The following is a 72,089-nucleotide window of genomic DNA, read 5'->3' on the forward strand; positions in this document are numbered from 1 at the left end:
AGTATAAGTGGACCAGGCAACGAGTAGAACTCGCTGCTATGGAACTCGGCGGAGTCAGCGGGCCAAGAAGCTGAGGATGTAGGATCGTCTTTCAAACAAAAAAATAAACAATATAAATTAATTTATTGCATATACGTTGACAAGAGAAATTCTAAACAGAAACAGTGTTTTAGGAACAGACGTAAACTTAACATGCTAGGCATTACATGTGTGTTTGTACCACCAGACGAGTAATATCTGAAACAATGGATCTACCCGAATGCAGCAGAATCATAGATCCCAAATGATTATCGCTTACAAGCAAGCGTTCTGATGGGGGCAGATAAGAAAGTTAATTTTTTTTCTTCCACCATGTTAATAATGTCAAAAGAAGTGCCTATACAAATTTTGACCACTCGACCGGAATTACGAGGCCGTCCAGAAAGTGATTTTCCCTGGGGCCGTTTATATAAAAAAACACAATTGCATGGAAATATTTATTTAAACAGATACAGGAATTGTTGCGCAATTTCTAAACATATCCCCCACTGGAATTGAGACATTTGTCATACCATAGGATCAATTTTTGTGTCGTAGAAGTCAGCAGCCTCAGATCGGAACCAGCGTTTGACTGCGTCTGCACCTCTCTCTGTCGATCCCATGATTAATGTCTCAGTTCCGATGGAAAATATGTTGAAAAATAACACTTGCTTTTTCTGTTCCAATAAATTTATCCAATGAAATTGTCTTTTTTTTTTCTATTAACCGCTCTAGGCGAACTTATTTTTACGGTCCTCGTAATTGCGGTCGAATCGCCAAAATTTGTATAAGCACTTCTTTTGACATTATTATCATGGTGGAAGAAAAAAAAATAACTTTTTTATCTGCTCCCATCAGAACGTTTGCTTGTTAGCTGTGATCTGTGGCTGGTTTCACACATTTTTAGAACAGAGAAAAAAAACTGCTCACATAAGTACGTCGTACCAAGCATACTCGTTATTTTTTCGGTATGCCTTTGTAGACATTGAAAACGATCAGATGAGATATAATGATAGAATGTAGTTATATCTTCAATTATTTTGAACTTCACCTCAAGGAAGCTGTCACATTTGAGAACTATTAATTCCATTTGAAGCGTGGAGGGAACTGTGGATATATCAAAGGAAAATGGGAACATGAGTATTTGAAAATTCAACTGGAGGGATTCTATTTCACCTAATCGTTCCCCAAATGCCTTATCTAAGTTAGTCAAAGACTCCACAAATACAGCATATTGTGAATCCGTATCATTAGACACAAATGTGCTTAGATTTGGAAAATGAGGCAAATTGCGTTCTTGAATTTGTTGTGTTCACAAATTAAGTTTCATTCGAAATGCTTTAATTTTATTGAACAAATAAATAATCAGGAGATCTAACATTGCAAGGAAATATTTAGGTCTTTTAAATGATTTGTCACATCTGTCAGGAAAGCTAGGTCTTCAAGCCAAGAAGGGCGATGAGCTGGGGAAAAGCTCGAGCTACGCGTTGTTACGTCATCACAGATTATTGCACCTCGCCCTGCTCTAGCTCCACGTATATGCACTGAGTGCAGGTTACCCTCTGTGATTAAGACTGGCATAGAACACTAGAGGAATGGAATTTGTTTTGAGAGTGGAATAATTTAATTAATTGTTCGAAACAAGCATATGGCTATAAGTATTGTTGCAATTATGTAGGCCTATTTGAAAGAATTCCATTAAAATCAATGTGAAGTGTTATATCAACAGAATCAATTAAACTAGTTGGGGTAAATAAATAATGTGCTGTCTTTCAGTACCTGTTGTAATGGAATATTTCGCGATATGAAGGAGAGATTTCAAAGAATTACTTTCATTTTGTACAATTATTGAATTGATCTCCGGTTCAAATCCTTTTTTACAGTTTTCGCTGTGTGACATTGTTTAGCTGTGTTCTGTTTTTTTTCTCTCTCTCTGAAAAGTAGAATTTAGCCTCTTTTATTTTCTCCTTTTAGCCGTTTTAAAGATTTATAATATTCACACATTCGTATCCTATGGGTATGATACGGAAAAGTACGTTGCAATTTTCTAAATACAAAGTAAGGAAAAAATGGGTTAAAACTTACAAATTCGGGCCATAGTTCTATTATGACGGCATAACTTGTGCAATAAATATCTGTACCTTAGAGGTAATGTACTGTACTATGGTAATTCCAAATTTTTCAATTTTCAGATTACAGTACCGTACAATTAAATTCCTTAGGGTGAGATCTATCTGAAAGTAGCTATATTAAGACCCGGGGCGACTGATTTTGAATTTAATACATTTTTCAAAAGCAGATAATATGTTTGGGATATACTACAAGTTCCGCATAACTCTGTTTCCTTCTATGTTTGTCTAAGATAGGCATGCCAAAACCCTGCATATTGTGCAGTTGCGCACATTGTGCATTTGTCTCTGTGCGAGGTGCAGTTCCTATTCCCCCACCTGGAGGGAGTGAATCGGCTTGGGGGGGAACGCGACAGGGCTGTACATTACCTGCAGTAGCAGAACAGCTTTGGTTTCAGTAACACAGATCAGTACGGGTGCTCATTGAGCTGTGATTGTGAATGCGTTATGAAAAATGAAGTGAGGAGTCCACAGATATAACGAAGAAGAGAAATCACGAATCATATAACAATTATTATAATGTTTTCCTCAGCTAACAATAATTATTTTAAAATGAGACTTTCATCATCCCATGTAGACCTAATAGTGATGTGAGAATTTAGATCAGATTAGTAAAGTTCTCAAAATATGATATTCACCAGCGCTTATTTCTTAATCAGTACTCTGACGGCAAAACAAACGTGACAATAGCGTTGTTTTGAAGTCGTCTAACCTTTGATGGCCATCAAAGGTTAGACGACTTATATATAACTTTTATTTGATAAGCTGATAAGTGACGAGAATATTGAGTGAGAAATACATGTGAAGCTCTTGAAGTTGTAAGGGAATGAAGAAAACAGCTGTTGGTAAAGCGGAAAAATTTTCTGGAAAAATATATAATAGCGAATTTTCCATCTCACGTTACTATATTATGTTAATATACTTACGTTACTAAATCTTTAAACTAGACTTATAGAAAATGTCCTCGCTTCACAGCTTGTGAACTACGCTTTTAACTCATTTCAGTAACGCTCCCAACTTGTTGATACTTGCTCTCAATATATTCCAAATAAACTATGTGTAAATTTAAATTCAAGCTTAATTTATCCAATTTATTAATAATAATGTGAATTTATATTAACATACAGCAAGAAATGATTTCAGTGTAAAAGACTCACAATGTCCTATTTCATGTAATTGGGAGTAAAATATTTGCTTTAACATTTGCGCACTAATGGTCCCAATAATGCTTGACGAACAATGAATTTGAAATAATCTGTACCTACTACATAAAATGAAATTGTGTTCGTTTTTTGTTGTTTCGAAATTAATGCAATATTTATATTTCCTTCAAATACTGTATACAAATGATGTAAATAAATGTGCTTTATAAACCACTGCTTTGTGAATTATAACTGAGTATGTCTATTGTTTCTTGTGTTACAATTGTCAAATATAATTGTTTTTTTTTTCCTTCTGCTAAGTGTGTTTATAATGTCCAAATGTCAATTTAATTAACACTAGAAGCGCAGAATAGATTATTGAACGAGGGGGATCCAGGAAATAACGACCGTTTTGTTGTAATAATTAAAAAAATATATTTATTTGAAAAAACAAAGTCTGTTACATAAATGAAGCTTCCTTTACTTCTCTACATAATCACCACCTACATTTAAACATTTGTCGTATCTGTTCACTAGCTTTAGAATTCCCGTGTTATACTCCTCTACCGCCAGTTCATTAAGCCAGGTGTTCACTGTCTTCTTCAACTCTTCATCACTTCCAAAACGCGTACCACCCAGAAAGTCTTTCAGCTTAGTGAAAAGGTGAAAATCGCTAGGAGCAAGGTCTGGACTATAGGGCGGATGATCAAAGATTTCCCAACCGAATTGATCCAGCAATTCTCGAGTTGAAGCAGCAGTGTGCGGGCGGGCGTTGTCGTGAAGAAGCACAACTCCTCTCGAAAGCATTCCTCGCCTCTTGTTTTGGATGGCTCGCCGTAGTTTTCGTAAAGTCTCACAATAACGATTTGCATTGATCGTAGTGCCTTTTGGCATGAAATCCAGCAAAAGAACACCTTTGCGATCCCAAAAGACAGTAGCCATGACTTTTTGTGTTGAGAGAGTCTGTTTGAATTTTCTCAGTTTCTTGGGTGATGAGGGATGATGCCACTGACGTGATTGGTGCTTGGTCTCTGGGGTGTTGTGAGACACCCAGGCCTCATCACCAGTCACAATTTGATCAAGAAAGGCGTCTCTATCTGTGTGATATCGCATCAAGAATGTCAATGCTGAGGCCATTCTCTGAGTTTTGTGTTGGTCACTCAGTTGCCGTGGAACCCATCGTGCACAGATTTTGTTGTAGCCAAGATGTTGAGACACAATTTCACCAAGCAAAGAACGAGAAATGTCAGGAAAGGCAATATGCAATTCGTCGAGTGATGTGTGCCTGTCTTGCAAGATTCTGTCGTTCACTTTAGTCTTCAGGTCTTCTGTGATGAGTGATGGGCGTCCGGATCGAGTTTCATTGTGGACATTTGTTCGCCCATTGTTGAACATTTCGCACCATTTTCTCACATTTCTTTCATTCATTACAGTATCACCATACACTTCTTTCAATTGCCGGTAAATTTCTGCAGGTTTCAAATGTCGGGCATTCAAAAATCGAATCACACTCCTCACCTTACAGTCGGCGGGATTATCAATCACGTCGTTCATTTTGAAGTAACACAAAATGCACAATGGCGACTTGTTGCAACCAGTACTCACAACATTATGAGAACATATGTTAAGGAAGCCAGTTGACTTTCAAACAAGGAAGGGGAGTCAGCTGCGCGGCGGGTATGCGCGAACGGTCGTTATTTCCTGGATCCCCCTCGTACATCCCTCAGCTAAGAACTGGAAGAGCAACACGTGAATGACGCAATCTGCACAGCCCGGCGTTCCGCGCACATACACTGCACATTCATAGTCGTATTCATAGACATTCTTAGCGCGGGCTTTCGGTGGATGATCAGCGAACTAACGTTTTTCGTATTCATAAACCAGTGTCAGCGATATGTTATGATATGAATCCTGTTTAGCACGCTCGTAGCCCGGGCTAGCGAAATGTCTATGAATAGCACCGCTAGCGTCTGATTTCTGGCATGCCTGATCTAAGATATACTATGGTTGAACTACATCAAAGATAAAAGGAACAATTTTGTAACTTTTCCAGCCATGAAAGAAAAACAAAACAAAAATTTGTTTCTTGCCTTTATTCTAAAGTTGATAAAATAGACTTATCATACAAAACAGAGGTACAGATATGAAACAATTTGCCGTGCAATAATATTTAATATGAAGAGTACAGGAAAAGAACGTGCTTAGTCCACTTTACCAAATTTTTCAGGAGAGCAGTTTCAAAGTTTGAAACCAAATTCCATGGATACTAACGGAGAAAATTAATGAAAATGAAGTCAGTATGGAAGGACAGGTTATGTAAATGAAGTTTAATTTAAGTTTGCGTCCTTATTATTGAACATTGGTATTTTATTGACATTTATTTAAAGTAATGTCATAAGTTACAGGGAAAAAACGTGCTTCTTATGTGCGAAGAAATTACTTTTAGATAAAATATTACAAGTAAAGTTGTCTTCTTCGTGAAACGTGTTTGTATTGTGTAATTGTGCATAATTATGTTTGTATGATTATTTTGAATTAACATTCAGCATTTCAAAATTATAGGATTGGTAAACATTTAAATGATACATAACATTAAACATTTTCTCTTTTCTATTTTAACTTTCCCTATAGCGAAGTGAAATAGGGCCTAATAATAATAAAGAACACTTATGTTCCAAAATGCATAGGGCCTAATAATAATAATAATAATAATAATAATAATAATAATAATCACTTTTCTTCCAAAATGCACAGGACCTAATAATAATGAAGATCACTTTCGTCCCAAAATACACAGTACTTAATAATAAAGATCACTTTTCTTCCAAAATGAACAGGGCGTAATAATAATAATGAGGATCACTTTCGTCCCAAAATGCATAGTACTTAATAATAAAGATCACTTTTGTTCCAAAATGCACAGGGCCTAATAATAATAATAATAATAATAATAATAATAATAATAATAATAATAATAATAATAATAATAATAATAAAGATCGCTTTCGTTCCAAAATGCACAGAGCTTAATATTAATGATCACTTTTGTTCCAAAATGCACAGGGCGTAATAATAATAATAATAAAGATCATTTTGCCCCAAAATGCACATCTCAGCCTAGTGTGGAAGGTTGGTGTAAAACACTCTAGCTTCGTGTCCGCAAAACTCCTTCAAAATCTGGAGGTCCTGATACTTTTCCTTCGATATTACTAGAGGATCTGTAAGGAAGTTTCGTTATTAGAAATAATGTTAGTGATATTTAAATTATTAGCCGATATAAAATAAATTATTCAAAATAATTTGTATTTTACTTCTGTAAGCAGGACATGGGTATTCTTCAGATTGCTGCTCTCGATGTCGTAGTGAAGCTCTCACCACCGATGAAATCCAAGCTCCATTATATGTATCTCGATGTTGAATGAGGCGGGTGTGTTCTTTTGTGATGATTGCCTCTCTGATGGGCCTTGTAAGAAATGGACATTTCCTCAAACATTTCTTCTGCAGAAATGACTCCCAACTTCCAATCATATCTTGATTGACCACCACAACATCAAAAGGTTTAGGTTTACATCGAGCTTGTACCACGATTCGCACCCAATCCATTGGGAGTTCTGCTATTGCTTTTGCATTAATCAGTCCCATATTTTTATCACATTCCATAAACGAGTGTCCCCTAATGGGAAAAGTTACTTTCACTGTGTCCAGAAGTTTCAGTTCATTCACAAGATAATTAAGATACCTCAGAACAGTATAATTCTTGTTCTGGCCTGAACATGAATCACAAAAAATTTCAAGATGTCTGACTTTCTTGTCCATTATTTCTGTCACAAAGTGATTTAAAAAGGATACAACTTCATTGACTCCTTTTCTACCAATATCTTCAGTATAAGTATAAAACACTGAAGTTGCATCTGAAAGTTGATGAATATTGAAAGAGTAAACAGATAATTGCCTTCTGTAATAGACATCATTGGTACTAATGTTCGGTAAGCATACATTTTTTTGGTAGTCCATGCAAATTGCTTCTGTTTCTTCAGACTTCCGACTTCTTAAACGAGCATTCCTCTTTCAGGTATAAAATGTTTCAGCTTTGAGTTTATGGATCTTGTTGTTATTGGTGATCGTATTAATTTCTTCCAAAACTTGTTTCTTCATATCACCATCTAAATTATTTTCAGACAATCTTGCATTCAGCACTTTCATCTCAGTTGTGTACTTATCACAGGCTGAGCATGTATCACTCCTTGGATATCCAAACGCTATATTGAATTTGGTGTTGAAAACTGTTCTATATGTTTCATATGAAATTACTAAATTTTGGTATTTTTTCTTGAACATTTCGTACATCTTTTTTACTGATAGTTCTTCTGGGAGATACAATTTCTTGGTCTTTTCATTGCTGTAATGACTTGATCTACCTTTAAACGAATTAATATGATCATAGATTGCCTTTCCTACTTCTTCCTTAATTTTCCATGGTCTGTTTCCATGCTGACCTCTTCCATCACGAGGGGACACACCAGATTTCATACATTTTTGTACTGTCATTAATCGTCGCCTTGTTATTCCATGTACTGATATGAACGCTTTTCTGCATATATCGGTATTTCATGTACAATGTCCTCACGTTTCACTCTCACTCTGTAGTTGAAATTACACTCTCGAAACTGTGCTTCATCTTCATTCTTTCTTGACCGCCTTCGATAAACTGGAGTTATTGTAATGAGCCCGGTCAGATGTAATGATTGTTGATTCCAGTCTTCTAAATCATTAAATTTCCGTATAATACTTGATCTTTCTTCAGCACTTACTTTCTCAAAACACTTTAACTTACAGTTGCAGTCTTCTCCTACTTCATGCGATTGAACCCTTAATTTCTTCATGACTGCAGTCATTCTCCCTCGTACTTGCCTTTTCTTAACACTGTTAGAAGTTGAAGGTCTCTGAGTTTCATCCTCAGATGAAGTACTCATCATTCAATAATATAATATTATTTAATTATAATATTAAAACTTTAGTGAAAAGTTTAAAACACCTATACTGCTGAACTGAATTTCTCAAACTAAAAGGAATTATGCTTGTACATGGAGTTTATGCAGCAATAATGAATTTTCTCATTATAACAATAATGCACAACAATGGAATATTATTTTTTCGCTCCAATTCTCTTCTTCTTGCTTTAACATGCATGCCAATCCATGAGGAAACTAAAAATCAAATCATACAAACAGTGGACAAAGCACATTATTTCCCTGTAGTGAGAGCATTTAGCACGTTCTTTCCCTGTACGCCAAATCTAAAATCTACTGTAGCACTTGCACTATTCACATTATCACATTGGTCGATTAATAGCTTTAAAGTACATGGAATCCTACATCACATAGCATGCATAACTCCTTTTTGAAAAAAAAGTGGACAAAGCACGTTCTTTTCCTGTGCTCTTCATATATCATTGTTGTCATAGCCTTTCTTCATAGACCATGATATCAAACTAATCATCATTACAAATTTGATGCTATTTATTTATTAACTGTTCTATGATGCTGGCGTGCAACGAAATAACGTAAAGAACACATTTATAATGTTATACATTTATTGCATTTGTCAAAATTAGAAAACTTGCTTCGTTAAGTACCATAAAGTATAACATTATAAACTTGTTCCATAATAGTAGAATATATCCGTTGCAAAGAACAGTGTAGGACTAGTATACTACGCTGCAATGTTGGAAAGTGTTTTTTTTTCCCGAGATTTTGTAATGCACTTCAGAAACGTGTATTGTACAAAATTTTTTGCACGATCATATTTTTAAAATTGCAAATACAATATTTTTGCATTGAAAATTTAGAGTAATATTATTCCAAAGCCTTCGCAAAACTATACTGTAATGGTAACTAAGTAACAATAGGTGCACTGTAATGGGTCTGTTTCAGTATAATTTCATGTTATGAAGAATGATTTCCCCAGGAACAAGTCTCTTTGTGGGAATTCTAATTTTCAAGGGCTAACAGCAATAGCTGTACATACACCAAAAAGTACGATCGTGCAAATTTTATTTTTATAATAAGCTTATTGTTGAAGAAAGAATAAAATATTGAATTAGAATGCCAGCCATGAATGTTCCATTAAGTCTTGTTTTAGAACTTATTCCTAAGGCATGACACATTAATATTCCCAATATGATCGTCTAAACACACGACAAGGAGTATCTAAACCAGCTGTGGCGAAAATATGACTCACGAGCACATTGTGGCTCGCAATGATAGCTGTGCATTTCTCTTACTTCCTGCCTTCCCCAACCCCCACCCTCTCACTCACTGGAATCAAACTCCGTTCCATTTGCTTATTTGTCTCTGACCTGCGAGTGGCGTATCGTCCAATGTCTCTCTCGAAACCATGTAATGTACCTCTACAAAATTGAAAGTTTCAAGGAGGATGGGAGGACGCATTTTTTTTTTGCTGCCAATATGATGAGAATATTAAATGTATGATTTGTTCACAAGTATTACGAGGAAACGGTTGTGTAACATAAAACAGCATTATACTACATGTCACTCATGAAACATTAAAAGGTGAAATATTATTATTATTATTATTATTATTATTATTATTATTATTATTATTATTATTATTATTATTATTATAAACCTATTTCAATATTAAACAATTTCTCAAAAATTTTTGAAAAAATAATCCACAAACATGTTTCATTTTATGTTAAGAATAAAATTAATTCAGCACAACATGGTTTTACTAAAGGTAAATCAACAACTACAAACTTAGTATCCTACCTTAATCTTGTTATGCCTGTTGTTGAAACCCAAGGTCAAATTGACTCAATTTATATCGACTTTAGCAAAGCGTTTGATGTTGTACCTCACAATATTCTGATAAATAAATTAAAAAACTTTGGTCTCTCTTCTAACTACGTGAGCTGGTTTGAAAACTATTTAACTAATAGACAATGTTGTGTTCGTCTTGGTGATTCTCTCTCGGACCCATTTAATTGTTTATGTGGAGTTCCCCAAGGATCTACATTGGGCCCTCTATTATTTTTATTATTTATTGATGACATATGTAAAAGAATAAGTTCAAACTACCTGTTATTTGCTGATGATCTCAAAATCTTTCGCTCAATAAATAGTTCTGCCGATTGCCAAACTCTTCAAAATGATATTAACTCCATTGAACTTTGGTCTGACATTAATGGAATGAAAATTAATGAAACAAAAACTTTTGTCATTTCGTACTCTCGAAAAACTACTTCCATAAAATTTAATTATTCTCTTAATAACGCCTGTATTATTAGGAAAAATTCTATAAAAGATCTTGGTGTACTACTCGATTCTAAATTATACTTTCACGATCATGTTCAATATATTTATAATCATTCAATAAGAATGCTTGGTTTAATAAGGTCTATAACCTATTCTTTTTCTACTCCTGAGTCACTATTAATTCTATACTTTACTTTGGTTCGCTCTAAACTTGAATATGCATCTGTAGCCTGGAATTCCATTACTTCAACCGATTCGGTTAAATTGGAAAATATTCAAAGAAAATTTATTTCCTTATGTGCTTTTCGATATATACCCAATTCCACTGACTTTAACTATGATATTACCTGTAAATATTTTAACTGTTGTAGCCTTTATGCTAGACGTCTAAATCTTGATTATCAATTTTTTTGCAAAGTTATCAAAGGTGATATTGATTGTGAGTCTATCATAAACAATATCAGCCTTCGTATTCCTACAAAAGGTTTAAGATTTCAAAAAATTTTTTATAACCGAAATTCAAAATCACTTTCTCCAGTCTGTAGATGCATAAAATATGCCAATTTGCATTGGCACAATTTAGATCCTTTTAAGGTTTAGTTTCGTTTTGATTATTAGTTTTTACTGTTTGTACTCAATTGTATTCATGTATGTTTTTGTTATTTAAGATATTATTTATTTTTGTTTTGCACCTTTGTATCTTCTGTTTGTGTATTGTGCTGAACTATAATTGGCCTCTGGCTGTTGTTCAGCACACAAATATTAATAATAAATAAATAAATAAATAAATAAATAAATTATTATTATTATTATTATTATTATTATTATGATTATTATTATCTCTGTACGTCGATCCTTTTTCAGCAGATGTACGAATAATGTCGTTAGATCTTCAATTTAAACTCGCAGATTTACAATTTGATGTTAAATGAAAGCTAGATGTGAGGACTTGACATATGTTGAATTTTTCAAATCTTTGCCAAAAAATAAATATCCGAAGCTTCGTTCTTGCGCTTGCTCTGTTGAAGCCATGTTCGCTACAACTTAGGTTTGTGAAAAATTATTTAAAACAATGAAAATAGTAAAAACCAAATTAAGATCACGACTGACAAACAAATACCTTCGTGATCAACTACGACTTACAGTAAGTGACATAATTCCTGATTTTGAAACTCTGTCGCAGAGACATTCTGAAGAGATTGTGATAATATGTCCTACGTTTTTTTGTTCATTTCTTTCTTCGATACACGTACTAACATTAGTTTGTAACCTTATACTGTATAAAACTATATTTAAGTGCTTAATGTAAGGAAAATGAAATCCGTTAATAAGTCAGACAGTCGCTTCACTTCCCTTTCGGGTGTCCGCCTCCCTCCATAGGTGCTCTGCGCGTTGCAGGTTACACAGTAGCTCTGCGCACGACGACGTTTTCGCCACGGCTGATCTAAACGAATGTGCAATGAAGCAGCAGAGTGGTCTGAAACAGGAACAGATATTGTTCAATCAAACTAGCCTGCGATGTTAATAACGGTGTTACACATATGTTCTGTTTACACTTTACTATTTTTAACTATCCAAGCACCAGAAAGTTTAAATTGTGTAACTTCTGACTGCAGCATTCCAGATCAATTCTTAAAATCCTATTTTTGATACTTCACTTCTTGTCGAAGTTTACTTAAGAAGTATCAGTCGTCAGATAATCGAATATGTGATAATGGGATATAGTGTAGGATTTCACCATATACCGTTTCAGAAATGTTTAGATTTACAAGAGGTTTGTCACGTGAAAAGTTGATATTGTTTTTAATATCAGTAGGTTAAGGTCACAACTTAATTTTATCTTGTCCTGAATTCTTTCAAGTGAGTCAACATACATTTGTATGTATCAATTTAATCGCATTACAAATCCCTACTGTAATTGACCAACGCAGTTACTATCTTTTAGATATAAAACACCATAAATACCGCCGATAACATGTAGCTTGAGGACTTTATTGAACATATGAACTGTTTCTGATATCACGGGGAAAATCCGCTTTGCGCTTCAATTGAAACTAAAGGAACTAAGTTAAGCCTAGCCGTCCACTAGAACCATGAACGGCCGAGTATTCGTTGGGCCGTATGCGGTCGTCTACCGAATGATCGGCGAAAAAGCCTATTGATCATTCATTGGAGCCGACGCGTCGGTTGTCAGTTACCAGCTGTATATCCTCGTGCTACATGCTAATAATAATAATAATAATAATAATAATAATAATAATAATTGAATACTTTCAAGAGAAAATTTGTTCCACGGCCGGGTATTGAGCCCGGAACCTTTGGCTGAGCGCCAACGCTCTATCGACTGAGCTACCCAGGAACTATACTAGACCTCGCATCAATTTTTCCGTTATATTCACATACCTCAAGTGGGTTGACAGATCGTCAGATCCCGGCATTGAGTGCACACCAAGCTCTGTGTGACTTAAATTGTGTTTTTCTATTTTTGAAACAGTAACGCGTATTATATCAATCTGGCTTTTTCAGGTATAGTTCCCTGTAAAGGTGACTTGAATAATTTCAAGGTAAAAATTGTCCTAGGGTCGGGTATCGATCCCAAGACCTTTGTCTGAGTGCGTGAACGCTACCCAGGAACTATACCAGATACCTTGAGCACCCGTTTCCTCAGCAATTCTTGCCCACAATTTCCTTTATCATGCATATCCAGAAGGGAAGCTGTTCTTGCACAGAACTAGTTAGCTTTTTGGCGTCCATTTCGAAATTTCTAGAAACAGTCGCCACATGTCCAACTCGATTCAGCGTTAATGGCCCCTGTCCTTGGTCATTTGCCTAGTGAGCGTCATAGGAAAGAAATTTAATCACAAATGTGCACAGGAGGGAAAAAGAAAGAAGAAGAATGAAAATAATATCTATGCTCATAGATGAGTGACACTCATGTCAATAAAACATAAGTCATCATGAAATTGTTTAGTCAACAGACATAGTGGTTGGTAACGGGACGTGTGGAAGAATATTGTGTTTTAAGACGGAGTGTACCGCGACAAGATAAGAAGGAAGTGTTAGGTGTTACGACTGCGCAGCCTGACTTGTGTGACCCAGCCCGCCAGTAGTGATGAGTAACTCGCTCTTAGTCTACTTACTGAACTTTTTGCAGGGGCCAAAATCCCTGAATCAAACTGTTGCACTGTTCGTCCGAATGAGACCGGAAAATCCCATCTCAATGGAATCGAACCCTCCGTCGGCCGTCTTCGGCTGCAATCGGCCGAATAGGTCGTGTGTAATGGACGCATGCCAATGTCTTTTCTTGTTGTCGGATCAGTCGGCAGTGTTCCCAACTGGACGGAAATTCCGTCAAAACATAGCGGACGGGAAAAGAATGGCTTTGACGGGTGACGGATTTTGTGGCCGAAATTACGATTTACATCGTCTTTTGACTTTTTTACCTGCTGTCGTTTTTAATTGTTTAATTCTGTAGGGATTTTACTTTTTCTTTGAACAGCCCTGCCGCACCTTGTTAGGGAATCCCGTTTCAGATATCCTCGTAATCAAATCGGAGGTTGAAGAATTATTATTTTAATTAAGATTGGTAAGTAAGTTGTGTTAAAATTTGCATTTTATTTATATATAGATATATTGAGTGGGTCTTATTTACACTTTTTCTTATTTTGACGGATTCCTACGGATTCCGACGGATTTCCAGGTGTTAAACTGACGGGAATACACTTTATGTGTTGGCAACACTGGACCGTAGACGGACGAACTGTTACTCGAGTTCTGTTCCACTGGACGGCCGGCCTAAGTTATTGTTTCATCAACTGCATCTAAGGAGATCTTTTCCACTACAACACCTCACCTAAGCACATATGTTCTATGTGCCAGTTTTTAAGATCCTTTGTCTATAATAAGTTAATAATAACTTAAAAGTTTTCAGTAACAGCGGCTCTCCTTAAAATAATGAAGTCTTTGTTTTCCTCTTCAAGAAGTGCAAAGAAGGTACAGTATGTAGGCTACTATTGTCTTTTAAAGTACATAAATTGTTACTTAAACTGTTGCTGTACGTAGTGTTATTTTTTTCTCTTATAATATTTTCCTTAATTTATTTTTTATTTTATTGGATTATTGTACGACGCTGTATCAACATCTAGGTTATTTAGCGTCTGAATAATATGAAGGTGATAATGCCGGTGAAATGAGTCCGGGGTCCAACACCGAAAGTTACCCAGCATTTGCTCGTATTGGGTTGAGGGAAAACCCCGGAAGAAACCTCAACCAGATAACTTGCCCCGACCGGGATTCGAATCCGGGCCACCTGGTTTTGCGGCCAGACGCGCTGACCATTACTCCACAGGTGTGGACTATTTTCTTTAATCAAACCATAAATGGCAACCGGCGTATCTCAAGAGTAATGAGTGGGACTCATATTCCAAATTACTATGGTGTACCGAAGTACATAATATTTCCCTGCAGGAATTCTTCGATTCAAATGGAGTCTGGTACACAAACTCTTCAAGTGCCCCTACACACAAAAGTCAAGTGGATTGGCCGCGGTGGACCCAGTGAATGGCTTGCTCGTTCTTCCGATCTCACCCCACTTGACGTTTGTGTGTGGAGGCATTTGAAGAGCATATACCTTGACCAAAACTACTTCCGACTTGACAGTTTACAGAGAAGGGGGAGCAGTGTTGTCATGTTGCCCATCTTTCGTGTAAGCGAGCGCGCTGCCGACAGAATGCAGTAATGAACGGCTGACATGAACACATACATTTCTAACCAATTTGTTGAACACTAGGCATTAAAACTTGTGTACATTATTTTATTAGTATATTATAATTAGTGGTGGTGATGGTGGTGGTGGTAGTCTTCAATGTAATACCGTTAGAAAAGCTTCGAAAGGACTGTAAACTGTAAAAACAAGTTTAAATTTAATACGAAGCCTCTACTTTTATGAGTGTTGGTATTCTTCAATGTAGCCTAATATTGTTAGAAAGGCGTTGAAAAAATTGTAAACTGTAAAAATATTTATGATTAAAAATCTGCACGGCCCTTTTCTTTTCCAATATTGATAACAGTGCTCTTATTAATTTTAACACAAGCAGCAGTTCTTATTACGACTTGCGCCAGAGGTAAAAGAGGCCCGCCATTATCTTTTTCCCTTTCAAAATACTCTCTTACATAACACCATCTCTCACGCTTGACTCTTTAACGGGGCACCTTGTACTCGTACAATATTCTTTGTTCTCCGCCTGCCTTTCGTTCTTTCCGACATTGCACAAGTCACCTGTTTAGAAACTCTCTCAGAAACTAGAAAACACACACTAGCCACACACTCCACCAGTGACAACGAAGATAAAACGTGTAATATAATTTAAACACAATAATTATCGATACACTGAAACAATAATACAACTAAATATTTTTAATTCACACAAAGCACGCGCTAACCAGCCAACTGAAAGTCATTCCGGGCACTGTATTCACCACTAGGCCGTGGTATTCACGTGCTATTTGTAAACATAGACACGGCATCACCGTCCCGTTATCATGGTTGCGCGTCTCTCGTGATTGGTTGATTTGAATGGTTGCCATGGTAACATGCTAAAGGGGCCATTTGTCAGGTCGGAAGTTGTTTTGGGCAGACCATAGTGTATGAGACTCCAATTGAATCGAAGGAAGAGCTCATCACTCGGGTGTTTGCAGCTGCTGACGCTCTACAGCACATGCCTGGAGTCTTTGAACGTATATGACAGGCAATGACACGTCGTTGCAGAGTTTGTATTGATGCAGGAGACCGCACTTTTGAACAGTTTTTGTAAATGATTACAAATTGATATAGTTTTGAGGAATGAGTGACATAAGTAACGTTACAACTGTGTTCCTTACAGTACAGCACAGTTTCTGGTTTTGTCATTCAATAATTTATTAGTTTCCGATCCATGGTCATTTAACAAAAAAGTTTGTTTTAGTCTCTTGTATCATCCCTTGATATATGAGTATTGAATTTAGGTATACCCTGTATGAAAAGATAAATCGCATGACTGCCTACAAGCCACCGGCGTCGCTCAGTCGGTTAAGGCGCTTGCCTGCCGGTCTAAAGTTGCGCTCAGGCGCGGGTTCGATCCCCGCTTGGACTGATTATCTGGTTGGGTTTTTTCTGATGTTTTTCCCAACCGTAAGGTGAATGCCAGGTAATCTATGACAAATCCTCGGCCTCATCTCGCTATCATCAATCTCATCGACGCTAAATAACCTAGTAGTTGATACAGCGTCGTTAAATAACCAACTAAAAATGACTGCCTACATTTATAAACAAAACATTTAAGTAAAGATTGATTTATTTTGCAGATAAAGCTATTATAACTCGTCAGAATAATTATTCTTTACCCTTACGTAATGCTAGAGAGAGACAATAGTTCCACATGGGGAAGCATTGCCTTCCCCCCATATCCCCTTGTATCTCCGCCTATGGTCTACATACAGTAAAGGAATGATTGAAAGATCTTGAAAAGAGATCGACGCACTGTAGTTTATTGATGCTTGAAAGAAATATTATAATATGTTACGATACATTTATACATGTATAATTGAAGATTTCTCCGGAATAAGGATGTAACCAACAAATCATGTTTCAGTAGAAAGGAAAATAATTTCAGGGGAATATTTCATTAGGCATATATTTACTATCAAAACCATTTGACTAAATAAGGATACAAGTTTCTTCAGTCATTGAATGCAATAATTTATTGTTATAAATAAATGCTTTAAAATTACTTTTCCCACCTATATCACATATTTCAAGAATTTGACGTTGTATCCTTCTTCCGGGGAGGACTTCAATTATTCACATTATATTCATAAAAAATAAATTATAAATTTTGCATTAAATTATTCCTCAAATAACAATGTAATCTGCCGCCTCATCCGATGTACAATACAAGTATATATTCTCACTTCGAAATGATTTGTTCTTTTTATTTTAATAATTTATATAATATGTTGCAAATGAACTGCTGGTCTTCATGTATTCTTTATTATTTAAAATTATGGAAAAAGTATTCGTGCTAGACATAACACTTACAAGACATTTAAAAATAAATTAAAATCTTACATTTTAAATACTGTATAGCCAATATTTTAGTAATAGTAATAAATATATATATATACACAATGGATTTGAATGATGCGTCGCGAGTTACTTTATGTTCACATGGTACAGTCCCAGGGCCCTGGAAAAAGAAATAACTTTATCAGTAAATGTAACAGTCGAGATGATAAATGAGATAATAGAGTCATGCCGGGTTCTATGACGGCGGAATGTATGTTTAGTTATTTCTTCGTGGATGGTAATGAGACTTATGACAACTCTCAACTTGGCGGATCAGTCTTGAACGTATTAGTATTGTACTAGAGAAGTAAAACTGGTCGACTGAAATAAATTTACTACATGAAGTAACATGTGATTGCATTAAAAGGATTTTAAAGTTGATACCGTATATCAGGGATCGGCAAAAATGTCATCGTGATCACAAGCAATATGACGTCGCAGAGACAGAGCAATAAACTTACTATCTTTGCTTCACCGCCTCCCTTCTGTCCATCTCCCCTACAACTCCTGTACACAGGTGGTGGGTTGCCTGATAAATAAAGCTGGGACATCTATGACATTGCCGTTAAGTTACGTGCACCGAAACCATTATGTAGCAAGTAGAGACAAGTCAGTGTACAGACTCTGTACGCTGCCTTACAAAGTAAGCAACAGAGAATAACATCGTGTTCGTCTGGCCATAAGAAGGCCATAGCCGTTTGAAAAACTTGGATTATATTTAAATGATCCACTTTCTCAAGAATTTCAGAGGTTAATGAAAACAGTTTTATTGTGTTTGTCTGGTAAAAGGATGCCCACAACGACGTTTGCAACAAAATCTTCAAGCGGCGTGTACTTTCATCGATGGAAATACATATTTTACTATTTCCTACACTTTGTTGTACGCGAGATGTAACATCATGATAGCATTATGGTGCACAATATTTCTGTAAAGTTAATTGACTGGGGAGTTCCTTTTTCACGTATTTTTGCTTGGAGCTTTTGAAGTGCCGATTTTCAACCTTATTTATTGGTACGTATAGTGTCACATATCATCATTCCATATAAATCGTGAAAAAACTCTTTCTGTGTGACACACATTGAATTGGAACTTACATGAGATTCTTGTCTTCCTTTCTCAGTAGAAACTGTTACCTGTGTTTCATGTTTTTTGTATTACAATATTGTGTTACGTATTCACGTTCCGTACCTTTAATATCTGTGCTACATAATTTACATATGATATTTACCCTACTTACTGCGAAATGTCTTGTGCCTAATTCCTCTATCAACTTATTTACTGTTGATATACTGTATTTGACGGTTCAGCCATTATAAATATTATACGTTACGTAAGATAGCTAGATTTTAATACAGAGTCAGCCAAAAAATGTATACACTCTTTGTCAGACTGTGTCGGGATATTGATATTGTCAATTGATTTGAATTATGAGTATGTTGTAGTACGGTCTTTCGCTCAACAGATGGCGGTACTTTCATCACAATAGCAGAGTCCGTGGATATCCAGAGTACCGCAATCCTTTGCGCCGGCAAATGCTGACAAATCCTCCATTGTTAGTCCAGCGCGCGTTATGCAGTATACAGTTGTATAGGGAAAGAATGTAATGTAAGTGCGAAAAATGCATTGCTGCTGTGTTCAGAACTGTTTACAGAGAACTGAAAAAAAGCGCACATTTATTTTCTCTGTGACAAGGTGAAAGAAATAAGGAAAAAGGAAAACAGTGACTATAAATATAAAAAGGAACGATCCGCTACCTAAGCGAGCATACATTGTGAGAGTAATGAATGACTGTGTTTTGATATTTATTTTTTTAAAATTTGGGCCCCAAAATATTTTTATAAAACTAATCTAGAATTTTAAGCTGTTTCAGTAATGATATTTCTACATAAAACAAATTAAAATCACGTACCAATTAGGATCAATGTCAAATTTTTACCATCTTCTCCCTTTCAAATCAAGCATTTCTGAATTTAATCCTAATTGCTATTTGCAATAATGACATAATATATAATGTGAAATTCTGAATTCACTCTTGAGACAAGATTGTATTGTTTGGCTCGATTGGAAAATACAAAGACCGTAGAAACTAGAAACCCTATTAAGGTTAGACTGATGTAAAATTTCAATTTTCTAAACTATTCAAGGTTGAGCTCTGAAATTTTGTACTTCTAATTTGTAATTTTAAATTGTGTAAATTTAGGTTTTCAAAAATTGCTACTATTTTGGCCAGAATTTTTGTCTATATACGTGTCAGACCTTCAGAAACAAAACTTACTATACAATTTTCCTTTTTATTTTACTAAAAAAATAATTAAAAATATTTAATGCACTAAAGTGTAAAAACAGAAAAAAAAATTAATTCGAGCGTAATAAAATTAATATAAAAATACCGTTTATTGATATTCTGGCTGATGTGTCTATATATTATCAGGTAGTAGGCCTACATCTCACTTGACGATATGTGTCAGAGGAAGAACAATGGTTTGTATGCATCTGAAGTCTGATTAGAGGAATATGTAGCTAATCGGCGAAGTATGCATTGTAGGGGGAAAGGAACTGACCACCCCATTATCTCCTGGCCTAGTTGTCTCATGAGTGATGCCTTATTGGTGTTACTTATGAGGTTCAAACCTGTCTCCGAACAGTTGACCAAACAACAATAACAACAAAAAATATGAGTGCTAGGTATAATCCTGATAGTAAGATTTGTTGAGAACATATTCAAAAACCTTTAGAAAAATCATGCATGTAGTACAAAATCTGTAGAAAGAGTAGCATTTTTAGCAATGTAAAATTTACAGAAAATTAAAGTGGAGAAAACTGACTTCAGAGTTTGAGATGATAATAATGAACAAGGTCACTGGCTTTTTTATTTTCTAGGCATTTTGAAACATGTAGACCCAGCATATTATATGCAGAACTTAGCTTTATATACACTACCACGCTGTGCACATCTAACCTACACTAGTAAATAAAAGTGACGACTGAAAAAAAACTATGTAAACTTATGAAAACACTATAATAGATAAATATTATTTACAAATCACTATAGACTGTAGACACTATTATAACACTAACAATAAAACTGTTAGAAACTTTCAAATATTTATTGTATCACAAACAAAATCCAAGCATGTAAAACACGTTGTTATGGCTACTAGCAACAAGTGGAATTCTCCTTTAGACAAGAGTTGTGCTCTCCTTTGTAACTGAATATCTCTCAAGGGAAAGCAGCCTTTGAAGCAGGCCTAACATCTGTTGGATTCTATGAAGAAATATTTCGAGAAGTCGAGAAGCTACACTGGCTCAATCGGAAATCTAATATAATAAGTAATGTATGAAATATAGCGTAATTTCAAAATGGTCGCAGAATTCAGAGTGGAGGGCGTGGATGTAGCATTTAAATTAACAGTCAGAGCGCGCAACCTTTTAAAAATGTGACCCTAGACAGCTGATAGACCAGTCGTATGGCCGTGAAAATTGGCAGAGGGCATCTTTTTGACCAAAAATACAAAATCTCGCATCAGTGTATCCTTGGGGACATTATACTGAAATTACTAACTTCCATATTTTTAAAGCTAAATTCACAAAATGTTTATCACTATTGTATCTGATTAATAATAACATATGTACAAAATTTCGTCCCTCTGTGATAAGTGGTTTGCATTTTATTAGTAACTTAATAAAATATTGTAGGTACTATTGCTTTTTACAAAAAGTCTCTTGCGCCACAATTTACATTATTTTTAATTGATATTCACTTATATGATTCTTTATTGGAACAAACATAAGTATTGGAATTTTCTGTACGTGAATGGGTAAATTACTAGGAATTTTTATGACTTATTATTTTATTTTTTATTTTATAATAAAAAATTCTAGTAATTTACTGATTAATTTTACAGCAAAACCCTATAGTAAGCTTTGATTTCATGTATGTAAGCATCCATATAAGTGAATATCACTTAAGAATAATGTCAATTGTAGTGCAAGCGACTTTTTATATAAAGCGGTTCAATATTGTAATAAAATGATTAATGAAATACAAACCACCTATCTTTAGGAGGATGAAATTTTGTACACTTGTCACTATTAAGCAGATATACCAGTGATCAAAATTTGGTGAATCTAGCTTCGTAAGTATGGTAGTTATTGATTTCACTGTTGTGAACTCTTAAAACTAATGAACTTCGAGAGATTTCAGTAAAGTGTCCCCTTATATGCAGAAGCCATAGAGTTAGCACGAGGAATGCAGTTGGAAATGTTTAGATTTATTGTTTTTTTATTTGCAACATTGTTGTTTTCATTTGTTACTTGTAATTTATTAAGTTCATGTTGCTGTAATACCTATAACTGTGATGTTTATGAAGGAGTGTATTGAACACTTAAATGCATATTTATGCTGTAATAATTATTAAATAAAGTTTTTATACATTCGTATGTTGACTGACTATATTCTGTGCTCGTTGCTCTGCACGATAGTGAGAAGACAAAATGGCTGGAGCACGCTTGACGTTCGAGCAGAGAAAATGCATTCTGAAGTGATTTCTGAGGTTTGATAATGCCGCTGAAGTGCAGCGTCAGTGGAGGCGGGAGTACGAAACAGAAACCCCAACCCGTCTAACAATTAAACGCATTATTGACAAGTTTGAAGCGCATGGAACGATTCCGCGTACAGCTACAAGTCCCGCTTCGCCGGCTCTCGTGTTGGAAAGGTTTGTTACTTCTCCACAAAAGTCTGCTACGCAATGTGCACGTGAAGTGGGGATTAGCAGTACAAGTGTACGACGAATTCTGAAACTGCTAAGTGGAAAGTTTACATCCCACGATTACTGTACGCGAATAATGATGACGACGACCCTGATCGTCGAATGCAATTTTACGAATGGTATCAGCGAATGGCAACTGAAGACGAACAATTTGTGATGAAGGTAGTGTGGTCTGATTAGGACCAGTTTAAACTTAATGTAACAGTGAGTCGGCATAACTGCGTCTACTGGGCACCGTAAAATCCACATGTTCATTTGGATAAGGCGGTCCATCTACCAGGGGTTCATGTGTGTCATCTGAGGGCTTAATAGGATCCTTTTTTATGGTACTGTCACCGGAGAAGTGTACCTCGAAATGTTACGCACATCAATTTTACCAGGTGTACGTGCGCTTTATGGAGCTGATGATTAATCCTTCTACAACAGGACGGTGCACCACCACACTACCACTTATCCGTGTGAGCTTTCCTGGATAACTGTCTGCAGGGACATTGCATTGGACGAAGAGGGCCCATTGAGTTCCCTCCACGGTCGCCAAATCTAACCCCGATGGATTTTTACTTGTGGGGAACTGTGAAAGTCAAATCTATCGACGTAAGCCGCGCACGCTGGAGGATCTTCGCCAGGAGATTACAGCGGCATATATAGCGATCTCCATTGAAACATTGACCGACGTAGCTGCGGCGACCGCTCGTCGTTGCGTTGTGTGTCTGGCCGCCAACGACGAACATTTTGAACATCTAAAGTAACCATGTGCTTAACTGAAGACAGTACTACATGTGTGATTAGTATTTAAATGTAAAACAAATACATAATACATAGTTTTCGTTCCTTAAAGAGTGTATAGGCCTACATTTTTTTGGTAGACTCTGTATAACTCCTGAGGTCTGTTCTCTACACAACATAAATGTGTTGCCTGAGTCGCATGCCTGTACGTAATCACTCCCCCACCCCTTCATACTATTTACCTTCGACAAACATCGCAATAGATTTAACTTGATTTCGTTCTGCAGTCTTAGATGTCTCAGCTGTCTTTCAAGTTAAACTTACCCAAAATTGAGGGGTTCGCCCATGACTGCAGTAGAACTACCAGAGCAGGTTCCTGACTGCGCTTCCTTCAAGTTGCGGCACTCCAAACCGCGGAATGCTTCGTCCGTCTTTATGGAATGAATGAAATACTCGACAGCTTTGCTATGGCTGCAGGTTCCTGCATACAACAAATTTCCACAATGAAGAAAAGACGTCTTAAATAATATTCTGAATTAAGAGACTGAATATGGACGTCGAATATTCCTACAGAGCAATAAACATCCTGCCATCCATATCAAAAGCACTGGAAAGAATCACACACAAGTAAATAATTAACAGACTACATGAACACACACAATCTACTCGACAAGTATCAATCAGGTTTAGGAGCTGAACACAACACAAGCACTGCTCAACTTATGGTGACTGAAGACATTCTAGACTCAATTAACTCTGTACGGACCATACTACTAACTCTTCTCGACCTTAGGCTTAGCAAAGTCTTCAGCTCGGTAAATTTCAACATGCTTATTCTTATAAATCTGCATTTGTCACAGACTACTGTGAGTTGGTTCGAATCCTACTTATGGGAAAGACAATAATGTGTTTTATCCGGTAACTAAAGTTCTTCCTGCCTTAACATAACATCTGAAAGACCACAGGGATTGGCAATTTCACCTTTGTTGTCTTACTTACAAATGGCTTTTAAGGAACCCGAAGGTTCATTGCCGCCCTCACATAAGCCCGCCATCGGTCACGATCCTCTGCAAGATTAATCCACTCTCTATAATCATATTTGACCTCCCTCAAATTCATTTTAATATTATCTTCCCATCTACGTATCGGTCTCCCCAAAGGTCTATTTCTCTCCGGTCACCCAACTAACACTATATGCATTTCTGGATTCGCCCATACGTGCTACATGCCCTGCCAATCTCAAACGTCTGGATTTAATGTTCCTAATTATGTCAGGTGAAGAATACATTGCGTGCAGTTCCACGTTGTGTAACTTTCTCCATTCTCCTGTAACTTCATCCCTCTTAGCACCAAATATTTTTTAAGAACCTTATTCTCAAACACCCTTAATCTCTGTTCCTCTCTCATAAAGTGAGCGTCCAAGTTTGACAACCATACAGAACAACCGGTATTATAACTGTTTTATAAATTCTAACTTTCAGATTTTTTGACAGCAGACTAGATGACAAAAGCTTCTGAAACGAATAATAACCCGCATTTACTATATTTATTCTGCGTTTAATTTCACCCCGAGTGTCATTTATATTTGTTACTGTTGCTCCAAGGTATTTGAATTTTTCCACCTCTTCGAAGGATAAATCTCCAATTTTTATATTTCCATTTCGTACAATATTCTGGTCACGAGACGTAATCATATACGTTGTCTTTTCGGGATTTACTTCCAAACCTATCGCTTTACTTGCTTCAAGTAAAATATCCTTGTTGTCTATAGTCTTTATTATCAATGACATTACATCAGTTGTAAGACATTGTTGTTATTATAGATCAGAATTAAAAATGGTATTGTCACATTACTTATCTCTGTAAGACATTTCGTAAAACAATTTATAAATTTGTTAATGTTTGTTGCTACTTATCTATTTAGAGTTCTGCGTAATGTTTAATTACCTTCTTTTCAGTCTATTGTTCAATATGACTTTGTTTGGAGTGGAATTACAAATACTAATCTTAATCCATTAACTTTATTACAAAAACGAATAATTAAGAACTATTTAAATCGTTTTTATTATCCAAATAAAGTAAGTTATTCTGAATTTAATGTATTTAAAATTGAACAAATTTATAAACTCTTAAAATAGTATCACAAATATATCGAAATATTAGTAGAACCTAAATGTTACACATCTGCGGGCTTAAAACATAGCATTAACGTTTACCCTCTATAATCCTTTAAGTAAATTACACCCACAAAATTTTGACATATAACCCACTGAAATATAATAAGAGGATTAAAAATGTGTTAATGTCTTCAATATGGTTTAGTAAATTTATGTGTCTGTAAATTATTTATTAGCCTATATTAAATTTGTATTCTCTAACTTCGGAATATATTTTTATTTCGGAATATAATTTTTTATTTAGTTTATTTTTCATACATTCTTTTAATTGATTGACGTACAAAAAAAAGGTAAATTTTTCTCTACTTTAATATTATATTAATATTATATTTCATTGTAGCTCTTGTCTTATTTTAGTGTATACTTTACTTTCTAAAAAATATAATAGTTTTGACGTTCGATAGGAAACGAGCACTGCTCATTCGGTTCTGAGATTTATTATAAATTATTATTTAGCCTACCCTTTGTTTTTTCTTAGGCAATATGTATTATTATTTTGTGCGAGATCGTGCGTATTTGCTTGGTTTCCGCACAAAACCAATCCGCGGAAAGTATAAAATTCCACATTCAGTATTCCCAACCTAACACACAACAATTTCCCTCTTCTTACCGCTTAAGTGACATATTGATTTGACTGCTTTAGGCTTTTAACATATTATTTTTAGAGACGTTCAATATAGTAATAATTATAAATTGGAAACTTACCACTGCAATTTCACCTAAATTGCACTGTTAATTATTGTTTTTAAATATTTGAAAAAATTAAGTAAACTTTACAACTCCACTAAAGTTACTGCATTCGTGATGCAAGTAACATTAAGGAAGCCGTGAAAAAATCAACAAGATTCCAGACTCATCATAGACTGGGGGGGAAAAAAGACAGACGTATATCACGGCCTGCTGGAGTATAGTAAACACAGAAAACATTTTAAAGCAACAATGTTGAAGATAGATATTTTTGTTTTGCAAATTTGCCGTCATTGAACAAGATGGAGATTTCATTGCAACTAATTAGAAATTCCTCTTTCAGGTATGTAATAAACGATCTTCGCACAAAATAATGTACGATACACGAGCGGTATGTTTTCTTTCAATTCTCGGAAATTAAAAAAGCTCAACTACGTTTCCCCCTTTCAAACTTTTCCTCGAACATGAAAACTCAACATACCGCTCTTGTAACGCATATTACTATTATTCTATTTGTATTTTGCATGTATCTGTATTTTGTATTTTTAAATAGCCTAAATTAATTAAATTTGTACGCTGAGAATCAACAATGCTACATCTAGTCCAGATTAGACCAAGGCAAACTGAAAGATGTCGACTAGATTGCGAAATGAACAAAGAAAGCCCATCTTATAATCAATCCTGGAAAGACACAAACAATTATAATTGATAACGAATATCAAATCGACGCTGTAAAATAACTTCACATTACCCCCGTTAAGGTATATAAAGTAAATTATGCATTTCACTTCTTCCGTAAGAGATCTTGGCATTCACAAGTATAATAATGTCAACTGGGATTGTAAATCACAGAAACCTGCAGAAAATTATATTCTTTCATCCATGTGCTAAAAAGAATAAATATTCAGCTTCGCTTCTGTTTAAAAAGTCCCTTGTGCAGATGCTTGTATTGTCATATTTTACCGATATTTTACGGACTGACCTTTCCAGAGACAACAAAATCAAACTGAAACGTGCTCATAATCTGTGTGCAAGCTTTGTATGAAATGTTCGCAAACATGATCGCATTACTCCATTCTTCGAAGCAATAAGTTGATTTAAACCAAAAAAAGAAGTAATTTACATTCATTTCCCCTTCTCTTCGATATCTTGAACTCCTCCATTCCTTTGTACCTGTCATCTCGCTTCACTTGTCTTTTTTTTTTTTAACTAATGGAGGGTACTTGATTGTTCGTAATTCACCCATGTGAAGGCAGCAATGTAGACAGGGTCGTTGCCCAAGGTGCGCCATAGGAGACTGGTCTACGCTACATCCGCGATGAGATGAGATGATGGAAATTTATTCGGATGCTTCACACCATCACTTAATTTTGGAAACTAATTTACCAATTAGAATGAAAATGATTCGCAAAGATTCATTGCGTGGTGTACGGTACAGCTAGAGTAAATCCTGTGTTCTGTGCTGAAATATTCGGAGTTGTTTGACAAATATTCATTGTATGGAATACTGTTAAGATTCTTCTTTTATGTTCATATAGACCGAAAGTAATGATATCAAGGGATTATCAAGTAATTAATTGGCAGGAAAAAGTAGCCTTGTTTTTGGTCAGTCTCTACGCAAATAAATACAAGAAAGTCAAAAGGTTTAAGCATGTAAGGGGTAATTTCAGTCATGGCAACTATATTATATCTTCCGAATAACCGAAAATGTGGTTAGTTCAATGTATACGTTTGAAAACCTGTTGTACACTGTTCGGCAGGGGTCGTCAGCACAGAGCACGCTGGGGCTAGTCTCTCTTACCCGCGGAAAACGCAGTACAGTAGGGTGCACTCCGTAGCTGCCAGCGGGTATGCTCTCTATATTTCCCTGTTGCACGATAGTGCACACGGGACAGCACCGCGTACCCTTTGCACATTTCAGCAAGTGCTGACGATCACTGCTGTACGGGATGCCACCGCCAGATTGCGTCTATCTGCATTGGTGACTGGTTGACAGCACACGCAAAAGTTTGTATGCTAGAGACTGTGCTCCAAGATGGATGTAAGTAAAGTTTAACAGCGGTCATAGATGAAAATTGCAGTTCTTCGTGGCAGAAATGCTCATCAGTATCATTCTGAGATATGATCCACACTCTCAATGCTCAATACTGCAGATCATTCCTGACGTAACATCTGCGCCGTACAATTCGGAGAACACGTCCAGCACTGGTGGACAATGCCATAATCCTCCACGATAACGCAACAGCCCACACTACAGCTCCTGTCAGGAACCTTTTGCAGCGGTGGGGGTGGAAGATCTTGGAACATCCTCCCTACTCGCCTGATCTCAGTCCATGCGACTTTGATCTCATTCCGGAATTGAAGAAGCCGCTGCGCGGGAAGCGGTTTGCAATCAGGGAGGACATCTTAACAGCGTTTCGATGAGCGGTGGTACACATAGACGAATCGCACACAGCCGATGGTATTCAACGCCTGCATCATCGTTGGCAAAGATATGTGGAAGCCTTGGGGGATTATTTTGAAGGGTGTTAGCTGTGAGTAATGTACTTTGTTTCCTTTTGTGCATAATAAAACAATTTCTATTTACGTATCTTTCAATTTCCCTTACCCATTGCCTCTTGTACCCGGATCAAATTTGGTACTAGCATTGTGAAGCACATTCCAGTGACCTTCAATCGCATATAGTGAATTTATATTCCTGCAGCTTTATTGGCTGATATAATATAGTTGCCTTGACTTGTGAAATTACCCTCATACAAAGTAGCTATTTCCATGAAAAACTGGATATAATTTGCTGTCAAAATAAAGGAAATGAAAAAGCAGTATTTTTTGTGTTTATCGCGTAAATTTAGACTTTCATGAGGAAACGTAAAATTCCCAAAAATTCGGGCGAAAAACATTAACATAGATGAAATTATATCTAACACTAACAACTAAAAATCGTTTTTCGCGCACGCACGCACACATACAAAAGCGTACGGCTCTGCAAATTGACATTTAATATTATTGTAAATGAACATGAAGTAAACGAACTAAGGTCCTAACAGAAATAACATTAAATATAGGGAATATTATACAGTGTGTCCGGTAGAACACTACCACAAAGAAATCTGAATATCTCATACACTAATAACGACAGAATAACCGAACTTAGATTTTATGTTAGAAAAACTCACAAAGTTTCAATAGATCTGCACTTCTGGTGGCCCGAACAATATCAAGACGGTATTCTATCTCCCTCCATGTGTTCCGCAGCATTATAGGTGTGACGGAAGCACAAGCGTCTATTAACCGCCCTCGGAGATCAGCCAGGTCCTGTACTGGAGTTCGTAAGCAATGCTTTTTACATATCCCCCATTAAAGAAATCTAAGGGGGTCAAATCTGGTGACCTTGGAGGTCATTCAATCTAACCTGATCTTCCGATCCACTTGTTTGGAAAAAGTATGTTGAGGTAGTCTCTAACTTGATTGGCGTAATGTGGAGGGGCTCCATCTTGCTGGAAGAAGAACTCATCCGGTATTTGCGGGACTGCAAAGTTCTCTAGCATATCTAGGTATGTTGTCCATGTCACTGTGCTTTCAGCAAAGAAGAAAGGTCCGATCACACTATCACAAGTCAAAGCACACCACACGTTAACTTCGGGACTATCACGTTGATATTCCTTTACTACACATGGGTTTTCTTTTCCCCATATTCCACAGTTATGGTGGTGCACTTTACCACACGTGTGAAAAGTTGCTTCGTCTGAGAATGCGACGTGGTTGAGGAATCCATTGTCATCATCAATGCGGGATAACACGGCATTAGCGAACTCTGTCCGTCTGGGTTTATTATTTCGCTGCATCTTTTGCACAAGTTGGATTTTGTATGCTCTAAGTCGCAATCTTTTATGGACAATGTTGTGAACAGTCGACTTCGGAATACATATATATATATATATATATATATATATATATATATTTCACCATTCTATACGCCCGACATGGCGAATTAGATGGAGTTCAGTTGTTAATCCGTCATCACCCACGATTACAATAATTACAACTTAACAGTGAGTTTGACAACATATAGGTAACTTACACTTTCCTGTTTAACATAGATTAAAATATAATAGTATTAATTGTTCGTTTACTAATCTAATACTATTATTTGTCTAACTAATTCATACAGTTCCCCATCATCAAGTAATAAAAATAGCGAATCCTTATATTATTTTGAAACCTTGAATTACCTTAACTTTTTTTCCCTCTCCATCATATATACTCCCCTCTTACTGTCTGTTCTATTAGTCTATTATGGTAAACACCCCGCTTCCATAATACAATTAAAAATTATCTTCTTATTCCATATTTTAATTCTGCACTTTTTATAACTTTACAAGGAGTCACAATATTTATCATCTATAATCCAATTTCAGTCAGAGCTTTAACTTTCTCATCTCATTTAATTAAACTGAACATGTTAATGTTTTTTAACTCTTGCAGAATTCACCTGAAAATTTACAGTATAGAAAAATAATAATAAGAAGACGAAGAAGGAAAAAAGTGTTTAATTAAGTACGCTTTTATCTGAAGAGGTAATTTAGTGTAGAAATTTACCACGCATGAGAAATAGCAGACAAATTCTTCTCGGAGTCTTCAATCAGAAACTACTCGTATATTATTTTAAGTGCTGTAAATATATGAGACAGGCCTCCCAGCTTTTCTTATATTCTAGAGGACACAATAACCTTTAGAATCCAACAGGGCAGCCAGGATTGAACCCGCGATCCAACGGTCAGCATGACATGAGCTAGACCACATTAGAGCAGAGAATCATGAAGAAATGGTAGGAATACGGATGATGGAGCAGCAACGAGCGATCTTAGTCTGGTCCTCTCTATTATAACAATGGCGAGAACGACGCTTATGATGATGGCAATGGAAGCGAAGCGTCTAATTTTTAAATCATCATCTGTTTTATTCTCGGAGCGGCGCACAGTGTGCAATTTTCCCAGTCTAGGTGGACAAAAATCAAATTTCGCATTGTTTAGTTTGGCATAGGTGAATATGAATTCATGTTCTTTAACATTTGAAGAATGTTGTGAGCATAGCTTTTACTGTTTTATCAGCGGCAAGCTATATTTCGAAGGGTATGAACTATGAGTTCTTCCTAACACTTCTCGCTCGTCTTCAGTCGTAGACAGAGAGGCTTACTATGTGGGTGAAAAAGAGCCAATTGTAAGTGATTTATTGTGTTGTGAAACAATGGAATCTGTTCAGATAGGTACGTTCTTACTAATGCAACTTCAATTACAAGTTTGTGAAGTATTTTTCTTTTTACAGAAGGGTTTAAACATGACAATTGAAAAAATATATATATTATTTTAAAGTTTTCCAAATATAATGTGAGTTTTAATATAGTCGGTCACGTCCGGTACAACAATTCTTTCACCATTTAAGACAGAATCATTTAGAGTGTTGAATCCTTGTTTTAAAGTTTGCGCGTTATTGCGCATTTATCAGTAATTAATTTTTTTCAGTGGTGGGGCATACGGTAATTGTTCCATGTTTGGCTTAAGAGTAGAAAAGAATCGTGGAATAAGGAAAGTTTTAATCACTTCTGAGTGTTTTAGGCCTGCAAAATTATTCACATGACATCGAACATCAGGTTAAATATACATTGGAGACATTTTTATCTCACCTTAACAAACGCACAGTGAATCACAATGCAAATCACTAGCTGGACAAAATTAATAACTTCACTGCATTATGAAACTTTGTACATGCCTTACAGGTGTCACACACGTTTTGTGTACAAACTCTGATTACGTTTGCACAAGAAAAACTACCTCTTTATAGCGGGTGCATTTAAACAAAATTAATAACTCATCTCCTATCTAACAGATTTTTATGAAACTTTATACAGAAGTTATAGGTGGCATATATTTTTTGTCTACAAAGTCTGATTATGGTTTATAAGAGGAACTGCCCCTTTATGGTGGTGCATTTAGACAAAATTAATAACTTCTCTCCTATATAATATATTTTTATGAAATTTTGTACAACAATTAGGCCTACAGGTAGTGTACAGATGTAATCAGAATTTGAAGATCTACACAAAAAATATATGCTATCTATAACTCGTATACAAAGTTTCATAAAAATCTGTTGTGTAGAAGAGAAGTTAATTTTGCGTAAATGCACACCCTGTAAAGGGAAACTTGCTCTTATGGAACCGTAAATATAGTTTGTACACAAAAATCTATATTCTACCTGTAACTTCCGTACAGTGTTTCATAAAGATCTGTTAGATAGGAGAGAAGTTATTATCATTGTATCCCGGGTAGTACAATGGGTCCATCCGAACGGCCAACGTCATTCACCACTCCATAGCTTGACAATAAGAAAGTTGTATTTGACTGGTTGTCTCTATCTGCTGTCACGGAGACTGCTCTCTGTGACATACTTCGTGAAGGAGTGAAATTAAGACAGGTGTATGGCGAATTGGAGAGTAACAGATGTGAAGTTCAAGGAATCGAAAACATCCTCATCCTCATCGATTTTGCCCATATAAGTACCGCTTCAATCAATACCGGGAATCAGACCGAGTTGTTGAAAGCAGAAAGAATTTTTGCTCACCGAATAAGTCAGAACCGCATCCTGGCTGCTTGCAGATTCCTCCGTTAGGATAGAAGTCCACATGGCCAACAGGGTCTCTGAATCCAAGTTTGCCGCTGCAAGTGTGGATAGAGTCTACAACCATAGCGTCGCTGGAGTCCAAGCGTCCATTCTCGTTCACAGAATCGAAACGTGGCAATGCCGTATCCAGTCCTGGAAAACATACCTTCACACTTAGCACTGCAGGACTGCATGTCTAAACGTTTAATGTAAGATAGATTCATCATCATCAAAGGTCAGATTTCTAAGCAAAATGCATATTCTTCTCCACACTTTTAAAAGTAAGCAGAAAGGTTATACTTCATAAGACACACCTAGATAAGTAGTTTTAACTATGTTTGTTAGTACTTATAAATGCTTATTTTGCAGGAAAACGTTTTTGCTTACTTATTTTACGATCTTTAATTAAAACAGCATATTTTACCCAAACCTGTAATTTTAAAAGTGCATATTTCACTCCTAGCCGTCATTTATCACTGACTGATAAAAAATTAACTTCAGTCGAATGCGTAAGAAAGTAATGCTAAGGTATGACCCAGGATGTTGTGAAATAATACTGTGTAGTTCTAATTAGGAGAGAACCTTGGGATTCCCCGCCAAGCTTCTGCGACTAGGCAGGTCAATCGGTTATCGCACTTATCGCGTTATCGGAATGATGTCATGTGCATGGATGGTGAATCCCCGAGTTTCAAGCTGCAGTGACTGCAGTGTGCAAGTTGTGTAACATACGTTGGTTCAATAAGGTGTGTGTGATTGTTCGCTGTTGTAGTTAAGGAATGCCACTCACAAAAACCTCTCAATCAGCATTCTACGAAACAAATAATTGATCATATTTCCGTGTATTCGTTTTTGCTTATTTTCATCATTTTTCGTGCTTATTTTTACCGTTTCCGTGTATTCGTTTTTGCTTATTTTGGTGGTTATTTTCACCATTTTTCGTGCTTATTTTTTGCTTATTTTACTGTTTGATTGTGCTTAGAAATCTGAGCTTTAATCATCACCATCATCATCGTCATCATCATCATCATCATCATCATCATCATCATCATCACAGACATGCTCTTGATAATTTCTTTCAAGAATTGTGCTCTTTGGAGATGTGTAAATATTTATTGTGTCACTTAGACTAAGTTTGTGTTCCTCGTCTGATAGTTATTTTAAGCGATGCTATGCTGAACAAATGACCAAGGAATTCTGCCAGTTGCATTGTCTAATGTTGATTTAAATCCTCACAATAATGGAAACACAACGAATGATAAAGATGATAATACAATTTCAGAAACAGCTGCAGTCTGATGTAGTCCCTTCAATGGCACGAACACATTTCATTTTAGATGTTTTAATTATTCTTCTGGAGAAAATTGAGTTTGAACAAGAAATTTAAAGGAACTTCGAAACTCGAAGTAGGAAGACACTTGACATCTTATCCTCTAAATCTAGTAGTGAAAACATTTGTGGAGGGCTGAAATGACAGAGTTCAACGGACTCGGACTCGCTTCTGCTAGAAAAGTAAAAAAGAAAAGGAAAAAATGATAGGAGATTTATGAAATATTTTTCTTTATAAACATAGTTGGTAACAATGTAATAAACTCATTTTGGTACATTCTTGTTTCTCAGGTACTCGCTATAATCCTTATAATAAAAAATCCATTTAAAATTACCAATACATAATACTCTTCATACCAGTAGATCCTGGTAATCTCTATTAAATCTAAAACATTTTACATTACGCTTAGGCCTACTAGTCATCATTATAACCGAAAACGAAACTTCTAACATTTAATATGTAACTTATTCATTCACAGTGTTCTGGCCAAGGGCAGGTTTTTCACTGCAAACCTAGAATTCTCCAGTCTTTCCTATTTTCTGCCTTCTTCTTTGTCTTCGCATATCATCCATATATATAATATTGTCTATCATCTGATATCTTCTTCTGCCCCGAACTCTTCTCCCGCTCACCATTCCTTCCAGTGCATCTTTCAGAAGGCAGTTTCTTCTCAGCCAGTGACCCAGCCAATTCCTCTTCCTCTTCCTGATCAGTTTCAGCATCATTATTTCTTCATCCACTCTTTCTAACACAGCTTCGTTTCTTATTTTGTCTGTTCACTTCACAGGTTCTAATTCTTCTCCATATCCACATTTCAAATGCTTTTAGTCGCTTCTCTTCACTTCGTCGTGATGTCCAAGTTTCTGGCCGATGCGATGCTACACTCCACACAAAGCTACACCAATCCAAAATTCATAACTTGACTCTCTTAACTATGAACAGAAATTTACTTTTTTTTTTTTTTTTTTTTTTTCGAATTATTTTCACTCATAGTTCCGCAAAAATTTGTATGCTTTTATATTGCTTAGTTTCATAATTATCTCCTCTGTAAGTAGTTTTCTTAAGTTTTGAGTTTCTGGACATAATAACGGTATGTGCATCGCGTCTTCTTTCTGGCTGCGGAAGGACGAAACATCATTCTCAATTTTTTCTTTTGTGTTTCTTAACTTCCATATTCCTAATCTCCACTATGCTAAACCTATCCGTTCTTCCTTGGAGTTATCTCTTGTGTATTTTTCTTGTCTCCATAAAATTTCCATTTCCCTAAAGTTAATTAACGATCATAACTTTTTGTTTTTGTTTTTGTCTAGTTAACTCATTGCTCCTCTTATATATGGTTTTGCATACTAAAGTTATATTCAGTTTCTCTGTACGTTTTACTGCACCAAATCTAGGCCCAATCTGTTAACATTATATTCTAATTCTTAAGTCAGTTCGATTTTATTTTCGTTGGATTAAAAAGCTGTGTGTATATGTTCTCAATATTATTGTCTCCCTTCATCTATATACCGAATCTAGGCCTAATCTAATAACATTTTATTCTAATTCTTTTAGCCAATTCGATTTTGTTTTCGTCGAATACAAAAAACTGTATGTATATGTTCGCAATATTATTGTCTCCTTTCATCTATATACCGAGTCCACACCTGTGGAGTAACGATTAGCGCGTCTGGCCGCGAAACCAGGTGGCCGGGTTCGATTTCCGGTCGGGGCAAGTTACCTGGCTGAAGTTTTCTCCGGGGTTTTCCCTCAACCGAATAGCCAATTCGATTTTATTTTCGTCGAATAAAAAACTGTATGTACATGTTCTCAATATTATTGTCTCATTTCATCTATATACCGAATCTAGGCCTAATCTAATAACATTATATTCTAATTCTTTTAGCCAATTCGATTTTGTTTTCGTCGAATACAAAAACTGTACGTATATGTTCTCAATATTATTGTCTCCTTTCATCTATATACCGAGTCCACACCTGTGGAGTAACGGTTAGCGCGTCTGACCGCGAAACCAGGTGGCCCGGGTTCGATTTCCGGTCGAGGCAAGTTACCTCGTTGAAGTTTTCTCCGGGGTTTTCCCTCAACCCAATATGAGCAAATGCTGGGTAACTTTCGGTGTTGGATCTCGGACTCATCTCACCAGCATTATCACCTTCATCTCATTCAGACGCTAATTAACCTAAGATGTTGATAAAGCGTCGTAAAATAACCTACTAAATAAATAAATCTATATAACGAATCTAGGGCTAATCTGTTAACATTATGTTCTAATTCTTTTAGCCAATTCGATTTTATTTTCGTCGAATACAAAACTGTATGTAGCCTATATGTTCTCAATATTATTGTCTCCTTTCATCTACTCGTATATACCGAATTTAGGCCTAATCTGTTAACATTATGACCAATGCTATAATTGTCCCTATTTTCAAATCAGGAGATAAAAAATGCATGAACAATTACCGACCAATATCTTTACTCTCATGTATATCTAAACTCTTAGAAAAATGCATAAAAAGTCGTCTATTAAATTATTTGGAAAAATACAACGTACTTTCTTCAAATCAATTCGGTTTTAGAAATAAACTTGGCACAGATGACGCTATTTCATGTGTTACAAACAAAATCATATGTGAGTTAGACCGAGGGAATAAATGCTTGGGTATATTTTTGGATATTCGAAAAGCATTTGATACCGTTAACCATGATACTTTATTAGAGAAATTAAACTTTTTAGGCATTAATGGTCATGTTCTAAGTTTATTTAAGTCATATTTGAATAACAGAAATCAAGTAACTAATATTGATAATGACTTTAGTTTTACTCAAAAAATAAAAGTAGGGGTCCCTCAGGGCACAGTTCTTGGTCCAATTTTATTCTTGATTTATATAAATGATTTGTTATTAACAGATTTACGCAAATATAATGGGGTTATATATATTCATATGCGGATGATACCGTAATTCTTTTTGGTGAACAATCTTGGGAAGGCACTTATATTAATGCGAATAATGGATTACAGGTAATTAAAGAGTGGTTTCATTCAAACGCTCTTTCCTTAAACACATCCAAAACAACTGTTGTTCCATTTTCACTAAGGTCCAGTGGTCTTCAATCTCCTCAATCTTCCTTTAGGCTCAAAATTCATCATTCAGATTGTTCTTCTCAAAATTGTGATTGTCCCATATTAACCGAATCCTCAGAAGTTAAGTATTTAGGCATTACGATCGACCAACACTTACGATGGAACAAATATATTACATATTTATGCAATAGATTACGTAAAACAATTTATATCTTTGTTATACTTCGGTCATATTTACCAGTTAATATTTTACGTCTCATTTATTTAGCTTTATTTCAATCCATTCTCCAGTATGGAATTTTAGGGTGGGGAAATGCTTGTAATTCTAATCTCACTCCACTAATACTTATTCAGAAAAGAATAATTAAAATATGCCTTAATAAACCAATTGATTACTCATCTGAGCTTTTGTTTACTGATTTTAATGTTTTGAAAATTAAACAGATTTATTATATTGTCTTATTAATCTTCATACATAAAAACCGTAATATATTCAAATTGTATCATCATAAATATGGAACTAAAAGATCCGATTTTATACGACTAGAGGAACCAAAGTGTTTTACAAGCACAGCTATGAGCCATGGTACCTACTTTGGTTCAAGGTTATACAATAAAATAATTCATAAATATCCAGATTTGCAAAATTTTAGTATCAGGAATTTCAAAAATAGCGTTAGGAATTTAATTTTTAAAGAATATATATTGATTTAATATGTATATGTATTTGTATGACTTAAATTGTTAAAATTGAAATTGTATTTTTAAATTTAATTTAATCCTGTAATTTTTTTTTCTTGGCCCAGTTTGTGTCAAAAAATTATCTTTGTGTTTATTTTTGTATTTAGATATCTCCCTGAGCACGAGTTTTTTACTCCTTCAGGGAAGAACTAAGATTGTATTTCTGTCAATGTTATTTTATTAACAATAAACAACAATTCTTTTAGCCAGTTCGATTTTATTTTCGTCGAATACAAAAATTGTATGTATATATTCTCAGTATTATTGTCTCATTTCTCTTAAATATGTCTAAAATATTTTATTTTCCTTACTGAAATAGTTCCCATACTACTATCCATACCCATTTTATAACTAGCTGCTATGTTGAGGAATTCCAAGGAACTCCTAATTTGTTTGTAAAAATAATTGGCTCTTATTCTATCAATATATAATTGGGATATATTATAAAATATCCAAGATTCAATTATAGCTCTATGAATATCCTTCAAGTTTTGATTACAAATATTTGGCCATTTATTTAAAATTTATCAATTGTAGGGTGGGCTGCATTACCTTAATTTAAACCACTCTCATAAAATTCTATCCAGTCTCCCTTACTATCTCACATTACACCTAAATATGTACTTTTTTACGCTTTCTATTTAAACATTGTTTAAAATCCACTTATCTACTTTGCTCTGTACTATACTATTTTTGCATATCAGTACCACAGTTTAGTATATTATACAGTCATGAAGCTCAATACTTAGGGAATATGCATCCATAGATAGTTGCTAACCATTAGGATCGCTACTATCGCCTCATCATAGACAATGCGAAATAGTACCGGCACAGTCTATTGTTCCTCGTACTCTCATCACCTCAATCTTCGTGACTGTAAGTATACTAGTAAAACTTTGTAACCTCGTCGATAGATTTCTGGAGGTCTATTATCATAAATGACCCAATCGCACAATTATCTGCGGAAAATAATACCGGAATCGCTATATTTAATTTGGATGAACAATAATTTTGTTATCGTCTCGGTTAATAGTAGTATTCAATAGATCATTGATATAAATATTAAATAAATAAGCACTCAGATTACACCCCTGTGTTAATCTTTTCATACGTCCGGGCAAAATATAATTTGTTAATTTAATTTTGATCCTAGTTACCTGTTTATGCAGTACATTGTAGGGAGGATGGCCTGGTCTGTCATCGACTTCTCTCGACTCTAATGGTCTTACCTTTCTCGGTGTTCGGGCCTGTTCGATTTTATGGCCGAATCCTCCCTTCCTTTTATTGGGGTTCTTGTGAGTCAAAAAGTTTTATAAAATTCCGGGGACTTAAAATTATTTTGGTAAAATTCCAAATCATATAAATCTCCATTAGTTTATTGTTTCTCAATACTACGGAGTGTCATTTATTCTTTACTTCTTTCACATAAGGTAACAACGAAAATTTTTACGTTTTTCTTTCTCAGACTGAATTTCAAATTTTCAAATTTGACTGTAAGTTGTTGTTCTGTCCTAGACCTTTCATAGTCTTGGTGTTGATTTCTATGCTCAGTTTCATACTTGTTAATACCTGAATTAATTAGTTTATATTTTGTTTGATTTTATGACATTTTCTTCAAGCTTTCTTTAACTCTTCTATAATCATTTTTTGCAGTTTTGCACGTTTCTTAGAAACGGGTCCTGGGCTGAATTCCTCGATTATATGACTGACATTACTGACCCTACAGCCCATTTTATTCTCTTTTCGAAAATGGTTTCCTGATTCCTTTCCAACCTATTCTTTTTCTCATATTGTACCCATTGACTCTCGCTCTGTACATCACAATATTAATATCCATATTAAAAGACTTTTAAACTGTTCCCATTTATAAAGAATGTATGCTAGTAGATATAACCTGACACTGTCACAAATTGGCGTATTCTCTGTGCACAGAGCGTTGACCTTACATGCTTTATCACCTGTATTGTCGGAGCTCGTTCCACACACACACGCACACAAACATATATATACTGAAATGTATAATGTTGGTTAAAACGCTCAAAAGATTGAAGGCAGTGAAGTTTAAGTTTCATTACGATGATAAAGACGATGGCGATCAATAAATAATTAACAAAAATGGCAGCCGCTTTTTGAGTTTATCCTTCAGATTTCTTGAAGTAACACGAATTAAATTTCTACTGCAGTAATTATATGCTAATACTTCTATTTCACAAGTAAAAAGGATTTGGTAGGGTATGTGAGCAAATCTTTACGATTGCGGAATTAGGGTACTGGAATAAGGATCAAAAATACAATTTGCTGGAAGATGTTATAAAATGAACAGAATGAAATAACCATAAGTCACTCATCCAATAATAATAATAATAATAATAATAATAATAATAATAATAATAATAATAATAATAATAATAATAATAATAATTGTTAGTATTAGTATTAGTATTTATTTATTTAACCTGGTAGAGATAAGGCCGTCAGGCCTTCTCTGCCCCTCTACCAATACCAATATGAGAATTGTTGTGCGACCGTCACTTAGGTCGCACTGATTGCTAGCCGGATGGCTACTGCGTTCGACTTCTGCTCTTTCTCATCAGGATTTCTGACATCACCATTGTACACAACAATGGAAAACAATTTTGCTAGAAGAGCTGGAGCTCTTAGGATACTATAGGAAAACTACATGATTACTAAGCTTAGTCTGAAATGATTGCAATGTTGTAAACTCTACCTGATTTATTATATATTTACATATGTACAACAAAACTACTGCGTGTTCAGTTCAAAGTGTGTCATGGCTCGCTGTATGTCGTCATGTGGCTAGCCGATGAGCCTAGAGAATTCAATCTTCCTACATTTCCGCAGAGGCGTATACCTATATGCGAGAGAAGTTGCCTGGCAAGTACGGCGTTCATTCAGAAGAGTACTTACCGATACGTACCGTAACGCCAGTAGTGGCAGGAATGTGAACTGTTTGAAAACATGTACGGAGGCGAGTTTTTTTCTTACTGTCGGGATATGGGGAGAGGGTTAAGACGATTACTTACGTACAGTATTTGTTGACATTAACTTCGAAGGTCAACATGGACATGGAGCATTTGATTTGTATTGTGGAATATTGCCGTACGCAACCGATGATAACAAATACCTTGGGTACGACTTGCCCGCGCAAAACACAGTTCGAAAGAGGTTATGGTAGCACACAGACCATACAGACCGCTATCTGTTGCTACGACGTTCAAGTTATACCGTACACGTTCTCAAGTTCAGATTGAACGCCTTGAATAATAGGCAACTTCTCTGTCATAAAAGCTGAAACTCGCTTCAAATCGCTGACTCACAACAGTGACGTCATGACCACTTTGAAATGAACACCCAGTACTTACAGGGTATATAATTTTCCTCTACCGACGCCAACACCGAAACAAATGCTAGGGAAGTGATAAAAACAAACAAATGCTAGGGAAGTGATAAAATTGTAGCTATAAATAGCCATGATTGGTTGAAACACGTCCTTTCATACCGTTTTATTGGTCAAAAGTAGTAGGCCTATGACGTAGTAAAAATGTAATAGTCGAAGTAAATCAGTTATCGTTGCCACATGTGTTACTCCATCCAAATTTCTGTAGTTTAAAGATGAAGCAGAACAACAGATACGAGTAGATTGGCTCACCTGTAATCCTTCCAACCCTTCCTGTCGAAATGCTGGAGCCGGCAAAGCCTGCAACATGCGCTCCAAGACTGTGCCCCACTATGTGGAAGTCTTCCAGTTTGGCTCCTTGCGACACGAGAAACTGCACCAGATAGCCGACGTATTGGCCCACCAGACGAGCGTTATTGCTGGCAGCGACGTACCAGGGCGACTTGCATAGGACTCCCCAGTCCACGCCGATGACGTTGTAGTCACCCTTCTCAAGATACGCTGAAATCATCAACAGAGAACTTCATTCAATTACTTCCGATTCCTTAGTTTGCCTGCCTTGAAATGGTCATAATGAATCTGCAACAGTTCTTGGACACCGTTCTACATCGCAGTCTGGGAGCCACTGGATTCAGAAGTATTATGATTCTGATCCTTTGCAACTAGGATCGTGAACTAGTCCATCGCGGAGTTCTTTTCGGTAGATCACTGTGGTAAAAAAATGCCATCATTCCACGCATGGTTTGGCACCAAGTTATTCACCTCTTTCACTCCATCACGTCACCCCTATGACAGGCAAGTAGAGAGGAACAACGATCGAGAAAACGAGACTAACAGCGCCCGGAAAGCCGAAAACCCGTACGACAATGTTGTATTACGTCGCGTCCTTGATGTAAAGACTGGTTGTGAGTCTTCAGGGACTCGATATTGATCATCTCCCAAAGTCCCGAAGTCAGCAGTTGTTTATACCTGACTGAACTTTTATCTACTTTGGCAACTGTTTTATATATATATATATATATATATATATATATATATAGACCTATATATATGTATGTATGTATAAACTATCAAGTAACCTATTTGAAACATCATCTCTACCTTTCAGTATATAAGAATCCATTCCCCAGTCTTTATTTAATTACTAGACCCTTATTAAAAGGCTAGGAATTTTCTTCTCATATGTTTAAGATCGAGTGTGCAATCTCAAGTAAAAATATGTTAATATCATGTTTTATGTTTCTTAGAAATGCAAATTTATTTGAGAATTGTTTTTTTTCTATTTATATAACCATAGGTAATATAATATAATAGAACCAGAACATTTTGATAACTAAGATACTGTTCTGTTTTGTCTTTTTATCTCATTTAAACATTTGTGTTATTTATTTCAATGATATGTGTTATTCAAAATTACGAAATCTTCCCACGCAGACCAAATGTTATTTCGAGAATGATGAGCGAGACTCTAAGCGCACGAGAATGATGAGCCGAGACTGGAAAGACAAATGCAGCGAACACAGCTAGCGAGAGCGACAGTTAGTTTTGTTCATCTCTATAGGCAAGACAATCAGTCATTTATACTCAAGGCTGATCAATGAGTAGTGTCATAATTTCCCCCTCTTTTTGCGGTGTCATTGTATAATGGTAGTGAGTGCTGCGAAGAAATAAAAACTTACAATTTGAATTCTGATTGTTAGTTGCAGGTTTTCTTTACTGTCTTTTTTGCCGGGAAAATTTTTATATTTTCAAGCGTGGAAATTTAGAAAGGCAATACAGAACTGAGCATACAGACTTCGATGCAAATTTTGGAGAAAAAATCCACTCTGATGAAAGAAAAACCTAGAATTTCGAAAGCTATTCAAAAGAAGAACAGTGTGTGTGTGTTCAAAAAGCAATATCGGAAAAGCGTTAATGCAATGATTATATCATATGAACTGTGTCACTTTATGTCTCAAAAGGACAATGAACTACAGCACCTTCAATTTAAGATGCAACCCTGGCTACGGCAGGTGGGCGGGCGATGGACCGTTCTCTATAGCGGGAAAACCAAGCGGTGTTGTGCGCGGCGGAAGGCAGGCGGGCGGGCGGATAGGCCGGTATTTCAAGCGGAAGAACCCAGCGGTGTTGTGTGACCCAGAATGCAATTCGTGTTAGTTTGTCTTCTGTAAGGTGTGAACGTGTTTGGCCAGTTTTAGTTTTCATGTAACGTGTTTGATGACCTGTGCTCTGTTTAAGTTTAAATTTATCATGGTGTTTACCACATGTGACTTTTATCTTGGGGTATGTTAAAACATAAAATGTATGTGAACAATCCTCATGCATTAGAGGAACTTAAAGAAAATATGCGGCATTTCAAGGCAGGAATTGTATCGCGTATTTCAGCATCTTCTTCGCCAGTGTGAGCGTTGTATTGAAACTGGTGGAGGTCATTTTGAACATCTTATGTTTTAAGGTAAGGAATTAAATACCATTAAATTAATTTTACGGAAGATAAACTAACACTAAATACGGGTAGAAAGAATGCATGCCGGGCACTTAGCACTTCAGTTACCGCACAACGCCGCTGGGTGTTACTGCTTGAGAGTACTGTCCACCTGCCGGTGCCTGGGTTGCATCTTAAGTTGAAGGCGCTGTATTAGAGGCCTTCAAAGTAGCAGCTGAGAGGTATTTGCAGACTTCAAAAATAAAAACAGAAGTTGTAGGAACCATCGATTCAATAAATGCAACTATCAGCCAATACTTTCGGTCGTCGAATTTAAACCATGGTCACCCACCAGGATACACAGCTCAAGATGTTCTTCGAGAAATGTTCTTACTTTAGTTTGCATGTTAAAATAATGTTTATGAGGATGCGTTGAAGATTTTTAAAAATATATTGCCACTGACAGGCAGAAGCAGAGGGACAGATGTTTATTGTGCTGTCAAGAGTTTTATTGTTAAAAATAAAACATGACTTAAAAATTTAGCCAATATGACGGCGGACGGTGCACCAGCATTAACTGGTACAGTATTTACAATGGCTTGCTATATCTACGTCAGAAAGATGGCACATTCCCCTTCTTGGAGTATCACTGTATTACCTAACAGCACGTCCTATTTCGAACATTTGTAAGCAAAACTCGGATTTTTAGTCCCTGTATTACGAGTTATTAAGAAGCATTACTCATGCAACTAATCGAGAAATTGTGGGAGGTGAGAATTCTGTGCGAAATGATGAGTACAAATTGTACAGTCCTTTTAAAATAACCGTTGAGTATCCTCAAGGAAAACAAGTACACGCAAGCACAAAGCAAAAGCAATGATTTTATGAGTACATTATGTATTATGAAAATAATTACTAAATTACACGTTATATCAGGTCATGTAAATGTTTTACTATTCCAAGTATTGAGACAATATTACGTACATACAGTAGTAAATTAAATGTCCACTAAAACTGTAATGCTAAATTCAAAATTAATTACAAAGGACTGAATGTGTATTCGCAGGGATTCAGATGTAAAGTTTCTCGTCCACTCAGAATTTATACTGCGATAAATTTGAATGTAACAAGATGTTATGGGAACAAACCGAAAGTACGGAATCTGGTCGTTAAGATTGTGAACGGCATTCAGAGAATTATTATTATTAATTGCAGTTATTTGTGTAATGAATTTACCACCGCCACAGGGTGTTTGCCCATTTGAGTGACTAGCAGTCACAGTCTTTTGCTCGAAATTCTTTCGTAGGGATTTTGCAGTACGTGTAAATGAACGGTGCTGTGTTAATGTTCGCGAGTATATCGTGAGTATTAAATTAAGCATGCTAAACTTGTCTGAAAGCCATACTAGAGAAGGGTACATAGCAACAGAAATTGTTATTAGTTTCATAGTCTCATGAAAATAAAGACGGGGAAAAAAGATTACGTAACAAAAGTGGTAGTGGGAGTAAGAGAAACATTCAAATACTGTTGGTAGAATAATTTTTAAAAAGTAAGAAGTACAGAAAAGCATAATCATTTTTTCGATCAAATTGCCAAATAGAACTTGCGTCGTTCAGCCGTGCACGGCTAAGCTATCGCCGTCATCTTGTCCTTTGTTGATCTGGACTCTCTGGACTACTCCTTTCCGTCCTTATCAATAGGTCGCAGCACCGTAAGACAAGTTACCATAGAAGGCGGATTGAGTGTAGCAGTTCCGTTGCTGGGACAGAGCTGGCACTCGGAAATAAGTAACTATCCAAGTATCTAAGTAGGCCTACTAATATAATATATGGATAATTATAGCCACTAAGAATTTAATTTCAGTACTGACGCATGCATGGAAGTCTTTCACACAATATTGTACATACTGAATTCTAACACACATTTTACAAGTATTTGTCTGAAGAATATATCTTTTTAAGGATCTGTTCATTCCCATACAGCTTCACACTAAGTTCTTCAAAGGAGGAATGAACGTTTGTTTTCACTTGTATTCCTAACAAAGCCTTAACTGTTTCAACTTTCTTTTTTTAATTTAATCAGTCCAGATTGAGTTCATTGTGGAGAAAAGTCTTCCAACTGACTGCAAGACACATGATTATTGATATTATTTTGAGAAGATTTTCAAATGAAATGAAATTTTTTTTTGAAATGTTGAAAAACATCATACCAGTTTTCGCCTGTTTGTTTGTCACAAAATTTCTCATTTTTTTAACTACATACAAATGGAGCAGCGGCAGTTCTAATGCTTCCGCGCAACGCGAATGCTAAGATGATCAAAGACAAAGATTATATATTCTTCTCAAAGAGTGCAGAATATCTCATACTGTACTCGCTGGCTCTTCTATCTGATACTGAGAAGCGTTCAGAAATGTGCATGAATCGCAGAAGTTCCACCACGATCCTTACATATTTACGTGTAAAATATTATTGAAACAAAATCAAAGCTTTTGGGGACAAAATTAATTTCCGGGGACAAAAACGGGGACATTTGCTCCCCGGGGACAGCAATTCAAAACGGGGACTGTCCCCGGAAATCGGGGATGTCTGGTCAGCCTATGTTGTAACTCCGACTTATTGAATTGTGACCACGTAGTTGGTTTCTAGACTCAGGATTTCATCGGAGATAATGTACTGGTCTGACTGATTAGAACTCTACGATAGATCCGTCCACACCTGTGGAGTAACGATCTGGCCGCGAAACCAGGTGGCCCGGGTTCGATTCCCGATCGGGGCAAGTTACTTGGTTGAGGGTTTTTCCGGGGTTTTCCCTCAACCCAATATGAGCAAATGCAGGGTAACTTTCGGTGCTGGACCCCGGACTTATTTCACCGGCATTATCACCTTCATCTCATTCAGACGCTAAATAACCTAAGATGTTAATAAAGCGTCGTAAAATAACCTACTAAAATAGACCCTCGTGCTTAGTTATTTGTCACCAAGTGGATAAATTTATGTTCAGAATTCTCTTATTGTGTCATACGACAAGACAGTTATTTAGTTGGTTTATTTGTTGAGTCAGTTAATGATCAGTTACTTTGTTCTGGAAGCTTCTACACTGATTCAGTTAGGTACTAAATATTGTATTTAGCTTCATTCTAGCCCATTGTATTTATTCATTGTTTATTAAGTAATTTAATTACTATTGTGTTTTCGTATAAATTTATATTTCGTTACATCAATATAGATATTTATTAGTTGTTTTAAATCCAGCTTGGTGTCATGTTGTTATTTTTCATTGTACCAATTTCATTATCCTCATCACCTTTAATACAGGGTTATTTAAAAAGAAAGAGCAGATTTCAAACATTTATTTTAAACAAACTATAAACAGTAGAAACACTTGCCGCACACCATGGGATAAAGGAAGTTTTAAAGTTTTATAGTCCATGAGGTTACAAGCACTCAACATGCGCATCATCTGTTGCGCGACAAACATCAAAACGGTGGTCCATTTCTTGCCACACAAGAATCAACTGGTCCCTAGTTATGGAATTCACAGCTTCAACAATTCAATATCGTAGATCTTGAAGAGTAGCAGGGAGGTGTGGTGCAAACACCCTGTCTTTCATGTACCCCACAGATAAAAACCACGGGGGTAAGGTCGGGGGACCTGGGGGACCACACACGATGAACACGATCTTCTCCACCTCTTCCAATCCAACGCCTCGGAATGGTGTCGTTCGGATAATGCTCCACTAAAACAAAAAGTTCATACACTTTCTTTACAGAAACGGCGCAAAAAAACATTCACCTTCAGTGTGAGTTCTTGCATGTTCGACGACTACGCAAGAATTTTCAGTCCCTCAAATTCGGACTGGCGAGTAACTGCGGCGGACAGGCCATTGCTGTTTCCGCTTTGCTTATGGCCCCGGATCGAGTATCGCGTGTAATCAAACGTTAAAAAGAATTGAACCTTCCTCTATCCATTGGTGTGCGGTAAATGCTTCTAGTGTTTATACTTCGTTAAAAATAAATATTTGAAATCTGCTCTTTATTTTTGAATAGCCCTGTATATTGGCAAAGAAGACTTGTCGTAATATAGCAGGTATGAAAGATAGGACTCCGGGAGAAGCACGTTTCAATGTGTGTATCAACTAGTCCTCAACATTTCGAATCCTACATTACTATTGCATGGTCTGTTGTTACATTTTGTCATACAAATACGCGTGAATCGCTTTTAAGATCGTCGTATATAGTATCGATCATGATCAACTGTGGGAATTACACTTGAAGAATGGTGTTTGTGCCAATATGGGGGATTTTAACGTTATCCTGACCCGTGTAATTGTTCCAGTATTTACATTCGTTAGATTTACATATAATTAATTGTACCGGTATTGTAAAATTTGGAAACATTTCTGGAGAGTAAAATGTAAATGTAAGTAAGTAAGTAAGTAAGTAAACTTTATGTTTCAAATGTAAGCGAATTGTAAGCGATTCTAAAAGGTTTGTTATTGTATAAGTGTTACTGAACTCTCAAAACCGTTAAATACAATTTGAAATTGGTCTTCACTTGATGAAATAGCGTATTATAACATATAAATCAATATTAAATAGCAATTTGCTTACCGTCTTTACCAGAAGCGATAATTATGCTGTTCGCACTTCCAGAAAATCCATGAATAAGTATTTTTGTTGGATGACTCGTGTTGTATCTGGATGCTTGCAGGTTTTTGACGTCATTCGCCAACAGCGTATAACTATTTAAACTTCGAGTTCCAGTTGGCCTGTGAAAAATTTTAATAATAATTAGATATCGGATGTTAAGGCACTAAAAACTTACGTTTTAAGCGCCTAAAAAGGCAGTCAAACATTAAAGAATAGGCAGGAAGAATGACACTGAAAAACTATAAATTGGAAAAAAAAGCACTAATATATTTCACATACAAGGTGCAACAATGTATTTCCGAACTGCATTTGTAGGGCCTATTTATTGTACCGTTAACCATACATACGCTTGTCACTGAAGATCATTGCTTTCATACCTGTTGAGTCAGTCTATCAATCAGCGTCAGATTGTCTTTAAGAAATGAGCTTCTACATGTGACTTTGTGCAAAAATAAGGATCTATTGTCATTTTTTTTCTGGAATCTCTCCATTTACGCTTTATAGCTAGTATTCTTCTATGCCTTTCAAGTGATGCATTTAGTATAGATTCCAGGCGTTTCCTTGGTTCTAGATAACTTCTCCGTTTCCTATGTCCTGTGTGTTGCCTACATTCAGGGCAGTCTGGAAACTTACTGATTGCGCCTTGTAGGATGGTTGATGAAACACAAAGCAATATGATATAATTGCTTGAGAAAACTGAATGAAATCATAATTATGGTGGGTAAATATAGAAAAAAATATCTAACATTATTTATGAAAAAATGACAGAAATAAGTGTTCTATTTTTCATTTTTAAATTGAATGAAATCATAGTTGTGGTAAATGTATAAAAAATATCCAACATTATTTAAGAAAAAATGCCGAAACTAGTGTCCTATTTTTAATTTTTCTTGTTGCTAAAACTACGTCAATGACCTCCATAATGACCAAATTAAGTTTCTTATTTTTCATTTTTCTTCTTGACAATGACCTCCATAATGACGAAATTAAGTGTCCTATTTTCCATTTTTCTTCTTATCAATGACCTCCATAATGACGAAATTAAGTGTCCCATTTTTCATTTTTCTTCTTGTCAATGACTTGCGAAATTAAATGTCCTATTTTTCATTTTTCTTCTTGTCAATGACCTCCATAATGACGAAACTAAGTGTCCTATTTTTCATTTTTCTTGTTACTAAAACTACGTCAATGACCTCCATAATGACGAAATTAAGAGTCCTGTTTTTCATTTTTCTTCTGCTAAAGCTACGTCAATGACCTCCATAATGACGAAATTAAGAATCCTTTTTTTTTTTTTTTTTTCCATTTTTCTTCTGCTAAAGCTACGTTAATGACCTCCATAATGACGAAATTAAGTGTCCTATTTTTCATCTTTCTTCTTGTCAATGATCTCCATAATGACGAAATTAAGTGTCCTATTTTTCATTTTTCTTCTTGTCAATGACCTCCATAATGACGAAACTAAGTGTCCTATTTTTCATTTTTCTTATTGCTAAAACTACGTCAAAGACCTCCATAATGACAAAATTAAGTGTCCTTTTTTCCTTTTTCTTCTTGTCAATAGCCTCCATAATGACAAAACTAAGTGTCCTATTTTTCATTTTTCTTATTGCTAAAACTACGTCAATGACCTCCATAATGACGAAATTAAGTGTCCTTTTTTATTTTTCTTCTTGTCAATGACATCCATAATGACGAAACTAAGTGTCCTATTTTTTATTTTTCTTCTGCTAAAGCTACGTCATTCAATGGCAATACAGTAAACCATTAACACTTTCTCAAGATTGAAACACTCAAATTTGTGGCGTTTGTTCGATAAGATAAGTTTGTATGCCAGAAAAATTATTCAAATCAACTTTCTAGGGAGTTATACCTCAAAGCTTGATTTGAATAATACACGTCACTGTTCGTTAACAGAAAACCACAATTTAAGTCGCACAGAGTTAGTGTGCATTCAATGTTAGTTGCTTGATGATTGTCAGCCCACTCTGAGGTCTGTGGATATAGAGGGAAGAGTTGGATCAGTGTCTGGTAGAGTTACCGGGGAGCTCAGTTGGTAGAGCGTTGGTACGTTTAAGCTAAGGTCCTGGGTTCGATACCCGGCCCCGGAACAATTTTTCCTTCGAAATTATTCAAATCAACTTTACAGGGAGTTGTACCTGAAAGATTGATTTGCAGTATGATTAGCTATTAATAGAAATCCATGTACAAAATTTCAGATTTAAGTAAATGTAATTCCAACAAAAAGCTTCCGCCATTACCTTGTGTATAAAAGAAATTTGACGTCTGACGGCAAGTTGATTTTTTTCTTCGGTTGATGATCTGTGATGAGAGCAAGGTGAGGTTTCCCGTTATCATCAGGCATTAGAAACCATTTCGGCTCTTTATAGACATGTGTTCTGGCAGTCAGATGTTGAGTACTCCAACTTCCATCATTTTCTTCCGAGGAGAAAGAGTCTATAGAAGCACAGTGAAATACAACACATAAGACAAAGTGTGACGAAACTTACCAAGATTTATTTTCAACATAATCATTTTATGTATATACTGTATCTTCATATTAAAGAAGTACACAAGCGGAAAATGCATATTGATAATAATTATGTCTTGCAACTTTACAAGATTGTCAGGACTATTGTCACAATAAATTTATATCAATGTGTCAAGAACACTGAGGTGACGATAAGTTCGTATAAATGTATAAAATATAGGTGATTTTGGTGACGATAAATTTAAATTGTGTTCGAGGAATATTGAAGTGACAAATTTATACTAATGTACGAGAGACTGAAGACTGTGAACAAGATAATATTATATTCATGTACAGGAGATTTGAATATTGTGATCACGATAACTTTATATTGTTGTGCAAAAGGCTGAAGACTGGTTACGATAGATATATATATTAATATACAAGGGACTTAAGATTTTGGTTACAATAAGTGTACATAATTTAGAGAGGACTGAAGATTGTTATCACGATAGAACTCAAAATTGTGATCATGATATGTGTATATTAATGTGCTAGGGACTGATGATTTTGGTTACAAAAAGTGTACATAAATTTAGAGAGGACTGAAGACCGTGATCACGATGGAACTCAAAATTGTGATCATGATACATGTGTATTATGATACGTAAGGGACTGAAGATTTTGGTTACAATAAATGTACATAAATTTACAGAGGACTGAAGGTGTGATCACAATGGAACTCAAAATTGTGATCATGATACGTGTGTATCATGATAAGGTACGTAAGGGACTGAAGATTTTGGTTACAATAAATGTAGGCCTACATAAATTTACAGAGGACTGAAGGTTTTGATTACGATGGAACTCAAAATTGTGATCATGACACGTGTATATTAATGTGCAAGGGACTGAAGATTTTGATTACAATAAATGTAGCTACATAAAATTTACAGAGGACTGAAGATTTTGATCACGTTGGAACTCAAAATTGTGATCATGATACGTGTGTATTAATGTGCAAGGGACTGAAGAATTTGGTTACAATAAGTGTACATAAATTTACAGAGGACTGAAGATTGTGATCACGTTGGAACTCAAAATTGTGATCATGATACGTGTGTATTAATGTGCAAGGGACTGAAGATTTTGGTTACAATAAATGTATATAAATTTACAGAAGACTGAAGATTGTGATCACGATGGAACTCAAAATTGTGATCGTGATACGTGTATATTAATGTGCAAGGAACTGAAGAATTTGGTTATAATAACTGTACATAAATTTACAGAGGACTGAAGATTGTGATCACGTTGGAATTCAAAATTGTGATCATGATACGTGTATATTATTTAGTGTTGTGCAATGTTCGAACATGAGAGGGAATATCAAGATACTACAAACTTCGCCCCACTCCTTAGGCATTCAGCAGTACGTGAAAATGAAGCATGTGAACTAAAATAATCGAGTCTGTTGAAAACCGGTCAGAGGCCTTATGTTCGGTTCAAGTTTTCCGAGTCTCTCTAGAACCGCAGCTCCCTTTGCGTTTGTTCAATCTTTCCCTTTCCTTACATACGTTCAGTGCCTTCCTCCTTAGTTCCTCCTCTCCCTGCGCCTTTATGCTGTAGCTCCATAAGGATGCCAGGCACATATCTTGCGAAGTTACGCATAGTAATGAGTATAGACAATTTTTGTTGTTATTAATATGACTAAACATTCACAAAAATATCAAACAAAATATGTTAAAGGAAAAACGCATATGTTCATTTTACCGAGTAGTGTTGTGTAATGTTCAAACATTACAAACTTCGTCCATTTTTGGTCTTATTTCATATGACAAACTAATCGCAAGATGTGTGCTAACATTGCAGAGTTTGTATTGACACAGGAGGCCGCACTTTTGAACAGTTTCTGTAAATGATTACAAATTGAAATGGTTTTGAGGAATGAGTGTCATAAGGAGCGTTACAACTGTATTCTTTATTCCTTACAGTACAGTGCAGTTTCTGGTTATGTCATCCAATAATTAGTTTCCGAATTCCGACCCATGATTATTTAACAAAAAACGTTTGTTTTGGTTTGTTATATCATCCTTAGAAGTCTGAGTATTGAATTTAGATACACTCTGTACTAATTGTAGTACAAGGGAGTGAAGGTAGCGGTAATGATAACTTTATATAGAAGTATAAAATAGTGAAGATTATGGCCAAGGTAAAATTACGTTAATGTACAAAGACTGAAGATTGTGATCAAAATAACTGAATATTAATAAAGTTAGGGACTGAAATGGTCGCAATACTTTTATCTTACTATACAAGGAAATTCTCGTCACGAAACTATAGGTCTGTATTAATGTTACAAGGAACTGAATATTGTGGACATGATAACTTCATATTAATGTGCAGCAGTCTGAAGATTGTGGTCACAATAATTTGGCCTGTATCAATGCACAAGGAACTGAATATTGTGGACACGATAGCTTTACAGTATATTAATGTACAGGAATCTGAAGATTGTGGTCACAATAAGTAGGCCTGTATCAGTGTACAAGGAACTGAATATTGTTGACACGATAACTTTATATTAATGTACAGGAGTCTGAAGATTGTGGTCACAATAAGTAGGCCTGTATCAGAGTACAAGGAACTGAATATTGTTGACACGATAACTTTATATTAATGTACATGAGTCTGAAGATTGTGGTCACAATAAGTAGGCCTGTATCAATGTTCAAGGAACTGAAAATTGTGGACAGGATAACTTTATATTAATGTACAGGAGTCTGAAGATTGTGGTCACAATAAGTAGGCCTGTATCAGTGTACTAGGAACTGAATATTGTTGACACGATAACTTTATATTAATGTACAGGAGTCTAAAGATTATGGTCACAATAAGTAGGCCTGTATCAGAGTACAAGGAACTGAATATTGTTGACACGATAACTTTATATTAATGTACAGGAGTCTGAAGATTGTGGTCACAATAAGTAGGCCTGTATCAGAGTACAAGGACTGAATATTGTGGACAGTATAACTTTATATTAATGTACAGGATTCTGAAGATTGTGGTCACAATAAGTAGGCCTGTATCAATGTACTAGGAACTGAATATTGTTGACACGATAACTTTATATTAATGTACAGGAGTCTGAAGATTGTGGTCGCAATAAGTAGGCCTGTATCAGAGTACAAGGAACTGAATATTGTTGACACGATAGCTTTATATTAATGTACAGGATTCTGAAGATTGTGGTCGCAATAAGTAGGCCTGTATCAGTGTACAAGGAACTGAATATTTTGGACACGATAACTTTATATTAATGTACAGGAGTCTGAAGATTGTGGTCACAATAAGTAGGCCTGTATCAATGTACAAGAAACTGAATATTGTGGACACGATAACTTTATATTAATGTACAGCAGTCTGAAGATTGTGGTCACAATAAGTAGGCCTGTATCAATGTGCAAGGAACTGAATATTGTGGACACGATAACTTTATATTAATTTACAGGAGCCTGAAGATTGTGGTCACAATAAGTAGACCTGTATCAATGTACAAGGAACTGAATATTGTGGACACGATAACTTTATATTAATGTACAGGAGTATGAAGATTGTGGTCACAATAAGTAGGCCTGTATCAATGTACAAGGAATTGAATATTGTGGACACGATAACTTTATATTAATGTACAGGAGTCTGAAGATTGTGGTCACAATAAGTAGGCCTGTATCAATGTGCAAGGAACTGAATATTGTGGACAGGATAACTTTATATTAATGTACAGGAGTCTGAAGATTGTGGTCACAATAAGTAGACTTGTATCAATGTACAAGGAACTGAATATTGTGGACACGATAACTTTATATTAATGTACAGGAGTCTGAAGATTGTGGTCACAATAAGTAGGCCTGTATCAACGTACAAGGAATTGAATATTGTGGACACGATAACTTTATATTAATGTACAGGAGTCTGAAGATTGTGGTCACAGTAAGTAGGCCTGTATCAACGTACAAGGAATTGAATATTGTGGACACGATAACTTTATATTAATGTACAGGAGTCTGAAGATTGCGGTCACAGTAAGTAGGCCTAGGCTACATTTTAATGTCAAAGGGAAAGAAAATTTTAGTCACGATAAATTTATGTTAATTTATATGAAACTGAAGTATCTTAGTTACAATACGTTCATATTACTAAACAGGGAGTATTTTGTTCACTATATTGGGTACCTAATTTTTTTCGGAAAGCTAGAACTGTTCTTATATATATATAAAGGTGGAGAAAAAAAGGACCCAAATAATTATCGACCTATAACCATTTGTTCAGTAATTCGAAGAGTTTTGGAGAGGTGTCTTTGTTCAAGAATGCAACAATACGTAGAATTTAATGAAAACCAACGAGGATTTGTATCTACTGTTGGTGCACAGATTAATGCCTCTATATTAAATTCAGTTCTTCGTAAGGCAAAAATCGAAAAAGAAGATGTCACCATCTTGTTTCTTGATGTGCATAAAGCTTATGATACTGTTGGACATCGGCATTTGAAATCTGTCATTCACAATTCTGCCCTTCCCCAAAAATTACAGGATTTAATTATAAATTTACAGTGTGGAAATGAAACCCAGATAGAGGTTGGAATCCATAAAACAAAACCCATACCGTTTAAACAAGGGGTTATGCAAGGCGCTCCTCTTTCCCCAATGCTTTTTAATCTCAGCATAGACCACATTTTTGATGAATTATCCGAGCCTAGTGTGGCTGAAGAATTTGGATATGACCTTGTATCGGATCTAAATAATGTAGTAACATTAGGATTTGCGGATGATATTGCACTTGTTGCTAAAAGTACAATTGCTGCATCTGAAATATTTACCATGACAAAACGGTCATTACAGCAGATCGGATTAAGTCTAAATGAATCTAAAACTCAAACCATCGTTATCGAGAAAGGAAAATTAAGTAGTACGACATTGAATCTTGGAGGATCAATTGTTAATAGTATTGATGGAGATGAACGAATCAAATACCTTGGGATTAATTTTTCTGATGAAATTAAGTTTGACATTGCCAAAGTAATCAATAATTTAAATAATAAGATCCAAGCTTTAACATCTACTTATCTTCTGAAACCAGAACAAAAACTCAATGTTTTAAATATGTATATTTGGCCTATACTTGTTTATCCTCTTCAAAATGCTCCCCTTCACCAGCTTTCTGACCGGTTTCTCGAAGATGTGGATAAGTTAATTAAAAGTTCGGTGAAGGAAATTTTATGTTTGCCAGGAGACACGCCCGACGCGATGTTGTACACCGAACGTAAATATAAGGGTCTCAGCCTTTTCAAAGCTCAATGGGAAGCATATTTACAGCATCTCAATATTTGCAACACATTATTGAGAACCTCGAATCCTCTTGTCGTTTCTACAAGGAACATAGCAGCAGAAAAGAAAGTATGTTCCAGGAAGTTAAAAATTCCACCTGAAGATCTGGATATAAGTAACATCAATGTCCATAAACTACGACAAAATCTTAGGAAACAAGAGTACGACAAATGGTGTGCGCTTCCACATAAAGGAAAAGGTATTATTTTATTTCAAGAATATACTCCCGGAAATAAATGGATTTTTTCTAAGGAGGGTCTATCTTCCTCTGAATGGCGGGACGCAATTAAGATGAATGCTAACGTAGCACCAGTGAGAAGTCTTCATGGGAGATCCTTGGACGGTTTCCGTTGCAGATACTGCAACGAGATTGAAACCATAGCACACGTCCTAGGATCCTGTCAGCATGGAGAACTCCTGAGAAATTCACGCCATCATAACATCCGAAAACTAATAGCACAAGCCCTTAGAAACAAATCCTTCGAGGTCCATGAAGAGGTGCACTGCGTTGCGTCTGAAGGCGGCGGAATTAGAAGAGCGGACATCGTGGCTCTAGACAAGACTAATAGTAAAGGCTTTATACTGGACCCAACTGTTAGATTTGAGATGAGCCAGACCCAACCATCCGAGGTCAACAAAGAAAAACAACAAATTTATGAGCCTACTATTCCGTATTTTCGAGAAAAATATCAGATGGAAGGCACCTGGGAAGTACATGGTTTAATGATCGGAGCGAGGGGCACCATCCCACGATCAACTGTAAACACTATCAAAACATTTGGAATCCATGACATCATTCCAAAAATAATTACTTCAACCATTAAAGGGTCTGTGGCAATTCTGAAAAATCATTTATACGGAATATCATAATACTCCCCCCCCCCTTTTCTATTCGTTAGTGTGTGATTGTTACAAATATATGTACAAATTTATTATTTCTTAAACTTAAGCTCCTAGTTCACATTTAAATTTGGCTCATCTATCTTACTGTAATCATTACTATTCTTATATGTGTGTTATTCTGTGTTTTTGGCAACCCAGGATGCCTGGGCAGACTATTTCTTGAAATAAATTATATATATAAAGAACTGAAAATTTTGTACACAATAATTACATATTAATTTACAAGAAACTGAATATTCTGGTGGCGAAATTTTTAGTGTGATACAAGAAACTTAATATTGTGAATATGTTATTTACACCATCATGGAAAGGAAACTGAAGATTTTGATACAATATTATCGATGTTATTATGCATATGCGTAAAATTGTATAGTTACGAGTTTTTCAAGTACACTGGGTAAGAGTGAAAATATTTTTTTGATGTATTAACCTAATAAAGTTAATGCCTTTTCATTACGGAAATCATAAATGTCTGTTCTTTAATATATATCTTAATTTCTGCAAGTTTCTTACTTTACTTTTAAATACCGAGATTTTTTTTAAGAAAGGCTAATTCATATTGAAATTATAGACTTGTAAATTTAGATTTGCTTAGAAATGTATATACTCCTTGGAGATCACTTGCATTTCTTATGCGCAGTAGTATAGTAGGCTAAGTTAATTTCTTTTCTCTCAAATAATAAATTTTGAAATCTTAACTGCTTTATATTGAAATTATAATGTAAATTTACCTTCAGTCTTTATTAAATAGTGTCGGCCTGCTTGGCGGAGTTGGTATAGCGTCGGCCTTCTATGCTCGAGGTTGCGGGTTCGATCCCGGGCCAGGTCGATGGCATTTAAGTGTGCTTAAATGCGACAGACTCAAGCCAGTAGATTTACTGGCATGTAAAAGAACTCCTGCGGGACAAAATTCCGGCACACTGCTGACGCTGATATAACTTCGACAATTGCGAGCGTCGTTAAATAAAACATAACATTTTTTAATATTTATTAAATAGTATTTAAAATGTATCCATGTGCATCAACTACTAAATCTGCCCAAGCGGTTTTATGAAATGCATTAAATTATGATAAATATGATGGCTAACTGTTTGAGCTATCAATACAAATTGATCTCATTGCTTAATCTGATAGACTACAGACACGAAATATTAATGTGAAAATAGTGAAAACGTGTTTAGGTTTCCTCACAACATGTATTTCCGTTTAAATTCGAATTGTTTTATTTTACTATAGGCCTACTTTCTCCATGGTCCTATAGCAGTTAAAGATAAACTCAAGGTACCAGAATACAATCTTGTCATAAAAATATGTAATAATTATTGCCGTCCTTTTGTGACCTTTTCCCCTTCAAAATTTTCCAATTTTCTTTTAGTGGAACTGATATCAGTAAGTTATGATTGCCTTATAGCCTATCCCGTATTTTACCCACACTTCCTTCAGGCTTCCTTCTGAGGTATTTCATAATGTTTTCCTCCGTATTTCATGAAATTTGGTTAATTTATTTATTTTCACTTAAATGAAGTTGAAATATATGACAAGTCGGTCTCGGTAGCGTACTTGGTATAGAGGTGGCCTTCTATGCTCGAGGTTGCGGGTTCGATCCCGACCCAGGTCGATGGCATTTAAGTGTGTTTAAATGCGACAGGCTCATGTTAGTAGATTTATTGGCATGCAAAAGAACTCCTGTGGGACAAAATTCCGGCACACCGGCGACGCTGATATAACCTCTGAGTTGCGAGCGTCGTTAAATAAACCATAATTTTTACCAAATGTATGACAAATTCTATAACAGCAAAGAAATTTTGAATTGCAAAGTTAACCTTGCTTGCAATGTTTTAGAATATAAGAAAAAAGGAATTAAAGTGCCAAATTTGAAGAAAAGTGTTGTTTATTGTAATCAGTATCCTAAGATCGAATGTCCATAGTGAAAAGGTATTTTCAATGATGTTAGAAACAGAAGTCCTGCTGAATTTAAGGCTCAGTTAGGTCTACAAGTTGTTACAAATTTCAGCTTGTCTCATAGGGAGTTTTCCATACATGAAAAAGATTATGTAAAATTTTTTAATGAATGCAAAGCAATCGGTAAATATGAGTAGTGCTCTGATGCTGTAAAAGTTGTTCTAATTAAATATTTTAAGTACAACTTATAATGAAAAATTCTCATTAATTTTCAACCTGTTTATCAATATGTAAAAGTTTCTGAATGAATGCAAAGCAGGTGGTAAGTATTAATAGTACTTTTTGGAAATAATTTCCAATATTTCCCTTATTTTCAGTTTGAAAACTTGGCAACTTTAGATATGCGGAATCAGCCAATTGGCTAGACAGCTTGAAGCTCTCATATGAGCCACTGCAAGGATGCCCGCACTTGTACCTTGCAGATTATAATTTCATACTAATCTCGAATTACGACGAAAAATATAAGAAAAGTGATTTGTTTCTTTCATACTGCCATTCCAGTTGGAGACAACGTCAAATAATTTAAGATATCTCTACACACCTGTTTCATGCTCTCCCCTAGACGTTGTCACGGAGAGGAGGAAAATGGCTGCCAGAAGCACAGTCTCGATGCGCAGCATTGTGTGAAGGCAGACCAAGCCCGAGGTCCCGTGTTTTATAAAGGTACGCCATTGGATTGTGTTGCAACACTTGAATTATAGGGTTTTTCGTATCGTTATCAATAGCTACTTGTAAATCTTAAGCTCTTAATACAAGTACTTATTCTTTACTTTTCATAACCAGACTTTTATATCACTGAAATATATTTATTGCGCAAAGCGACATTGTTTTATTTGGTTAGGTTCAGGTTTGTTTGCTGAGTAATAAAGTCGGCCTTCATGAAAATCTCGTAGACCTACATACCACGCGTCTCGCGGCGATATCCAAAGGATATTATTTCTAGACAAGAACTTTGTATTTTTTATGCTTTATTTGACAAGACTCTCAAGAAGCCTGCATTCTTCTTTTATCCACTAAGTTAATATTTTCTTCGTTTTTTTAATACTTCATGATTACATACATACATACATACATACATGCATACATACATACATACATACATACATACACACACAATTTCATTTCGTTACTCCTTTTCCACATATATTTCAGAAATGGTCAATTTAATTTCAGAAAGCATCATTTGTATTTCATATTCATCAATAGTATTTCAGAACCCGTCAATTATATTTCAGATTCGTCAATTGTATTTCAGAAAGCATTATTTGTATTTCAGATACGTCAGTTGTATTTCAGAACCCGTCAATTGTATTTCAGATCCATCAATTGTATTTGAGAATCCGTCAATTGTTTTTCAGAAAGCATCATTTTGTATTTCAGATTCATCAATTGTATTTCAGAAACCATCATTTGTATTTCAGATTCATAAGTTGTATTTCAGATTCATCAGTTGTTTTCCACATGTATTTCAGAAATGGTCAATTTAATTTCAGAAAGCATCATTTGTATTTCAGATTCATCAATTGTATTTCAGAACCCGTCAATTGTATTTCAGATTCGTCAATTGTATTTCAGAATGCATTATTTGTATTTCAGAACCCGTCAGTTGTATTTCAGATTCGTCAATTGTATTTCAGAAAGCATTATTTGTATTTCAGAACCCGTCAGTTGTATTTCAGATTCGTCAGTTGTATTTCAGAAAGCATCATTTGTTTTTCAGATACGTCTGTTGTATTTCAGAACCCGTCAATTTTATTTCAGATTCATCAATATTGTACTTCAGAAAGTGTCATTTGTATTTCAGATTAGTGATTTGTATTTCAGAAGTTATCAATTGTTTTTCAGAAAGTGTTAATTGTATTTCAGAATAGCATGAGCCAACAATTTTCTAATTTTTTATAATTCTAACATTCATAATAGGATTATGAATAATTATTTTGAACTACTGTAAGTACCTTACTTTAAAAATTACAATACAAATACTGTAGTTTGTAATTCACTGTTTTTCAATGGTATATACATATTTATTTATTTATTGATATTGACAAAATAAATTGCAAAATACAGGAAAGTCAAAACAAAATGAAGCCTAATAAACTCGGTATTGCAAACTCATGATAAACAATGACATAGTTTCCATGACAACAAAAATATAGGATTCAATTATCTGAAATACAATTGACGGGTTCTCAAATACAATAATTGATGAATCTGAAATACAAGTGACACTTTCTGAAATACAATTGACGAATCTGAAATACAAATGACACTTTGTGAAATACAATTGACGGTTCTGAAATACAATTAACGAATCTGAAACACAAGTGACACTTTCTGAAATACAATTAACGAATCTGAAATACAAATGACACTTTCTGAAATACAATTGACGAATCTGAAATACAAATGACACTTTCTGAAATACAATTAACGAATCTGAAATACAAATCACACTTTCTGAAATACAATTGACGAATCTGAAATACAAATGACACTTTCTGAAATACAGTTCACGATCTGAAATACAAATGACACTTTCTGAAATACAGTTGACGAATCTGAAATACAAATAATAATAATAATAATAATTTATAATAATTTATTTATTTAATCTGGCAGAGCTAAGGCCAGTAGGCCTTCTCTTCCGCCCAGCCAGACACTTTCTGAAATACAATTGAAGAATCTGAAATAATAATGGCACTTTCTGAAATACAATTGACTAATATTAATACAAATGACACTTTCTGGAATACGAGTGACGAATCTGATATACAAATGACACTTTCTGAAATACAATTGACGAATCTGAAATACAAATGATGCTTTCTGAAATACAAGTGACGGATCTGAAATACAAATGATGCTTTTTGAAACACAATTAACGAATCTGAAATACAAATGACACTTTATGAAATACAGTTGACGAATCTGAAATACAAATGGCACTTTCTGAAATACAATTGACGAATCTGAAATACAAATTACACTTTCTGAAATACAAGTGACGAATCTGATATACAAATGACACTTTCTGAAATACAATTGACGAATCTGAAATACAAATGACACTTTCTGAAATACAAGTGACGAATCTGATATATAAATGACACTTTCTGAAATACAATTGACACATCTGAAATACAAATTATGTTTTCTGAAACACAATGAACGAATCTGAAATACAAATGACACTTTCTGAAATACAGTTGACGAATCTGAAATACAAATGTTGTCTTCCGAAATGCAATTGATGAATCTGAAATACAAATGATGCTTTCGGAAATACAATTGATTAATCTGAAATACAAATGATAGCCTACTTTCTGAAATACGTCTGGAAAAGTTGTAGTTACATTTTTGTTTGTGTATCTGAAAATGTCAAGGAATCTTAACAGACAGATGAATAATTATAATTATATTGATATTTGACGTGGAATGAGAAACCACGGTAAAGCTGCGGTTTGTTTAGGACTATCATCGCCGGGCTCACATCGCTGGCGATTGTCGCCTGGAGTTTCTAACAGTTACAATGAATGCGCACGGTTTCTTTACAGCCATGATTGCCAACTTAGATCGTTGGACGGGACACAGATCGCTGGAGGTTACTTCTGAAGCAAATTCAGGACGCACATCGCCGCATACATGTTCAATAATAGATATTTAGAGGAGGCCATGTAGATATATTGAATCGAGTTATGACAGCAAAACAAACGAGAATTGACAGCGCTGTACGCTGATAAAAAAAACCACTTCCTGACGGTCATCGCCAGCGTTTATAATCGCCGGCGATGTGCGTTCGGCGATGATCGCCGTAAACAAACCGTAGCTTTAGAGTACTTACTTACCAAGCCATTGATATAGTTGTGACATAAACTGCTCTTCTTTCCTAAATTTACATTAATTTTGGGGAAAAAAATATCCTCAATATTAAAAGTTACTTCCAAAAAAATTAATTGTTTACAAAGAAAAGATAATAACAGTAATTACATTTCATGCTAGTGGCAAGTATGTTCACAATTCGGCCTTCGATATTAATATGCAGTTAAGTTTCAGGAGAGATAGTAATACATTTTATGATTGAATTTACTCGAACATAAATTGCATAGAGTCGTTTGAAGACATCTCGACACGCTAAGGAAAAAAATGTTAATTTTGGGACCAATTTATGAAAAATTTATTCTAATTTTTTTCCCTAATGGACATGTTTTCCATGTATTTCACATATCTGGTGCCAGTGTGATCATTTGAAGGGTCCAGGGAAAAAACCAGGTAAGTCACTTTTTCCATGAAACCTATTTTCTTCGCTGAAAGAGTTGACTTACCTACTTCTTTTCCTGTACGCCAAAAATTTGAAGGCAAATAAACCCATAACTAATATGTTTCTTTTCCTGTTTCATACCTCTAAACGATAGTCCTTTCCATAGAGAATCTAATGGCACCTCAAACTCCATCTCGTCAAAAAAGTGACTTACCTGATTTTTTCCCTGGACCCTTTTATATCACTATATTAGAAAAAACGTTAAATTGATGCCGAAGTGTCGACTTCTTCCATAATGAGGGAGATTTCGACATTGTATTAACATAGTCTAGTATATACAGTCACGAAGTTGTGAGGTTGCCAGGAACAATAGATTGTGCCAGTACTATTTCGCATTGTCTGTAATGAGGCGATATTAGCGATCCTAGTGGTTAGCAACTACTTATGAATGCCTATTTACTATGTATTGAGCTTCGTGACTGTGTATACTAGACTGTGGTATTACAATAACTATTTATGCAACAAGATGCGAAATACTAGCGTTTTAAGCACGAGAAGTGTTTAAAACGCTTGTTTGGGACGTGTTTCATACAAGATTTTTTAGACGTCGCTCGAGAATAAAATAATAAAATTGTTGCTTCGTTCTCTCAATGGCGAACTTCTGATGTTAAAGATGAAAGAGTATTACATTCGTATGAAAAGAGATCGATTTCACGGCATTCGGATATGTAGTAGGTCCAGGCTAAGGTGATGTTTTGCTGGTTATTGGGAAGTTTTTGTCACCGGCGTATAGGGAATAGTCCCTATTCGCTGCCGTCACCCTCATTGAGGGCAGATTATGTTGTTAAATATGTATATATGTGGTGCTGCTTGTCATGTAATTTTGGAATATACAATTATTACAACGAAAATGATAGGCCTAAATACAATTAGAAAAATGAATGATTCAAAAGTGAATAACGTATGTATAAAATCTCCAAGTGTTGTAATTTCCAATTTAAGTAATTGTGTTGCGAATATTTATAATAAATAAATAGTTGGAATAATTTATGTTTTCAGTATTTCTAATTAGCGTGTTTAAAAGTACTTTTAGGCACGGAAAATTCTTTTAAACACGCTAATTTATGGATGCGGAAATCAATGGCATTTCGATACTAAAATGATAATCGAAAAGTCGTCATTATGAAACGTAGAGCACTTTACTATACAAACAGAACAATCCACCGTTTTTAATCCCATAGTCAAGGCGACATTACAATTTTAACGTGAGGTCGTGTGCAAGGACAAGATGATGTATGCATGTTTGAGGTTGGGAGACAGTAAGCTTTCACTGTTATAGTTGACTGTGAAATAAGCAAATACAATATGAAATAAATCCATGTGTAAGAATTGAAGCGGGCTAGCGGCGAGGTAGAGGGCTGGCCTCGCATTCCGGAGGTTCGGGGTTCGATCCCAGGGGTCAGCAATCCTAACTGAGGTTTTTCATGGTTTCCTCAGTTATTTCCAGGCAAATGCCGGGATTGTACCTCTTGAAAGTCCGGCCATGGACGGCGATCCTTCCCTTAATCCTTTCATATGTGAGAGTGAATGCTGTGTAATGTCTTAAATGCTTGTGTTGTATCGGAGGTGGCCCTGGCATTGAGCTGATCCCTCATCCGGGGAGGCCCTCCATGTCCTTGTGTGGTCAAAAAAGTATGTATGTGATCCATAGATTAATTCCTCTCCCGACAGGTCGCGGCCCTGGGAGGCCCGGGTGGCGTGGGTCGTGTAAATACATCTAGAAGGGAGAGGTTAAACTGAGAGAAAGAAATAAAGAAAGAAAGAAAGTAAAGTAGCCCCTATGTGGTTAATATTCAGATGAAAATTAATTAATTCAGTATCTAATTCAGAAATATAAAGTAAAGTAGCACCTATATGGGTTAATATTTAGATGAAAATCAATTAATTCAGTATCTAATTCAGAAATATAAAGTAAAGTAACCCCTATGTGAGTTAATATTTAGATGAAAATTAATTAATTTAGTATCTAATTCAGAAATATAAAGTAAAGTAATCCCTATGTGAGTTAATATTTAGATGAAAATTAATTAATTTAGTATCTAATTCAGAAATATAAAGTAAAGTAACCCCTATGTGAGTTAATATTTAGGTGAAAATTAATTAATTCAGTATCTAATTCAGAAATATAAAGTAAAGTAGCCTCTATATGGGTTAATATTTAGATGAAAATTAATTAATTCAGTATCTAATTCAGAAATATAAAGTAAAGTAACCCCTATGTGAGTTAATATTTAGATGAAAATTAATTAATTCAGTATCTAATTCAGAAATATAAAGTAAAGTAACCCCTATGTGAGTTAATATTTAGATGAAAATTAATTAATTCAGTATCTAATTCAGAAATATAAAGTAAAGTAACCTCTATGTGAGTTAATATTTAGATGAAAATTAATTAATTCAGTATCTAATTCAGAAATATAAAGTAAAGTAACCCCTATGTGAGTTAATATTTAGATGAAAATTAATTAATTCAGTATCTAATTCAGAAGTATAAAGTAAAGTAACTCCTATGTGAGTTAATATTTAGATGAAAATTAATTAATTCAGTATCTAATTCAGAAATATAAAGTAAAGTAACCTGTATGTGAGTTAATATTTAGATGAAAATTAATTAATTCAGTATCTAATTCTAAAATATAAACTAAAGTAACCCCTATGTGAGTTAATATTTAGATGAAAATTAATTAATTCAGTATCTAATTCAGAAATATAAAGTAAAGTAACCCCTATGTGAGTTAATATTTAGATGAAAATTAATTAATTCAGTATCTAATTCAGAAATATAAAGTAAAGTAACTCCTATGTGAGTTAATATTTAGATGAAAATTAATTAATTCAGTATCTAATTCAGAAGTATAAACTAAAGTAACCCCTATGTGAGTTAATATTTAGATGAAAATTAATGAATTCAGTATCTAATTCAAAAATATAAAGTAAAGTAGCCCCTATGTGGATTAATGTTTCGATGAAAATTTATTTATTACAAAATAGGCTAGATACTATGTCAATTAAAGTTGAAAGCAAATACAATTAAAAAATTTAATGTACACACGGAGACTCGAACCCTCGAGCTTTCAATATAAAGACCAGCATTTTCACCATTATACTACTAGGACAACAACGAATTACACTCTATATGAAGTAGTGCAGTCTGAATAAATGTTTCAATGAATGCACTTAAAATCCCCTGACGACTACTGAAAATTAAGAATTAAAAAAAATGTTTATTTAACGACGCTCGCAACTGCGAAGATTATATCAGGAATAGCCGGTGTGCCAGTAAATCTGACATGAGCCTGTCGCATTTAACCACACTTAAATGCCATCGACCTGGACCGCGATCGAACCCACAATCTCGAGCACAGAAAGCCAGCGCTATACCCACTACGCTACCCAGGCCGACGACTACTGAATGAAAATATTGAAATCACATTTCATTTCTTGGAATATTTCACTATATAATATGTAGAATCATACTTATTCAAAGGTAATTAATTATTTATTGTTGGTGTCCAATCCTTGCGTCTCGAATTTGAGCCGCTTATTTCTTCTTTCTTTGTCAGCAGGAAAATGGTACAATTTGTAGACTCCATGGCTACAGTTATTATTTGTACAATTTGGGAGCAGTACAACCAAGCATTGCGTAAAATTAATAATAGCGCCAACTTTAGAAAAACATTAGGTGGGCTGAATATTTAAATTTTAAGTTAAACTCAATAAATCTCATAAATATAAGTGGTAACAATATTAAAACGACAAATTATTGGGTGAACTCTGGCCCCACAAGACCATAATAGGTTGGCGCCACTGAATACACCGTATCCACACTAAGAATATACAGAAATAATAGTTTATAATTTCACAACCGTATATTATAATTCCTTAAGATAAAGCTCAATCAATAGAAAAACTCTCCAAGATTTCGTTCATACCTTTTCCATGGCCATTGTTGTGTGCAATGTTTTGTTTCAAGCTTATTGTTGCATGAATGAAAATATGCATATATCAGTCTAGTTCCTTGTCAATAGAGATGTGGACGGTACAGCAATAAGTTCAATGAGTACTCTGCTTTGCAGAATTGAATTCAGTTACGCGTGTTCAGCGGCGCGTACGGAGAGAATGGAATGTGGATCCTCCTACACGTAAATCCATTTACGAGTGGGATAGAACTCTACAAGATAATGGAAGCTTGATTTCAAAGACAGGAAACATTCTAAAAACATGTGGCCGAAATTACTGTGGATCAGATGCGTGAATCATTTGCTAGAAGCCCACGTAAATCAATTAGGCAGGCTAGTAGAGAACTACAGATTCCTCGTTCAACAGTTCACAAGACGTCTTCTTCTGCTTCAGCTCCTTCATCAACACAAACCCTATGATTGTCGCAAGACAGCTAATTTCTGTGATGAGATGATTCGGCGTATCGATGAAAATCCCAGATATGTCGATTTGTTGCTATTCAGTGATGAAGCAAACTTTCACGTTTGCGGGAAGGTTAATCGTCATAATTGCCGCAAATGGGGTTTTCAGAATCCCTACTGAGTGACTGAACATGAAAGGGACTCGCCAAAAGTCAATGTCTGGTTGAGAATACACAAAAAATGGAGTAACTGGTTCATTCTTTTTTTATGGAGCCTACAGTGACGGGAGTCACGTACCTTGATATGCTGGAGAACTTTGCTATTCCGCAATTTCCGCCAGGTTTAACATTTCAGCTGGATGGTGCTTCACCACATTTCTATCGAAATGTTAAAACGTTTTTGGATGTAACCTTCCCAAGAAATTGGATTGATAAGGGTGGGCCAACTTCCTGGCCGCTTAGATCTCCGGATTTAACTCCTTGAATTTTTTTGCGTGGGAATTTATTAAAAATTTTGTGTACAGCAGAAAAGTTCGTAATTTGATTGATTTGAGACAGAGTATCATTCAAGCAGTTGAGCTTATAACATCTGATATATTGGTGAACAGCTGGCGAGAGGATGAGTACTTGTCGAGCTATAAATGGTGCTCATGTTGAAGCGTATTAGTGGAAATAAAAACTTCTTCAGTTACTCTACATAATACAGAAGAAATTTATTTAATGTATCTTATCCAAGTTACGATATAAGCTGTTATTTCTGTATACTTTTAGTGTGGACACAGTGTATATACTGTATAGTTAAATGTTTAAAACTAAAATGCATCCACGTGTCAGATCTTTTACTTTCCACATTGTTGTTTCCGCCACACAGATATCACGTGACGTCACTCGCTTGGGAATCAATATGGCGGATTGTTCTGCTCGGGGAATATAGTGCTTTAATGAAACGACTGTCTAAAAACACAAATTTTGCTCGTGAAATATAAATATTTTATCATAATCTTACTCCCGTCGGTCAATGTGCATTTTTCATAGGTGCCATTTTCTTTCTTAGAAGTGTCGAGATCTTCCAAAAAGACCCTATATATTTCATTTATCAAGCTAGTAGATTGATTGTTTTGTATCTGAAAGGTCCTACTTCGATACCCAATGGAGGCTACTGTTAGGCTTTTCCCATGTAAATTATGGAAGAGTATATAAAGATAAACAATGACCGACTCATTCCATATTCCTTTCTTATCTCTGATTCACAATTACCTCATCGCCTCTCCGACATTGAATAATCTCCGCAGTTAAAAGTGGCTTTGAATAGAACAATGAATCAAGAAACTGATGAGAAGTTGACCTGCAGTGCACTACAGATAAGAAGCTACGAAACTATGCGCTGACTCATCCTGCTTTGACCCGAAGCCAATCATCATTAGTCGGTATCACAATTCACTCTCTTAGCAGATATGATAGGCTAATTATTGGTATGATTTGTCTCACAAGTTACTTAACGAAATAATTAGGCCTATAAAGTATGTTGAAAATTGTTATTTTATTATTGTAACTATTCTTCTTCCTTGCCTTTTCGGTGCGGTTGGGCTTCCATCTCCATTAACACAGGAGATCGTCCAGTACTATAAAGATTACGTTACCAGCGACTAACGTACGCATTCATCAGAACTAAACAATCATGTCCATCCCGATTCCTCACATAGCCAGAGTTCTACACACTTCCTCTTCCGCAATTCTAGAAAAATTGGCGGGGCTAGGCTTGGCGTTTGTCTCATCCGGCATTCACCCCTATTACCATTTAATCACTCAATCATCAATATGAGGGAAACTGTCATATCCACTCCGGGAGACTCATAGGCGGAGAGAACAGTTTCCTTGGGGGGGGGGGGAGGAGGCAAAACCATAGAATCCCGATATAACGAGATTATGGGAGACATCATTTATCTTCTCCCTCCGTTATAGCTTTACCTTGGTACAGTATATCTGAATATGATCATTTAATAAAGGTATTGTAAAATAAAGTAAAACCCTAGATTATATATGTAACAGATGGCTCATCCCTATGTTAAAATCGGCAGCACTTTGAAGAGAACAACCACCAGGATCGCTACTCGTTCGCCGGAAATGAACACGAGATGGTAGTCCAGTCGCTAATGCAATTCAAATGGAATTATGACGTGACTCCTTATGTAACAACTAGATGGCAGCATAGTAAACAAAAATTGTCAAAGCCTATAAGGCCGAGCTGTCTAGGTATATATGATCTAGGCAGTGGTTGTCAGCACTCGCTGAAATGTGCAATGGGTACGCAGTGCCGTCCCGTGTGCAACAGGGACAGATAGAGAGCATTCCCGCTAGCAGCTACGAGAGCACTATAGTGCACTGCGTTTTCAGCGAGGCTAGCCCCAGCGTGCTCTGTGCTGACGACCTCTGACCTAGGGTAAAACTGTAACAAAATGTACAGACAATTTTACTTTTTTCCTCTTGTACGGAGGAGATATCCGAAGGCTTGCACTGCAGCCTGAGGCTTATTGTGCTTACCACTTCTATTCTGTGAATAATTGGGTAGCCATACGGCTGTCGTTTTGTACAAGTACAGCACGCCGCACCGTGAACTTAACCCAGGTTTTTGTATGAATGATGTCTGAATTAATAATGGCGAAATGAGTCCGAGGTCCAATACCGAAAATTATCCAGCAATTCTGCTTCAATTGGTTGAGGAAAAACCCCAACAAGTAACTTGTCCCAACCAGGATTTGAACCTGGGTCCGCTCGTTCCATGGCCAGACGTGCTAACTATTACTCCACAGCGGTGGACCAATTTTACATTTACTTTAATCTGTTTATTTAAAAAGCAAGATATATGAAATGTAAACACTAATTATTTTATTTAATCTCGTCTTTAAGTTTACACATTATACCGGGATCACTTTTCTTTTTTCTGCATTATTTTGCAGTATGTTATTCATATTTGTCCAAGTGGCTGCCTTAACACCTACAGAGTTTTAACACATTAGTACAGGCTGTTACAAAAAGCATTTAGTGCTTCCATACCTCAAGTGAGGTATAGGAATTCTTATACATTCAGAAATTTAAAATGAATGTTGTAGTCCAGACACATGGTCTAAAGACATTAATTCGTCAATTTAAGCACAGAAATTTAATCATAAACAAAAGCAAGAAAAATCTTTTGAATTCAATATTTTCTAATGTCAATAGAAAAAAAAGAGTTCAGCCAAGTTTGGGTGGGTAGTGCCCCCCGTGCCCCTCCATAACTCCACCTATGGGGAGACTGTATCATAACCAGATTTATTTAATCCTCCCCTAACCTAATGGCCACTAATATCCATAGGTAAATTATACTGTATAACAAGTTTAAAGGCAGTGTTGCTTCACAATGTTAACTTGAACACTTGTTTACTGCTCACGCTGCTGGTGGAATGAAAAAAACATATGAGAACATGAAATTACTTTAAAACTGTAGGGGAGACTTGTTGTACCTTTAAATACTTTTCACATTTCATTTTTTTTAATTTTGGGAAATGGAATTTTTAAAATGAAAAAATGCTTTAAATAATTATTGAATATTCCTTTACAACTTCCTGTATGTATTTTCCTGTTTTACAGATCTATTAAGGATGGGAAAAATAAAATGAGGGATATGTAATGTGTTCAAAGGTACAACAGGTTCATGTACCTTGGAACATACCCTCTTGTAAGTTGGAACACATGGAATATAGGTGGAAATATAGCTGTAAAAACTGACAATCATATTTAAAATGCATTTTCCATCATAAAGCAGAGCAGGCTTCTCTGCTCTGATTGAGATTTTATTTCCTGGAGGAGCAGTAACTGCTTTAACAGCTTTCTTCAAGGCATCCGGATCAATTGGGGGCCTCTTAACTCCAGACTTACTTCGTGACATGATCTTAAAATAAAAGAAAAACAAAAACCGATAGTATCGTGTACTTTGGAACATGTTTCATGATATAAGATGTTTTGTGTTCAAAGGTACAAGAGGGTGCATTTTTAAACAAATATGGCTCCCAAAACTAGAGATTCGAATAAATCATGGAAATTAAAATATATTGTTACTCTCCAGATGATAGGGAACACACCGTACTTGAAAGATATTAACAAATAATGCAATCTGGTTTTGTGTTAGAAAACATATATGAATGAACGAAATGTTTACTTTTGGTGCTAAAAAAACTTTTGTTCACGGAACCCACACTTTGCAGCAAATCAAACTAGAACTACGACCAGAGCTGCTTAGTGGCTTTCTCTACAGTCTACTTCAATTTGAGTCCTCTAGGTAGCAGCAAAAATTAAAAAACAAAAAATGTTCAAAGGT

The 72,089-nt window shown here is 35.5% G+C and overlaps 1 protein-coding gene across 1 annotated transcript; it reads right to left on the reverse strand.

Moving 5' to 3' along the window:
* Window positions 1–17,069: 17,069 nt before the first annotated feature.
* LOC138696153 (pancreatic lipase-related protein 2-like) lies at window positions 17,070–59,735 on the reverse strand. The gene is made up of 7 exons (XM_069820721.1): window positions 59,599–59,735; window positions 50,594–50,789; window positions 48,294–48,451; window positions 41,510–41,758; window positions 32,650–32,841; window positions 23,489–23,645; window positions 17,070–17,789 (listed from the first exon to the last, which is right to left on the reverse strand). The coding sequence occupies exons 1-7, from the start codon at window positions 59,675–59,677 to the stop codon at window positions 17,756–17,758; spliced, it is 1,065 nt and encodes a 354-aa protein (XP_069676822.1). The 5' UTR covers window positions 59,678–59,735; the 3' UTR covers window positions 17,070–17,755.
* Window positions 59,736–72,089: the final 12,354 nt, after the last annotated feature.

The sequence above is a fragment of the Periplaneta americana genome, chromosome 3, assembly GCF_040183065.1.
Source record: "Periplaneta americana isolate PAMFEO1 chromosome 3, P.americana_PAMFEO1_priV1, whole genome shotgun sequence".
In the NCBI taxonomy this organism is placed as follows: Eukaryota; Metazoa; Arthropoda; class Insecta; order Blattodea; family Blattidae; genus Periplaneta; species Periplaneta americana.

Coding starts and splice junctions, on each gene's coding strand:
- LOC138696153 (XM_069820721.1), bottom strand. CDS start 59,677: ATGCTGCGCATCGAGACTGTGCTTCTGGCAGCCATTTTCCTCCTCTCC. Junction 50,790..59,598: donor TAGGGGAGAGCATGAAACAG/GTGTGTAGAGAT, acceptor GTGCTTCTATAG/ACTCTTTCTCCTCGGAAGAA. Junction 41,759..48,293: donor TATCGCTTCTGGTAAAGACG/GTAAGCAAATTG, acceptor TGATGATTTCAG/CGTATCTTGAGAAGGGTGAC.